The sequence below is a fragment of the Maylandia zebra genome, linkage group LG14 (genome assembly GCF_041146795.1).
Source record: "Maylandia zebra isolate NMK-2024a linkage group LG14, Mzebra_GT3a, whole genome shotgun sequence".
NCBI lineage: Eukaryota > Metazoa > Chordata > Actinopteri > Cichliformes > Cichlidae > Maylandia > Maylandia zebra.
In genome coordinates this window covers 17,129,540-17,201,628 of record NC_135180.1, presented here as the reverse complement: position 1 = coordinate 17,201,628, position 72,089 = coordinate 17,129,540, and the positions used below count along the sequence as shown (strand labels likewise).

General features: G+C 40.1%; 3 protein-coding genes across 9 annotated transcripts in view; 2 read left to right on the top strand and 1 right to left on the bottom strand.

Moving 5' to 3' along the window:
* srpra (SRP receptor subunit alpha) overlaps positions 1-5,398 on the bottom strand; it is a 6,601-nt gene extending 1,203 nt beyond the window's left edge. Inside the window, exons 1-15 of the mRNA XM_004543931.5 lie at positions 5,281-5,398; positions 5,025-5,162; positions 4,643-4,726; positions 4,360-4,523; positions 3,313-3,473; positions 3,061-3,223; positions 2,586-2,736; positions 2,352-2,470; positions 2,151-2,263; positions 1,985-2,071; positions 1,331-1,503; positions 1,026-1,239; positions 692-855; positions 247-345; positions 1-95 (exon numbers count right to left, since the gene is read on the bottom strand). The exon at positions 1-95 is cut by the window's left edge and continues 1,203 nt beyond it. Of these exons, the coding sequence (XP_004543988.1) occupies positions 1-95; positions 247-345; positions 692-855; positions 1,026-1,239; positions 1,331-1,503; positions 1,985-2,071; positions 2,151-2,263; positions 2,352-2,470; positions 2,586-2,736; positions 3,061-3,223; positions 3,313-3,473; positions 4,360-4,523; positions 4,643-4,726; positions 5,025-5,147 (1,910 nt within the window). The 5' untranslated portion in view covers positions 5,148-5,162; positions 5,281-5,398. The remainder of the gene's footprint in view (positions 96-246; positions 346-691; positions 856-1,025; positions 1,240-1,330; positions 1,504-1,984; positions 2,072-2,150; positions 2,264-2,351; positions 2,471-2,585; positions 2,737-3,060; positions 3,224-3,312; positions 3,474-4,359; positions 4,524-4,642; positions 4,727-5,024; positions 5,163-5,280) is intronic.
* A 6,665-nt stretch (positions 5,399-12,063) lies between these two features.
* tirap (toll-interleukin 1 receptor (TIR) domain containing adaptor protein) lies at positions 12,064-14,462 on the top strand. The gene is made up of 3 exons (XM_023153572.3): positions 12,064-12,233; positions 12,427-13,047; positions 13,612-14,462. Exons 1-3 carry the CDS (start codon positions 12,227-12,229, stop codon positions 13,857-13,859), a joined length of 876 nt encoding a protein of 291 aa, XP_023009340.1. The 5' UTR covers positions 12,064-12,226; the 3' UTR covers positions 13,860-14,462.
* An 8,269-nt stretch (positions 14,463-22,731) lies between these two features.
* On the top strand, positions 22,732-58,760 carry st3gal4 (ST3 beta-galactoside alpha-2,3-sialyltransferase 4). Of its 7 annotated transcripts, none has more exons than XM_004543935.4 (12): positions 22,732-23,014; positions 35,266-35,333; positions 40,883-40,952; positions 46,868-46,949; positions 47,316-47,405; positions 48,691-48,788; positions 49,004-49,067; positions 49,959-50,054; positions 52,274-52,472; positions 52,908-53,045; positions 57,682-57,837; positions 57,936-58,760. In XM_004543935.4, exons 3-12 carry the CDS (start codon positions 40,931-40,933, stop codon positions 58,023-58,025), a joined length of 1,035 nt encoding a protein of 344 aa, XP_004543992.1. In that variant the 5' UTR covers positions 22,732-23,014; positions 35,266-35,333; positions 40,883-40,930; the 3' UTR covers positions 58,026-58,760. The 7 variants fall into 7 exon arrangements, with proteins under 7 accessions (XP_004543992.1, XP_023009323.1, XP_023009322.1 ...); XM_023153555.3 differs by lacking the exon at positions 40,883-40,952 and adding an exon at positions 26,480-26,529; XM_024804841.2 differs by having other exon boundaries at positions 22,733-23,014; positions 52,274-52,463.
* The last annotated feature ends 13,329 nt before the right edge of the window (positions 58,761-72,089 follow it).

Genomic DNA, 72,089 nt, shown 5'->3' with positions numbered 1-72,089 from the left:
GCGTTGAGGCTGCGCAGGTCATTGTAGGTCTGCCCCGTGCCCACAAACACAATAGGCTGGCCTGTGATGTAAGTCATGGAGATGGCAGCACCAACCTGTATAGAAGGAAGGATGACGAATGAGAAATAATGCAAATTATTCACAAGGCAGAAAGCAGCTGCAAACTAATTACCAAACTGCATTCAAATATTCTCTAAATCACAGAAATGAGATGGCCCCAATGGTAAAGTGATCAGAATAAAATACCTTGTCATCAATAGTGTCAAACTTGGTGAGAACAATTCCATCAATGAGGCGAGGCTTGTCAGACATGGAGTGGTCTGCCAGAGCCTGATTAAACTTCACCTATGGACATGAAGCAAAAGCAGAGTTGTTCAGGTACAAACTGCTGAGGAAAGAGTTCACATGTAAATCTCCAACCTAATGCTGTCTAGAGGCAGGGGTGTAACAAAACAGCAGCTTAATGCAATAGCACTGCCCTCTGCTGGACAATTGAATACATAGAATTTTTTTTTTTAACCTAACCAAGTTCTTTTTTAGTAGCGTTAGACACTGACTGAAAGCTCTAGCAGCTGATCGCATGACTCATACAGATATGAACTAACTGTTGTATTACTTCAAATTGAAAATGAACTAATTATTACATCTTATATGTACAAAAAAAATATTTCAACTTTCTGAGTGATCTTACCAGCTGATCAACTGCCTCGTTGCCCACCAGAGCCTCCCCAACAAACAGCACTAGGTCAGGCATGTTGACTGCTATAAGCTTGGCCAGCGCTGTCATTAGGGGGGCGTTGTCCTGCATACGTCCAGCAGTGTCCACCAGCACCACATCAAACGCCTGGTTGCGGGCTACAGGGATCAAAAGTGGAAAGGTGAACAAGTGATACTGAAATGGGTGCAATGCTAATATTAAAAGTGCCACATCCCTTCTTTACAGCTAAGGTACAACACACTGTGCTGTGTGGCATCAACCAGCAACCCCTTACTAATGCCACAGTAGATTTTTGTTTTTTTTTTACCATAGGCAATGGCCTCCATAGCAATTCCAGCAGCATCCTTCCCGTAACCTTTCTCATAAAGCTGGACTACAGGTCGTCCACCGTGCTTCTCGGGGGGATGCAGAGAGTTCAGGCGGCGCTGGTGAGTGCGGAGTTGCTCCACGGCACCAGCACGAAATGTGTCACAGGCTGCGATCAGCACAGTGAAACCATTCTCTATCAGCCAGAAGGAGATCTAGACCAAGGGAAAGGAAAGTTTACCTTTACAAGGACACGGTAAATTACTCAAATTACCAACAAGCAGAAAAATTTCAATGTCAATTCACCTTTGCCAGGTTGGTGGACTTTCCCACTCCATTGACACCACAAAATGTGATGACAAAAGGTCTTCGCTGGCTCTGTGCTTCCATGACATCTCTCAGAATATCCACTCTTCGCTTGGGTTGCAGGATCTGCACCAGTGAGTCTTGCAGGGCCTGCTTTACTGTTGAGGCCACAGCTACACACACACACACACACACACACACACACACACACACACACACACACACACACACACACACAGTTACCCATATGTGCTAGTGCACAACATCATTTACAGATGTAGTGTATTTAATATAATTACACCATAAAGTAACATAGTACCACAATTCATAATTACAATGAATAAAAGAAATGAATAAGTTGGAATTGCCAGTTAAGGCCAAGTATGTGAATCAAGTCAAGGGGGTCATACTGTTACAGCATTCATATCATCAGAGTTATTTTTTTAACAACAAGAGTTGCAGTTAATTGACTTTACTTATCAGTATGAGAGGCTCTGACATACACTTCATGTTTAAAATGGATTACTGTAATTTTATTACTCTTCCCAGCATGCGGACTGGTGCACTCAGAGGAAGAAGGAATATAAACATGATCCTTAAACCATACTATAAATTACAAATCAACACTTTGCTATGTATATAATGTGTACTTACTGGTGAATGTGCCCATGACTTTGCCCTCCAGTTTTTTGGCTACAGAGTCACACAGCTGGGAGGCAATGTCGGCTGCTACATTCTTTGCTGTGTGATCAGAAAGGAGGACAATGAATACCAGACAACGAATACCAGGCTATCATGCCTTCTGCAGCTGACTTCATACCGATCAGGTGGTCCTTCATCTTCTCCAACACTGGTTCCATATCCTCCCGGGTTAAACTCTTGGAGCCCACCAGGCCCTTCAGCATCCCAAACAAACCTCCACCCTTTTTGGAACTGAAAACGAAAGAAAGAAATGCACAAATTATAGTTTAGACAACATTAAAAATGTTATTCCTGATACTCTAAAACTAATATTTCATACCTTGGCTTGCTTGTTTCTCTGATGACCACTTCCTCATCCTCTTCCTCCATCTCCTCTTCATCACTGGACTCGTATTCCACAGACAGCAAGTCTCCCTTCATGGAGGCTGGCTGCATTTCCTGAAAAACAAACGAGGAACTAAGTATGTGGCATCTCGTCACTTATTTTAATCACATTAATCTAACTGCAGATGTCTTAGGGATCTAGGTGGTTAGATTAAAGACCACTAAATACCGGATCAAATTGTGCTTCCAGGTTCTGTTCGGCACCATTTGGAGAACCATTTCCATTCTTGTCGCTGTAGTCCAGATCCCTGGTGCTGCTGCCTCCATTGTTCCAAACACGATTTTGTTTCCCCTTTGGCTTCTGAGGCTTTGGCGACTTACTGTGAGAACGAGATCAGAATAAAAAAATAAATAAAAAATGAGTGTCTCAACATGCTTTGCACACGAGGAGGAAAGAAAATAATCAATTATCATCATCAAACCATGGCTCTAACACAACACAGCAGACAGTCACACACACAAGTAACACTTAATATAAGTTTTGGGGAAAAGAAAAATGAATGAATTTTAAATAATAAGGAAACAATTAAAAATAATAAACTTGGGATTCAGGACAGATTGATAATGACATCAAGATGTGTCTTTAAAACACACATCGCTCTTGGCCTGCTCTCTCTTTTACATGGAAGTATCAGCTGCTTTACCTGGGTTTTTCAGAAGCTCCTGGCCTGTGCTTACGGAAGAATTCCTCTCTGTTCTTTTGCAAGATCTCCTCAGCAGTCAGGCTCTGGTTACCATTCTCCACCATCTTCTGGCCAGAGGCTGAGGCCTTGTCTTGATCCCCTTTGGCAGGCTGAGCTGCAGGAGCTGGAAAGGATTAGAGTGAACTGAGTTTGAAATCACGTTACCCTTACCCATTTAGAGTTTGCTTTTTATAACCGAAAGAGAGCACTTACCCTCCTTTTTGGCATTTTTATTCTTCTTGCCACCCTGTTCCTTGCCTTTGTCCCCACCCTTTGTCTCAATCATTGACTTCACAGTTTTTTGAGATTTCCCAGATTGCTCAAAGGTCCGCATCCCGGCAGGGCCTCGAGCTTTACTGCTCTCCTCCGCCACACTTTTGATAAACAATTAATATATGTCAACATAGGTAATAACAAAAAGAAACTGTCAGGGATGCATCTTTCACTTTTTCTAAGTTAATAAAACAAACATACAACAAAACTATTAAATCTCACAGCTTTTTGATCATATTTCTTATGTGGCATGTAAAACAAATATTTACAAACATATTTTGGCCATTATCAAGACAGACTTGAGTTTGATTGCTGCTAAAATAAAATTTGAATTGGCTTTATGTTCCCAAACATAAAGCAAAGGAGTTCAAGTATTTATGAGGGATGGAAAGATAGAGTGCAAGTTGGGCAGATAGTTTGATGCAGCCTCAGCAGTAACGCGGGCAAGTACGCAAACGTCCAAGTGGACCCTCATGTTAGCCATCTGATGACGAAAACTGTGTCAGTGGGACCCAAGCGAACTCTAGCAGACTTGTGGAAAGTATAATCCCTGCCTATAGGGTGAAAAAGAGTGACAAGCTGTGACATCTGCAGGGGTCTCAGAGTAGAGCTGCTGCTGCTCCTGCATGTTAAAAGCTGCTGAGATGATTCAGGCATCTGGTTAGGATCTCGCCTGGGCGCCTCCCTTTGGTGGTTTTCTGGGCATGGAAGGAGACTCTAAGGTAGACTCAGAACCCGCTGGAGAGATTTATATCTTGTGCAATCGCCCAAGAACTGAAAAGTGTGGCTGGGAAGAATCACATCTGGAATGCCCTGCTTACCCTGCTGCCACCACAATCTGAATTTGGATTACCGGAAGACAATGAATGAATTGGCTTTATATTACTAATAACATTATTTGCACATTTCCATGCCTACCTACAGACATTGGCCTGTGTGTTGTTTGGTACCTAAGTGTTTATTATGGAAATTATTTTGTTTCTTTACCTGAGAAGCACTTTGAAGTCATTCTCAAACTCAAAGCTGTTGTTGAGCAGCTTTAAAGCTCCCTTCTGCTCCAGCTCATTCTTATAGCGATCCCTAAAGCGAAGCTGGACGTCATTTATAAACTTGTCCACATATGTCAGCGTCAGGATCTTTTGAAAACCCACCTAGAGATGCACAGGTGAAACGAGAAAAAGGTAATGATCATAAACACATATAAAACACAAACACCTATCCCCACCTGATTTTTTTTTTAATTCATTCAATACTTATATGAACGACTTACCACAAAAATCAACTCAAACTCGTTGTCGAGCTTGTATTTAAGACTCAAGCCCCCATGACTAAACGAACTGTTCCCACTTCGCTCCTGAAAAAAAAAAGAACATCAACAGCATGTAAACGGGAGCTTTTGCTACTGCAGCTATCGCTGTGTGTGTTTTCAACCACCTAAATTACGTCACTATAGCACAGGAAATATTAAACTTATATATGAATGAGTGGTATGCGGGGGGGCACACAGCCCAGAAGAAGCTTATTTAGTTGATCGCTACGCCATAAGCTAGTGCTAGCATGAGCTACCCGCTAGTGCTAGCATTAGCTGGCCCCTTGTTACAGAGAGCTGGATAAAAAGACAACAGCCACAAGCAGCTAGCCGTGAGGCTCACCTGAAGGATCACCGAGCGGATCAAAGCGTTGACCGGCCCCGTGAAGGATTCAGTGACACCGGCTCCCTGAAAACACCACAACACTATCCCCCCTTTGCTGAAGATGGTGAAGAAGTCTAGCATCTTCTAAGCACGTACCTGGTTTAAATAAAAACACAGACAGATATGTGGATAAAAGCGAAAGAGAGCCCTGGGTTTATAAAATACAGTGTCGTTTTAACGGCTCCTGCCTGCCATTCAGAACACGAACTCTTACCGGATAATACTTAAACTGATAATAAATGCCCCAGGAGTGAAACCCACTACCAGTGAAAAAACTGTTTTAGACACGTCAGAGGCACGATCAGGAAGTGATGTTGACTTCCGGCATTTTTTTTTTTTTTGCTGAGGTTTGCGCTTGCGCAGTGTTCATTTCAATGAACCGGTAGTGTTTTCCTGTCTATTTTACCAGTACCAATGCCAATATTTTTACCAGTTACCTGTAAAAATAATTTGTATTGGGCCTGTCTCTTTAGGTCAACTTCTGTTGTTTAAATGTGTTATAGGCTATAAAAATAACTAAATAAATACATTAATAAATAAATTAATACATGATTTATTCATTAATGTGATTTTTATCATAATAATAATAATAATAATAAAAAGGACACGTTGAGATATATTTTTTCATTCCCAAAATATAATTTATCTAAAGCAATTAAGTGGGTTATATACTAAACTTAGAGGTTACAAACAACATAACACTAGCGTCAATCCCATACCAACGACAGCACTGGTATAATACCAGCGATCCACCCATCTCTTATGTATCTGGGGGGATGTTCTCTGGAGCAAAGTGGAATGAAAGCCAGTAGAAGCAAGACAGATTACATGTCCGAATGAGAATGAGGCGAGTGTAACTGTGAAGCTGTAGGAATAGAGGTACTGAAGGCAGATGAGTTCTAATTCCTGGGGTCAACCATCTAAAACAACAGACAGTGCATAAGAGAGGTCAAGAAAAGTACAGGAAATGTGGAATGGGTGGAGACAAGTGTCAGTGGAGATTTGTGGCAAGAGGATTTCAGCAAGCGAGGAAAGTAAAGGTTTGTAAATTGGAAGTGAGACCTGCTATGATGTATGGTTTGGAGATGGGGGTACTGACAAAAAGTTGATGTTAAGACTTTCATTGGGCGTGACCAGGGCGGACAGGATTAGAAATGAGTTCATCAGAGGAACAGCTCAGGCTGGAAGCTTTGGAGACAATGTGAAAAAAAGCTAGGCTGAGGTAGTTTGGACATATACAGAGATAGTGGAGGTAAGAGCTGAAATGGAGGCAGATGAACCAACCTGCCATTTATTAAAAATGTAATAAAAACAAGCATATACACCCAGCACGCCCCTGCGGGCGGTTTATCCTTCAAGCTCGGGTCCTCTACCAGAGGCCTGGGAGCTTGAGGGTCCTGCGCAGTATCTTAGCTGTTCCCAGGACTGCGCTCTTCTGGACAGAGATTTCCGATGTTGTTCCCGGGATCTGCTGGAGCCACTCGCCTAGCTTGGGAGTCACTGCACCTAGTGCTCCGATTACCACGGGGACCACCGTTACCTTCACCCTCCACATCCTCTCGAGCTCTTCTCTGAGCCCTTGGTATTTCTCCAGCTTCTCGTGTTCCTTCTTCCTGATATTGCTGTCATTCGGAACCGCTACATCGATCACTACGGCCGCCTTCTTCTGTTTGTCTACCACCACTATGTCCGGTTGGTTAGCCACCACCATTTTGTCCGTCTGTATCTGGAAGTCCCACAGGATCTTAGCTCGGTCATTCTCCACCACCCTTGGGGGCATCTCCCATTTTGACCTCGGGACTTCCAGGTTGTACTCAGCACAGATGTTCCTGTACACTATGCCGGCCACTTGGTTATGGCGTTCCATGTATGCCTTGCCTGCTAGCATCTTGCACCCTGCTGTTATGTGCTGGATTGTCTCTGGGGCATCTTTACACAGCCTGCACCTGGGGTCTTGCCTGGTGTGATAGACCCCAGCCTCTATGGATCTTGTGCTCAGAGCTTGTTCTTGTGCTGCCATGATTAGTGCCTCTGTGCTGTCTTTCAGTCCAGCTTTGTCCAGCCACTGGTAGGATTTCTGGATATCAGCCACCTCCTCTATCTGCCGGTGGTACATACCGTGCAGGGGCCTGTCCTTCCATGATGGTTCCTCGTCTCCCTCCTCTTTCTTGGGTTTCTGCTGCCTGAGGTATTCACTGAGCACTCGGTCAGTTGGGGCCATCTTCCCAATGTATTCTTGGATGTTCGTTGTCTCATCCTGGACTGTGGTGCTGACACTCACCAGTCCCCGGCCCCCTTCCTTCCGCTTATCGTACAGCCTCAGGGTGCTGGACTTGGGGTGAAACCCTCCATGCATGGTAAGGAGCTTTCTTGTCTTTATGTCAGTGGTTTCTATCTCCTCCTTTGGCCAGCTTATTACCCCAGCAGGGTATCTGATCACGGGCAGGGCGTACGTGTTGATGGCCCGGATCTTGTTCTTACCATTCAGCTGACTCCTCAGGACTTGCCTGACCCTCTGCAGGTACTTGGTGGTTGCAGCCTTTCTAGCGGCCTCTTCATGGTTCCCATTTGCCTGCGGGATCCCCAGGTACTTGTAAGCATATATATATATATATATATATATATACATATAAAAATTCCCTGCTCACCCCCTTCAAGCTCAGGTCCTCTATCAGAGGCCTGGGAGCTTGAGGGTCCTGCGCAGTATCTTAGCTGTTCCTAGGACTGCGCTCTTCTGGACAGAGATCCCCGTATAATTGGTCTAATCCCTGCCTATAGGGTGAAAAAGAGTGACAAGCTGTGACATCTGCATGTGTCTCTCTCTCTCTCTCTCTCTCTCTCTCTCTCTATATATATATATATATATATATATATATATATATTAGGGGTGCAACGATACACAAAATTCACGGTTCGGTTCGGTTCGATACTTTGGTGTCACGGTTCGATATTTTTTCGATACAAAAAAAATGTTCATGCCTTTTTAATTTGTCATTTATTAAAATTATAAATATATATTTTAACTCAAAAGTACAGTTTTTAAATTTAACCCTAACCCTTGTGCGTGTTTTTTATTTTGACAGCGAATGCGCACCTGCGGACCACTTATGTGCAGCCCTGGTTATTTAGCTCGTCATATTGCAGCCACAGAAATTCTTTTGTCCATGAAACCATAAAGCTGCACTTTCTTTTTGCCTTATAGTCTGATTTATCATAACTTCTCCGTTTTGTGGTAAGCTTTTCTTTGGCTGTCACTTCTTCACCCTGACCTGTCTTATTTGGCTCAGCAGAACTGAAATGCTTTTACACATGCACTCACATAAGCTCAGCGATTCTCTGCACGATCAACCTCTCACATGTTTAAGCTTGCTGCGGGAGATTTCACTTGTCATGTTTGCATAGTAAGCTAACGATTAATAAGACGATGTCAGAGGAATTGGTGCACAAATTATCATCACTCACAGATCAGTGCTGTCGCTCTCTATACACAGTTCACACGATTGCAAAGTGAAAGCAAAAAAACAAGCGCAAATTCAAACGCGACTTCAATATGTCACATATTGACAGTGGCTCACCGATGCCAATGACATAATTACCCAGCTACATTTCTGAAAGAATGCAAAAGCACTGACATGTATTTTTCCTTCCTACAATAGCCCAACGGGCAGGGCAGAGATAGATTTTGGTAGCCCGACTGAAAAAATCGCTAGCTCCGGGACGTCGGGCTAGCGATATTGCAAGCCCTGTATCTGATTGAGGAATCACTCATCTTTGGAAAAGAGAGTTTATTACAGAGAAATGTCTCTTTCCAAAATAAAAGCTATACTATCCGCTTCTTCTGGGCTATATTCTCAGCAGCATAAGGAGAATCATGTGCTAACAGCTGTCTAAATGACTCGGCTAAAGTTAGTAGCATGCTTGCTTTTTTTTTGTCGGCTTCCACTTGTCTTTGCACTACGATGATGTCGGCGTAAATGTGCAGTCATATTCGTTGTGTTCCCGCTAGTGCTTTCAGGTTAATCTCGTTGAAATGACCTTAACGCCACAACACGGCAAATCTCCGTTAAGGAGCTACCGCCGATCGCTCCGTGCATGGGGCTAGACGGCCAACACGTTAACGAGCTAACTGCACTAACACACTAGTTCACACCAATGTAATTGAGCATTGCATGGCACATCCAACATACTGTTTTACTTTAGTCCATGACTCGCTTACCTTCAGGGTCATACGTCACATGAAAACCAAAATAATTCCAAACGCCAGATCTGAATGAGGTTCAATTTGCCTGTTGCAAGTAGAGCTTAACTTCTGTCTCGCTAGCTTGCCCTGCGCTCTTCCTTCTGACTATGCTGTCTGTGTTGAGTGCTCAGTGGATCTGCGCTCGACAGTGCAGCCTAGGCGGAGTAGTCGAACACAGATTCACTGAGCGCTCAACACAGACAGCATCGTCAGAAGGAAAGTTGATAAAATAAATTACAAATGTTGTATTGTTCATACATATGCGTACCGAACCGAAAGCACTGTATCGAACGGTTCAATATCGATACGAATATCGTTGCACCCCTAATATATATATATATATATATATATATATATATATATATATATATATATATATATATATATATATATATATATATATATATATGAACAACTGATGGTACAGACAAGCAGACATACGACAAAAAGAGAAACAAAAAAAGTAAATATGAAACCACCAAGAGGAAACAGCTGGGTTAAGTTAACCAGCAAAAATTCCCCTACAGTTCCCTGAGTACTCAGTATAAGCTACTACCTAAAGAGAAATTTCAGGTAAATAATTGTGTTATTTGATAGTAATAATATAGGCCGAAGACAGGACAATTAAAATCTAAGCTAATCTAAGTCCAATTAAAGAAAAAGTCCTCAAATTAAGGTCCAGAAGTATTATTGTTTTATAATATTTTCGGTTATTACAAAGTAACACATAATTCAATATAATATATATTGAGGTAGCCTAATAGTTGTATCAGTGTCTGTATGTAGTCAAACAACAGGCTCTCAAATAAAAGAAAAAACATTCAGTTAAATAATACTTTGCACTATGCTTATTATTTCACCATGAACTCGAGAATTCTATAATAATAGAATAATAATAAAATTGAACAATGTTCTTTTACATTCAAAATTAAAATAAATGAGCTTTTGTCATAAAAAATGTTTCATTTAAAAAGGGAAAGAGAAGTTTCTTCATCTTCTTTATCCTCAGTCACATCAAGAATTATTAAGAACAGCTTTTACCGACCGCTTTTCTCTCTCTGTTGCTTTTACTTTTGTCTTTGGACTTCTGCGTTTCATCTCCTCTCAGACTTCTCTGTTTGCACACACACGTGTTCGCAGGGTTGCACTGAAGAAACTAAATGATTGGCTGAGTAGCTTCATGTGTGATGAATTACAATGCACGTGATTGGTCTGTATGTTTCCTATGTGCATACATGTAGTACTACAAACTGTACTGTAAATATACAAGAAAACTGTTTCTCTACAGGTTCTAGGGCCTAGGAAATTATATGCTGTTGATGGCGATAGAAATTAAACCTTCACCCATTTCCCAGTTTAACACAGTGTAGTAAAAATACTAAATAGACAAGATAGTGCTGGCTCATCCTTTTTATCTGTCTTTCTTCTCCTTATTCTTTATCTCTTCTATCTATCAGTGTGGGTGTTTGTGAGATACCAACACTTGTGATTCAGTCCATCACACTACTTTTTTTTTTTGGCCTTACCTGTTTTCGCTGTTTCCAGATTCCTGGATCTCCTGATGTGCATAACTAATAAAGAGAGTTTTATCTGTGGAGATAAATTTTCTGGATTTGGAAAAATTGTGAGTAATACAAAATTTTTGCTGATTTTCACATTAGGTGTGAACTTGACCAGATTTCAACAAAAATTAAATCAGGTGGAACTGTTATTGGTATCTACCATCAAAGAAAAAAAAATGAAAATAATGAAAATAATGGATGCTAGACTGCTAACAGACAGACAGAACTGATTACAAACTCCATTTCCAGGGGAGATTAACCAAACCAAAGCAACTATTTTACTGACTGAAACTCTGAAACATGTATAGATGTGTAATGATGAGTTACTTTGCTTTTTAAAATCTTTAAAATCTTTTTTCTTTTTAGTTTTTACTGGCTAGCTATTACCATATTTTTTCAGTTACTTTAAATGATTAGAGAATTCATGTTCTGGGACTTGAGACAACCCAAAAATGCCAATATCCTTAAAGTGTAACAAAAGGTGGCATAGCAGAAGGGAAAAAAGTGTGAAAGCTCATGCCTCTGAGGGGCAAAAAAGTACATGGTATCATTTTGCAGTGGTTGCTATGCGGGCAGATGCACGAAACCCGCCCACCTCTGGTGCACTCATATGGACCCTGCTACTCAAATTTTAATAGACCAATTATACTGAAATTTTCCCACACTTCAAAAATGCTGAAATGTGGGAAAAGCCCAAATGAGGGTTCCCCCCCACCACAATTAACATAGTACAGGACTTTTTTTCATAAATAACGTGTGTGTGTTGGGGGGGGCGGTTGAGGCTTACTGTCACCCCAAACTTCCTCTTGTTTAAATATATAACAGTGGTTTTATTAACTTCCTTCATGGTGAAGCTGGAAATGCAAACCATAGTAACACATGGATTACAGAAATAGATTTGTGGACATGGTTAGGCCTATTAACATTTCCCACCTTGTCTTCATGCTTCCCACTTCATTTTGTTCTTTATGAGATCAGTTTTTTCTATCATATTGTTTAAAAAAAAGCAAAATATTTTTTTTTGACAAATGTCAGTTTACAGCGATGAATAAGGTGATCAGTGAAGTCTGACAGTTTTTGCATTTGAAATTCGACTGCACATGCAGAGACATCCCTTCCAGCAGTCTCTAACTTCCTCATTTTATGGTGATATCAGTGACTTTCTCTTTGCTGCTATTGTGTGAGTTTGCTTTTCGGCTACAGCCTCGGGTTGCGATGTTTTTAAAGAGTGGAGAAATTGGATTTTTAGAAGCTCCCACCGATGGAATTCAACACTATCTATTTATCTATCACTATCTATATCTATTTGTCAGAAGTATTTTGGATACGATTTGAACAACCATGACGACCTCAGCAACATGCACGGTAAGTAAAAAGTTCTGGTCACTTCTTTCAGTGTAAATCTGATCAGAATCCTTTTGAGGATTTGTTTGTGCACGTGTGACAAAAATATCTACTGTTATTCACACGATTTTTCATAAGTTGTGTGGAATGTCAGGAAATCTTTATACTTAAAAAGAAAAACAAATCGACCTTAAAATCTTTTTGTTTCCTTTAGGTTGGTTCCAGAAACTCTTGAAATCGAGAGGATCTTTATCAAAGCAACACAATAAAGAAGCCACAAAAGGTTCAGTGTCTTCTGTTAGTGGTGCATTAACATCATCCTCATCTACATTACAATCGTGCTCTTCGTCGTCGCTGTCATCATCACCCGGGGGGACCCCCTCGAAACCACGGCAGCTGCCTACTGTTCTCAGTTGTGAGTTGAGATGGAAAAGAAAGTATGACCTATTTGTTTGTCACAGCAGCGCCCAAAGTGACATTGAAGAGGCCACACGCCTGGTCTCCTTCCTTGAGGATTCGCCCCGCAGCCTCAGATGCTTTCTGTGGCAGAGGGACGCCTGTCCAGGAGGTGCAGTTTGCACCGAGTTTTGTCAGGCAGTGGAGAACAGTCACTTACGAGCTCTGCTTATCACTCCTAATTTTGTTCAGGATGATTGGTGTAATTATATGATGCACCAGGTACTGACAGAGGGACCCATGTCCAATAGGATGATTCCTCTGCTTCACAGCCTGTCCCACTCTCAGTACCCTAAGGAGCTGAAGTTCTACTACTACATTGACCTGAGCAGGAACCCCATCCAAGCCTATACGCTTGTCAACAGGACGGTACTCCAGTGTAAGTAATGAGAAGAGAGTGATATGAACACGAGCTGAGATCAGTCATGCCATGTTTAAAATGATATTTGTTTAAATCAGCTGGGAATCACAGACTGATTTAACACATCACAAATCAAAGTGATGTGCTGTGATAAACTCCTCATCCTGATTCTCATACTTAAATGTTTCAGATCATCAAATATTAGATAAAGATAATCCAAATTAATAGAAAATACAATTCTTAAGTGATTCTGTCATTTATCAAAGGTACAGCGATGACCTTTTCTAGGTTATTATTTAGAAAAAATGTTCTCCTCATAAATATATATTGATTAGTGTTTGACTACAGCTTCTAAAAGATTGATGCGTTTTCATAAACTTCAAATGAATTTATTAAAAATGCACAGGAGCGTGCTCAAGTTTGTGGAAGCCTTCATGTTTGTTTTACCCAACACTTTACTTGTAAATCTTCTTTTATATCCAACTAGCAAAAAAAGAGAAAAGAAATAAAAGGGTCATCTGCATGAATCAGTTCTCTGGGTGAGATAATATCTTTAAAAACATTCCTTTGTTCTTTCTTCAGACCTGGAGGACCTGGTTAAAAAAGAGGTGACTCATAATTTCCAGATGAGTGGCTCTAGCAGTGGATTAGATGGAGCAGACAGCTCAAAAGAAGACAAGCTGATGTCCCAGCACAGCCCTGCTGGGACTGCTATTCCACTGGAAGTGATGCGAAAGAGCCATAAACACTTTAGTGGCATTTCCTGTGATCATCAGCAGCAGCAATTAAAGAATATGACGCAGGAAGGGAGAAACTTAGCTACTGACTGACCTCCGTTTTAGTGTTCCTTTTATCACAGCGTGCGGTTATTGCTTTTTTAACACTGGATATGTGGCAGAACAATAAAAATGATCAGCATGGGAATTCAATTTTCCTGTCACAGCTTGTGAACTATAGTGTGAGTGCGCAAGATATTTAAATGTAAACATTAAAGGCGTTTGTGTTTGTAGTCTCAGCTTTGTAATGAGAGGAGGTTGTCTTTTCCACTAGGTGGTGTATTCTACTGCAAATTCCAACAATAGAGAGTACCAGTGAGGAAACATGAATGGGTCATATCATGAGGTCTGTGTGTGGGTTGTGTATGAGAAAGGGAAATACCCACCCATTACAAACTGCTGACAGTGGTATGACATTTGAACTGGGCTTCGAGTGATAACACAGGGAATGTAATTCCTTTTTAGGAAAAAAAAAAACACACTTCTTTCTTCATTTTAAATTAAATATTTCTTTAGACTTATCATCTTTTGCTGTTAGTATTTCTGCCAACCTGCCAACCATTGTTTCTTGTTTGGAATTGCAGTGCATGGGTGTATTTGAACGTGTGTTGTCCAGACTGTATCTTCCTAACACTTGGACAGTGTCAGACAGCACCAGGTCCGGTCCAACTATAACTAATGAATAAATAGTTGAAACAAAGTCTGATCAAGTTGAAAATTTGTTGTGAACCCCTATCGTCCTTCCAAGGGAGCTTTCACTTCTCCTTGGCAGACTTCACTATTCATTAAGCATAGTAACAAACAACAGGTTTTAGATAGCTGACATTAAGTTTAGTCCACTCATCGTGGAATATGAAGTATTCACAGTATCAAGTGGAGAACAATGTGTGATGTTTTTTTTTTTTTTTTCCAAAAAGCAGACAGGGCTTATATTCCCTTTACAAGGAATCGTTTGCACTGAAGATGTACTACTGTGTTCTGTTCCTCACTCTTCCCCAACCTCCTAAACAACAGCAGACATTTAGCGCTGCAAACAGAGATCCCTTATAATCGGCTATTTCGTGCCAAGCCAACGTTGCAACATAAAAATTGAGACTAATCTCTAAAAGGAACAGATATTCTATGAAGCCTTTGTTGTTACCAAATCCTTGAGCATGCGCATGTGTACGCACACACACACACACACACACATTCAGATGTAGTTATGTGAATGGCTGTTAACGTCAGACAAAACACGTGTCACATTTCACATACGTAATGTAAAAAGCAAGCTAAACTAACGAACTGTGGTCCTATAAATGGTCTGATCACGATCGCTAATGAATGCCAGCAAATTGCAGAATGTAAGCTGAATTCTGTTTTCTCATGCTGTGCTCTGCTGTGCCGTGTTAGCTAACGTTAAGGCACAGCATTGTTGGACTTGGACATGAATTCTCAATTAATGTGAGAATTTAATCAAGCTGTTTATCAGAGAGGAAGCATATTTGAGCGCTAGCCTAACATTAGCTGCCATAATGTTAGCTTATAGCCACCTGTTGCTGTTTAGCTGCTTCATTGTCAGGATTCCAGATGTCTAATCTTCTGACACTAAGTAATTGTGACAATATTCTGAATACATAAGCATTTTAATGTATCCTTTTGTGTGTAAGAGCCCTGACTTCGGTTCAGGTAATGGCACTTGAAGCGAGTAGTATATTTATGAGTACAGTATTCTTTTTTTTTTTCAGCTCAGGAGGCAGAGCAGATCATCTACCAATCGGTTGGTGGTTTGATCCCTGCCTGCTCCTGTCTACATGCCAAATATCATTGGGCAAGATAATAAACCGAAGTAGCTCTGTGATGCATCCATCAGGGTATGAATGTGTGTGAATGTTAGATAGCAAGCAGTTCTGCATAGAAATAGTGCTTGTACAACTGGCTGTGAATAGGTGAATTAAGCATGTTGTTTATAAAGCACCTTGCTTCAGGACAGTATAAATGTTCCATATATCAATCAGTGTTAGACTAAAATCTGCCAAAATATAAAAGGTTTCCTTTGTTTATAAAGACAAAACATGATTTGATTAGATTGACATGTGACACTGCAAGGCAGTGGTTTATATTGTTGCCTCACAGATATGTGTACCCTGTGTTCTAATCCACTAGACCTATTTTAGGCTCACTAAAATTTGACAGCTTAAAATAGGATCATATTTGCCTGTGTGTTCTTACTGGGAGTGTGCATGGTTTCACTGTGCCTTTGTGAGTTTATAGGTGCGATTGTGAGTGGAAACAGTTATCTGTGTTAGCCCCACACAGGATGTACCCCACCTCTTTCATGATTAGAGCTGGGATAGATTCAACATGTCATATCCCTCACCTCGAACTGACCTTGAATTGGGTAAGTGGAAGGAAATGTTTTTGGTTTTTGATGAATAATACTGATAAATGACTAAAATGCTCATCCACTTGTCTAAAGACTAAAACTGAAAACAGTGACTGTGGTTTGGTGTGGAAAAGCCCCCGAACATGCAAGTTGAGTGTCATCATCCCACAAATTTCAACACCAAGAAAGATGTAAAGGAGAGCGCAGAGTTTAGGTCTCTTAATAGCAAGCAGTGTGTTTTAGATCACTATCGTTGGGAGAGCGTTGAGCTTTAAGTCCCCTTGGTGGTCTGTACAGTGTGCGGTGGCACTGACCTGGATCTTTCTGCCTGTGATGAGTGAGTTCAGCTGGCTGTGCTACAGCGATGAAGCAGCTGGGTTACAGATAAACATTTTCGTGGTTTCAGTGAGACTGGTGAGCATACTGAGCCATAAGAAATGAGAATCACTTACAGTACAGTAGCTTTATAGACAAAATAAAAGACGGAAGTCTTTCCTTCCTTACCATTGTTGCCAAGATGCCTGCTCAAAGGGGGAAGGGGGACGTATGATTTTTGGAGTTTACTGTGGAGTCTTTACCACCATGAGGCAACTGTTGTGATTTGATGCTACATAAAAAATGTTATTGAATTGAATTAAAGCCACATAATAAACACCGTTATTCATTAACTTATCTGCCACTGTGTTTTTTTAATTGTTTTACCAGCAGCATTAAGTTTATAACATGAACATCTAGTTTTATTGCACTTTGGCCTATTTCTGTGTTTATGATTTCACTATACCCTCTCCCCAGTGTGAAACAAGGAAGAAAGATAAAGCTTCTTTGCAGCTACTTCTTCTACATAACATTTAAAAGTCTAATTCAGGATCCCGTTTGCTATTGTATTCTTGGGCATTGTTGGGAAAATAATTCTGACATCCACTTAAGAAAGACTGCACACAATCTATCTTATACTGAGTCAGACATGATTAATGACGAGCTAAACTTGATGATGGAACTGGACAAATAAAGTCGTAAAGGAGCGACGCTTTCGTTTAAAGAACCCAATGAATGTTCGTTGCCAAGAGATATAGAAGATGTTCAGACTGTGGTTTCTCAAATCTACATAATTAAACATCTATGTTCTAAAATCAAACAAAGAATTATGAGTTTTCTAAGGAAAAACTAGTATAAACCAACCAGTAACCGTCGTGGGGCGACCGTGGTTTGTGGGGCGACCGTGGTTCAGGGGGTTGGGAAGCTCATCTTGTAACTGGAAGGTTACTGGTTTGATCCTCTGCTCTGTCTGTCTTGGTCTTTGTGTCCTTGGGCAAAACACTTCACCTACCGATGGCGTGATATGGCAGCCTCGCTTCTGTCAGTTTGCCCCAGGGCAGCTGTGGCTACGACTATAGCTTGCCTCCACCAGTGTGTGAATGCAAGAGTGAATGAATAGCGGAATTGTAAAGCGCTTTGAGTGTTTCGAAAAGCGCTATATAAATGCAATCCATTATTATTAACCCAACAGAAGCGCTGATCTTTTCTTTTTTATGTTTTAGTCTGTTACTTATGGCAGACTACACCATGCTGTTACTTACAGATAAAAAATATGTCTCTCTAAATGTTGGTACCTGTACAAAAAATGTAAAGACGAGTTCATCAGGTACCCTTCAACAGTAACTCCATCTAATTCACCCCACAGGCGGGATCAACCTGTATAGAATATATGAGGCTATTTCAGCTTCTTTTGGTGAGAGTGAGAATCAAATGTCCTACTGCTTGAACAAAACAATTTCAAAAGATAGTGGCTGTCATTGTATTATGTAATATTTCCCCAGTATTTGCTTGGTATCTCTTTCAAGGAAACAACAAATATCTGGCATCAGATCTTTGACTCATCTGAGTTATGTCTAGCTGATATAAGATTATTTGTGTTACTAATTAACTTATTTCCAGATGTTGTTGTGAGAACAAGAAGCGCAGAGGAAGGGACATTGCAACATAAGAAACATTATTTGTCTTGCCACAGAGTAACCTCCCTTGGAGACTCTGTATCTGGGTGTGTCTTTTGTCGCTACTAAACAACTTCCTAGGAATACATGGTACAAGGGATAGGTTATTTCAAATCCATGATCACATCATAAATGACTGGAAAATCATTCTCCATGAATGATTACCATTACGAACTCTAGCTTCTGCCAGTACAGTTTCACGTGAAATTGTATTTCATATCACAAAGTAGTTAACAATGTCTCATAAAAAGTGTGTTTATAACTGTGTGCAGTGTGCGTCAGCATAGAGGGTTGGAAATATTGAATTGAATCATTGGGCATTCATGAATCCGTGGTATTTGGATGTGTCTGAAACTGCCTGGATTAATGCTCATTATTAATGAACTGCAAAGGCAGCCAAGACTCAAAACTTTCCACTGACACGCTCCTGATTGTGTTAAAAAAAGAAACAAGACGATGCTCACTGAAAGCAGAAATGTAGGCTTAAGGACAAAGCTTGACACAAACTGGTGTTTCTTGCTCTGATAGTAAAGATGGGAAAAGTGAACTGAAATTTAAGTTTGGTCAGAATACACTATTATGTAGTGTGACTGAGAGCAACATGCTAATTATCCAAAACCAAGAGTTAATGTTTGACAGATCAAAGTAAAACTCATTATTAAGCTAAGCTAAGATAAGATAAGACTATTGATCCCACGACGGGGAAATTTTTTGCGTTACAGATATCAGAAGGAAATACAAAAATACAAAAAAGTACAATCAATGAAAAAAAAAGTAAGATAATACACTGTATACAATGGTAGCATACACAGTATGTGATGATGGATATGGTTGGAAATATGCAAGACATAAACTATATAGCTTGACATAGAATAGAATAGCCTTTATTGTCATTGTACAGAGTACAACGAAATTGGAGTGCCACTCCCTTGGTGCAAGTTTCAATAATAAATATAAATGTTTTTGTTTGTTTTTTTTTGTTTTTTTTGCCTGTCCCGTTTGGCTCTTTTGCCATCAGAATTGTTGTCTAAAGGCAAAGAAAGATGCCCAACGGATTTACTTTACCAAATTGACCATCCCAGCCTTGCCATAATGGTCCATTTGATTCACCTTTTATTGTTTATTTTATTTTCACTTACTGAATATAGGACAGACTTGACTGGGGGAAAGAAGGGGAGAAAGAAAGAGGGAAAGAGAAACAGCTGAGAAGAGGGACGGGGGAGAAGGGCAAAAACCAAAAACCAACAGAACGGGCAGAAAAAGAAAAAAAGAAGAAAAAAAGAAAAAAAATGCATATATCAATCACCTGGGTCACCTGCTGAGAAAGAAAAAAGAAAACAAGCAGAAGAGAACAAGAGTAATAGAATAAACAACATCACAATGATATATGGGAATATGACAGTAAATACTAAATATTAAACATTATTGTGCAGCACATAAGATCAACAGAATAAATATAAATGTAAAATATAAAAAGTACAAAAAAAAACAATCGTAAGTACTCAAACAATAGTACAATATATACAGGATAGCAGCATTAATATAATGACAGTATGAATAGCAGCATAATATAATGACAGTGACGGTATGGAATAGGTTCAATTGTTTTTGTGCTTATTTACTATGTTGGTAGCTCTGGGAAAGAAGCTATCCCTGAATCTGTTTGTCTTGGTTTTATGTGATCTGTACCGTCGGCCTGACGGTAATAGTTCAAACAGTTGGTTGCTGGGGTGAGAGTGGTCCTTGATGATATTGCCAGCTCTGCTGAGGTACCGAGAGTTTGCAGTGACCCCCAGGCTGGGCAGAGAACAGCCAGTGATCTTCTGGGCTGTGTTGATGACCCTCTGCAGTACTTTCCTGTCCGCAGCTGAGCACCCTGCATACCATGTTGTTATGCCGTACGTTAGGATGCTCTCTATGGTGGCTCTGTAAAATGTCACCAGCAGCCTCTCCTCCAGGTTGTTCTTCCTGAGCACTCTCAGAAAGTGGAGACGCTGCTGGGCCTTTTTAACCACCACCGTGGTATTTGCAGTCCAGGAGAGGTCATCAGAGATCTGCACGCCCAGAAACCTCATGGAGTGTACCCTCTCCACACAGCTCCCGTGAATGTAAAGTGGGGCCGGGTCTGCTCTGCCCTTCCTGAAGTCCAAGATAAGTTCTTTAGCTTTCGTGGTGTTCAGTTGGAGGTTGTTAACTGAACACCACTCAGTCAGTCTGTTGACCTCATCTCTGTAGTCCGACTCATCCCCCCCTTGAGATGAGTCCAACCACTGTGGTGTCATCCGCGAACTTTATGATGGTGTTTGAGAGATGGGTAGGGGAGCAGTCGGATGTGTAGAGCGTAAACAGGAGGGGACTCAAAACACATCCTTGTGGAGACTCGGTGCTGAGTGTGATGGTGCTGGACAGGTGGGGGCCGAGTCTGACAGACTGTGGTCTATTTGTCAGGAAGTCCTTGATCCAGAGGCAGATGGGGGTGGAGAGTCCCAGGTGAGACAGTTTCTGGACCAGGATCTCCAGGATGATATGATTGAATGCTGAGCTGTGAAGTCCAGAAAGAGCATTCTCACATAGCTTCCTCGGTGCTCCAGGTGACTCAGCGCAGTGTGGAGCGCTATGGTGATAGCGTCCTCGGTGGATCGATTTGTCCTGTAGGCAAACTGGTGGGGGTCCAGAGTGGGAGGCAGACCGGCCCTGATGTGCTGACAGACCAGTCTCTCAAAACACTTCATCACTACAGGCGTAAGTGCAACAGGCCTGTAGTCATTTGGGCTGGCCACAGCTGTCTTCTTGGCGATGGGGATGATGGTGGAGGTTTTGAGGCAGGGCGGGACGGTGTTTGATGACAAGGAAAGGTTGAAGATTTTAGTGAAGACTCCGGTCAGTTTGTCAGCACATGCTCTGAGAACCTAGCTATTGTACCACTACTATTCCTATGTATAGACATGTACACACTAAATATACATATGTATACATATACATACATATATACCTTCACATGTCCATACACATGGAAGGTCCATTATGCATGAAGTGGTGACCGTGGATGTTCACACAGTGTCCAGTGACTTATGACATCGTGAATGAGGAGTTATAGAGTCTAACTGCTGTTAGGATGAATGATCTGCGAAAGCGCTCCTTCCTGCAGCGAAGGTGTTTCAGTCTCTGACTAAAGGAGCTGCTCAGCCCACTCACATACTCATGCAGTGGGTGATGTGGGTTGATCATGATGGATGTCAGCTTTACTAACATCCTCCTCTCGCCAACCACCTCCACAGACTCCAGGGGACATCCCAGCACGGAGCTAGACCTCGGCACCAGTTTGTCAATCCTGCTCCTGTCCCTGTCCGTGCATCCACTCCCCCAGCAGGCCACTGCATAGAAAAGGGCAGATGCTACCACAGTGTCATAGAATGTCCTTAACAGAGTCCTGCAGACTCCGAAGGACCTCAGTCTCCTCAGCAGGTGGAGTCGACTCTGGCCCTTCTTATACAGGACGTCTGCATTTGTAGTCCAGTCCAGTTTATTGTTGAGGTGAACACCCAGGTACTTATAAGAGTCCACTATCTCAATGTGGACTCTTATGTGCACATGAGCAAAGTTTTGATGTTGGAGCCTACTTTTACCTCGGTAATTCAATTTTTTGTAAACTACCTGATAGTCTATCTAGTGCATTTATAGCACCTATTTTCTTTTAAAATTCGTTCCTAAAAGACTGCGCAAAGAATCAGTGCCATTAATTAATTATTGAGAGACTCTCTCTACTTGTAAGGTTAGGCTTTCATAGGCTTCATCATTAGAGCTGGATTAGGTGACCCTGAACCATCCCTTAGTTACACTGTAATAAGTTTCAGCCGGTGGGAAATTCCCATGATGCACTGAGCACCTTTTTCAGCCATTTCCTTAAACCTTCTGTGTGCGTATACATCAATAATGCAATTAATCATTATACATAATTAAATATTGATCCTCCCTGAGCCTGCTGTGGGAGGTTTGTCCTAAGAGGGAGCTCTTCTTCCCCACTGTCGCCAAACGCTTGCTTATTGTAGGGTCTTGACAGCATAAAGTGCCTTGTGGCAGCTGTTGTTGTGAATTAGCCCTATCAATAAAAGTGAAATATCTCCGAAGACAAATGAGTTGAATATTTGTGAAGAATTTAACTCTACCGAAAGCAGCTATCCTTTGTAATTTACGTTTTTTTACATTTTCAATATTTCAAGAAAAGAAAAAAAAAACAGCTCAGAATTCACTTCATGTGTCAGCTGCATTTAGAGTTTTCTTTTTGTTTTTTTTAATCTCAGCCAGCTGCAAAGCCTTTCCAGATGTTGCTCCGTCTGCAATATAGTCCAGTTTGAGCCGGATTTATGAGGCATAGGTCAAATGATCGTGATGAGCTGTAGATTTTGAACGGGGCACTTTGAGAAGTCCTGCTTGCTGCTACGCCCGTACACAAGTTTTAACTTGCCCGGTTTTCGCAGTCAGTGAAACCTCTCTAGCGGCCAGTGCGCATACCCCACATTGCGCATGCGTTGCTGCACAGTGTGTGTGTGGGGGGGAGGGGGGGAAGAAGGGGTGTCCGCTGTTAAAAGCGCTATGTTAACCGCTATGTCAGAGCGACTTCATAGCAGGCAGAAGAGATAAACTCTGTGGTATTGCGCGTCCGGTGGAGCGTTACATCGTCACATGAGCGTTAACGCCCTCATTGCTTCTGTCGGCGTGCCTTAGCGGTGGGCTGACAGGGTTTGTTGGTTTCAAATGCACGGAATGGCACCAAAAGCAACGTGAACTTGGTTGCAGTTCTGAACAGAGTCGCTCCCCGCCGATTTAACGTCATCTGTCCGACAGCGCTGCTGGTAAGTGAGGCCGTTTAGGCCCCCCTTTTGGGCAAGCGAGCTATGTGTGTGTATTTGTGTGAATTTTGTTAGTCTTAAAAATACCCCAGACCTATTGGAGCCGAGTTATTATGGATCACAAGATTTAATTTGGCTGGCACAAGTCATCTCTGTGTGATGCTGTCCTTTTAGTGCTGGCAGCACGCTAGATGTAGACAGGAAACCCTTGAGTGCACGAGAATGACATGTCTCACATATATTCCCTGCAATCAGTGACATTGAATCTAACTTGAAATGGAATTTAAGTTTGGCAAGTATATCAAGAGCCCGGATTCTTGGTGGAAAAAACAAAAGCAGGCAGCGACAGATATACTTTTGGTCGGAGCTGATAAATTCAGATCGTGGAGATCGACGTCTCCTGATTATCTGCCTCCCTGTTTGAGCTTGTTTTAGACGTGTAGCTCCACAGTAATATTACAGCCATGCAAACTTTCAAAGCAAAGTCGTAGTGTGTGTTTTTTTGTTCTTGTCTGTTTCACTCATTGATGACACGTAATCTTTTTTTTAGATGCGAATGCCTGTTTTGTCCTTTGTGGTGATCACTCTGGTCACTTAGTCATTGACTGGGACAACAAACAGACTTTTGTGATGATCAGCGTGATCAAAGTCCTATTGACCTATTTTTTGGGTTGCTGATGTGAAGAGGCCGCTTGTGGATTTTGGATCAGTAGCAAAAAAGAAGAACACACTGGAAAATATTGCGACCTATTGCATTAACTTTTTACTATTCCTTTATTCTTGGTGTTCTCTATCATGCGGCACTGGGTCTGCTATAATCTATGTGCTGCAGTCCATTTTATTAGTGGCTTTCTACTGTGAACATTGTCTGCTGTTCTTATTATATTTGATATTAATGCTCTTAACTGTATTATTTTATTGTTTTTTTGTAAAGCACTTTGGTATGCCTAGGCTTTTAATGTGCTCTATAAATAAAGGTTGTTGTTGTTGTTTGTTAAGAATCGGCATTAATATAAGAGCAATTAGCACGACTGTGTTGAACTGGAAGATGTAAGTAAGTAAGAACGTAAAATAGATTCTTATAACACTTTTCAAACAGCATGCAACAAATAAATATACAAATACAAAAAGACAACGGTAATATCCGCTGGTTGAGAGCAGGCCTAAACAAATACAGTGGGGCAAAAAAGTATTTAGTCAGCCACCGATTGTGCAAGTTCCCCCACTTAAAATGATGACAGAGGTCAGTAATTTGCACCAGAGGTACACTTCAACTGTGAGAGACAGAATGTGAAAAAAAAATCCATGAATTCACATGGTAGGATTTGTAAAGAATTTATTCGTAAATCAGGGTGGAAAATAAGTATTTGGTCACCTCAAACAAGGAAAATCTCTGGCTCTCACAGACCTGTAACGTCTTCTGTAAGAAGCTTTTCTGTCCCCCACTCGTTACCTGTATGAATGGCACCTGTTTGAACTCATCATCTGTATAAAAGACACCTGTCCACAGCCTCAAACAGTCAGACTCCAAACTCTGCCATGGCCAAGACCAAAGAGCTTTCGAAGGACACCAGGAAAAGTATTGTAGACCTGCACCAGACTGGGAAGAGTGAATCTACAATAGGCAAGCAGCTTGGTGTGAAAAAATCAACTGTGGGAGCAATCATCAGAAAATGGAAGACATACAAGACCACTGATAATCTCCCTCGATCTGGGGCTCCACGCAAGATCTCATCCCGTGGGGTCAAAATGATCATGAGAACGGTGAGCAAAGATCCCAGAACCACACGGGGGGACCTGGTGAATGACCTGCAGAGAGCTGGGACCAAAGTAACAAAGGTCACCATCAGTAACACACTACAACGGCAGGGAATCAAATCCCGCAGTGCCAGACGTGTTCCGCTGCTGAAGCCAGTGCATGTCCAGGCCCGTCTGAAGTTTGCCAGAGAGCACATGGATGATACAGCAGAGGATTGGGAGAATGTCATGTGGTCAGATGAAACCAAAGTAGAACTTTTTGGTATAAACTCAACTCGTCGTGTTTGGAGGAAGAAGAATACTGAGTTGCATCCCAAGAACACCATACCTACTGTGAAGCATGGGGGTGGAAACATCATGCTATGGGGCTGTTTTTCTGCCAAGGGGACAGGACGACTGATCCGTGTTAAGGACAGAATGAATGGGGCCATGTATCGTGAGATTTTGAGCCAAAACCTCCTTCCATCAGTGAGAACTTTGAAGATGAAACGAGGCTGGGTCTTCCAACATGACAATGATCCAAAACACACCGCCCGGGCAACAAAGGAGTGGCTCCGTAAGAAGCATTTGAAAGTCCTGGAGTGGCCTAGCCAGTCTCCAGACCTCAACCCCATAGAAAATCTGTGGCGGGAGTTGAAAGTCCGTGTTACTCGGCGACAGCCCCAAAACATCACTGCTCTCGAGAAGATCTGCATGGAGGAATGGGCCAAAATACCAGCTACTGTGTGTGCAAACCTGGTAAAGACCTATAGTAAACGTTTGACCTCTGTTATTGCCAACAAAGGTTATGTTACAAAGTATTGAGTTGTATTTTTGTTATTGACCAAATACTTATTTTCCACCCTGATTTACGAATAAATTCTTTACAAATCCTACCATGTGAATTCATGGATTTTTTTTTCACATTCTGTCTCTCACAGTTGAAGTGTACCTCTGGTGCAAATTACTGACCTCTGTCATCATTTTAGGTGGGGGAACTTGCACAATCGGTGGCTGACTAAATACTTTTTTGCCCCACTGTAAGTCTTGAGCTTCCCCGTTTAAAAGAGCCGCTCATGATGACTCAAGTAGAGTACAAATTCTCCTGAAATCTTAACATCAGAATATCAGTCTGCATTAGAGTTGCACACCTCTCTTTTGACGACATCCTTGTTCCCACTTGCTGTTGTCCAGGGCAGTAAATGTCATGCTGTAAAAGTTGCAATGATGAATGAATGAATGATTGAAAGACGCTTTTGAAGATGTACCTGCATTCATACTCCTTAATATTTGCCATAATAACCTTGGACTCTAATATTTGACTGCATTCAAAGGTCATTGATAAGGTTTATTATACACTTATATGGGATTTTACGAACTAAATTCCCTTGGAGCTTGCGTCATGTTGAGCTACACACCTTTGCAACTTCTGTGACTAAGAGAACAGGCGAGAGTAGCTTTAAATGGATTACTAATCCATTCCTGTTACACTTCCCTTTTTCATTTTTTCCCTGTTCTGTTTCCTTGGTAGTTTAGGCATGGCTGAATTTTAGATCAGGATGGCTGTGGAGTCTCCAATGTCAACCATCTGAAAGAGTATGTAGGATTAGATGGGAATGGAAAATGTATTTACAAAGCATATTTTATTATATGCAAACTCAAAGTGCAGTGTCCTTTTTCTGTGTTTAGTCTCCTTCATGGCAGTGACTTTAGTTTTTTCTTCTTCTACAGATATCATATATAATCGAGATTAATGATATGAAGTGTGTGGCAACTTGAAGGTAATCATTAAATATGGTCTCTGCAGTACTGACTCATTTCTGCTTGAATCAATTAGCTGGGCTCAAAGCTGGGCTCAAAAAATATTATAAACACACATCTGTCCCCAAAACATTGATGTCAGGCAAACCTAATCATTCCCTGACCCTGCAAGCACACTGGAAAGCTTGAGGAGCTTTTCACAGATTTTATTTTATTTTTTATTCACAACGGAACAAAATGAAGCTGGGATGGAACTGGGAAAAGCCTGTGTAAGCAGTGCCCACAGGACTCTTGTGTACTTTGGTCAATTGCGCGTTAGATATGTCTCTGTTAAAAAAGCCGTACCAGAGACGATAGAGAAGGACGTTCGCAGAACACTTGTTTTACTTTGGGGTTTTTTTTTTAATGTTGCTTCTTTATTCCAGTGGTTGTAGGAGAAACATCAGATTAAATACCTCATTAATTACAGCATATCTTGGTTCGCTTTCAGATCGAATATTTTCCATTTACTCCTCAACACTCAGATTAAGTCTCCCACGTTGCCCTTCCAAACACTGTACACTATCCCAGGGTCAACACACGAAAAACGTAAACAAATCAGACATGAATTTAGAGCTCCGAGCTTATGAAATTTTGTAAGTCATTCTTATGCAAGTCTAAATGAAGGCCTACTTTTACGCAGCTGCTTCCTTTTGTCTGATCTGGTATCTCTTTACCTTCTTGATGGAATTAATTTTGTTGTTTGTGTACGACACTTAGTAGCCATGTCACCATGGAAATCCTTTTTTTTTTTGTATACGTGCAGAAGGGTGCAGCGTGCAGATGCCTTCATGTCTGTTCTTCACACGGTGGAGATAATATGTGTAGATAATTGCCTGCAGATGTCAAACTGTGTAGTGAATGAGAGATTGGATGGTCAATGAGGCTGGAAATGGACAGCTGCTGCCAGAAATAAAACTTAAACAAATTGGATCTTTTAATAAAACAATAAAAACCTAATTCATTTCCAAAAGTACACACACAAACACACGCACACACATACATGGTGTTTACAGCATATCGATTACTCTAATTTTGAGCAATGTGTCAGTTTTTTCGTGTCATAACCCATAATTGTTTTTTTTTTCTGTGTGAGGAAGTTAAGAAGACTGTCTTGTGGCATCGTTAAGTACTGCAAATTTGTATTTTGTATAATTAAGATTTGATTTCCTCGATGTGAGCCATCATGCAGCCTTGAAGAAGTTCCTGTTATGGAGGTACTTCCTCATGTTCCAAGAGTACAACACACTGACAAACATGGGAAAACACCCAAGTATTTACTTCCAATATTCCTTTATGCCATTGCTGTTATAGCAACAGATTGAAACTGAATACTTTAGGTCTTTTGAAACATGTTGCCACTTGAAACAACTAGAAAAAAAGATGTACACAGCAAAATCTCCAGTGTTAAATTAACACTGGAGAGTAGGGCTGGGCGATATGACCCAAAATTCATATCTCGATATTTTTTAGCTGGATGGCGATATAAGATATATATCTCGATTTTTTTTTTAAGCCATAAAGTAAGAACAAAAAGAGAGTTCTTAGTCAAAGCTGTGTCCCAGATGTCACACAGGCACTTTTATTAACATACAGCACAGATGTACATGAAAAATTACTCAAAATTAAATTATGAGCATTCATTAAATAATAATGCTCCATAAATAAAAGAAAACAAGGTTGTTTTGTGCTAAACAAAGAGCTCACAATTGTGCAGTCAAAATGTAAACTAAAAGACGCTGAGCGTAATAACAAAGACAGACAGATTTCACAGCTGCTCTGTTCCCAAGTTTTACTGTGTGACTGATAGCCTGGAGTTTGAAATCCGCTTCATAACCACGTCTCTTACAGGTGCCATTTATGGTCCTTATACACACACAATACGGTAATATTACGTTGATGCACAGTACATATCACTCCGCGAAGCTCCTCGGTAGCCGTAATGCGCCGACAATCTATCAAGCGGTGCAGCTCCGTAGCTTACCAAAGTCGTACTCAAACATTTTTGACAGATTGCTGAGCGCCGTGTACCACATAAAATCAGTTCGCGGCCATCAAGCACAACCAGAATTCATACATAAGGCGCGCTATCAACTTTTGAGAGAATGAAAGGATTTTAGGGTTAGCGCTGTTAGCTCGTTAGCATGTTTAGCTCGTTAGCACGTTGACGCCGTCCAGCCCCACGCATGGGGCGATGCGCAGTAACTCGTTAACGGAGATTTGCCGTGTCCGTCTTGTCGCTGCCTGCATGTGAAGCGATGGGGGAGGAGGGGGAGTTGTCTTCAGTGAAGGCGAGGCGGAGTAACGTTGCGTAGAGACAAAAGTGGACGAAAGAGAGGCAAACTTGCGGCTCCACAACTATAATTATAACGTAACATAGACTATATCGATATAAAGGATATTGTCACATCTTATATCTCGTATAAAAATATATCGATATGTTTTAAAAACTCGATATATCGCCCAGCTCTACTGGAGAGTGTCTATATGGGTCCACACCTCTGAGTGTTAAATACAACACTGTTGAGTGTTAAATTAACACTTTTGACAGTGTTATATGTTTAAAAGTAACCTAGTCAGTTTTGAAGATTAACAATGGCTAACACTGAGCAGTGCTGATTTTCTAACGCTGGAAAATAACTCAAAATGTTAGAAATATTCCAGTGTTAGAAAATCAGCACTGTTCCTTGGGTGTTCGTCTTGTAATCGGAAGGTTGCCGGTTCGAGCCCTGGCTCGGACAGTCTCGGTCGTTGTGTCCTTGGGCAAGACACTCCATCTACCGCCTACTGGTGATGGCCAGAGGGGCCGATGGCGCGATATGGCAGCCTCGCCTCTGTCAGTCTGCCTCAGGGCAGCTGTGGCTACAACTGTAGCTTGCCTTCACCAGTGTATGAATGTGAGAGTGAATGAATAGTGGTATTATAAAGCACTTTGAGGGGTCCTGAAAAGCGCTATATAAATGCAATCCATTACGGTATTATTAGAGGTTGAGGGAAACAACCTGTTATTTGAAAAGGATTTTAGAGGAAAAAGGCCATTTTGGACAATTTTTTATCTTCCCGCTGACCGTGTTGGTCCCATAATTACCATAAATATTGCGTCAGGGAGGCCTGGTATTCAAGAATTACTGTTAAATTGTCCATTTCGCATAATATATAGTTACAATTTACTGTCTTGTAATTTATGCATATGATTAGGTCTAGCAGCCAAGCTACTGAAATTGAAACTTTAAAATGGAAGCTTGCAACTCTTTAATTTTGGGTTTGCCTAACAATGTGCCAACCTAGGGCGTCACCAGCTGGAGGGGTGGCAAAGAGGAGGAAGATGAAGAAATGTTTTATTTTCTTTCCTGCATATATTCTCTAGTCTGTTACTAATATTCACTGAATCTCATATATTTTTTAAAGACTTTGCTCAAGCTGCTGTAAACATAAAATCAAGGGAGTGTATGGAGAGGCTAGAGAGGCTATGTTTACAAGGCTATAAGAGCTGACTCTCACATAATAATTTTTACAAGCACAGGGGAGATGATAAAAATTTGAGGCAACAATGGTAACCATGAAAACAGAGCCACCACAGGAAAGGGCAACAAAGATCTCAGTGATTCTTGAGGGACAAAACATGTCCGCCAGATAAAACCCAATTTTGGGGTAAAAAATATGCATATAAGTGTTAACTCAACTGACTAAAAGACAAACCAAGGCAATGAGTATAAAACAAAAGTATGATTTTGCATTTTATCATACATATATATTTATTTTTAATGGTACAATACATTACCAGTACCTTAAAAATCCATTGTCCAGAAGCAGGTGTGATAATATTAAAATACAGAAAAAAAACTAAAAGTTATGTAAAATTAAACATCATGGCTCTCGTCACGAAGTATTTAAGTCAATAACTTATATAATATCAAAATATGCAATTGAAAATTTGTTTTTACATATTTTTTAAGTGATTAAAATTGTGTCCAGAGTTTTTGTCAACACCATCAGATTTTTTTAAAAGTACAAAAAAATCAGGAATTATTGTGGGTAGCTTACACTCTGAGGACCCCTTTACCACTTCCTGTTTGATACACATGCCATGAGGTCACTGCTGTGATAAGTTTTTTAAATTTTTATTTCATTTATGGCATACCTTTCTGTAACAACAATGCGTCAACACCAAAGTCGATGAAATGCAAGATTTTATTTTATTTTTTTGTAAAAAAAGCTTCATTTAGGTGGATTGTAGAGGTCATAAGCAACTGATGAAAAACAAGATGGCTTCTGTCAGAAAAAGATGTGTTATGAGAGAAAGTAGGGTATTTTGTCAGCACCATCGGACGTCAACACCATCAGGATTTTTGTCTGACTGTGTTGACCCTTTTTCTAATGGTGTTGACAAATGCCACAAAAGTGTGCTATTCATCAATTAAATTAAGTTATTTTTATTAATATTTCAGTCATATTACTTCCTGTGTATTTTACTGATATTTCTGCTTTACAGGTGTGTCGAATATTATCGAATTTGCCTTATCTTGAATCTCATTGTTTATGTATACATTATTAATCCTGTAGGAAAATGCTTAGTCCTCTGCATTTAACCCACTCACTCAGTGATGCAGTAGGCAGCTACAAATCCAGGATAACCGCTGTTCTTTGGATTTGAACGCCCAACCTTCCGATTATGTGGCGTCTACTGAGCTATCTCTGCCCCGAGAGCTGGTCTTTAAGTGATGATGTCGACTTTTGTTTTTCTCCCTCCCTCACGCTCACACACACACAGCGGGAGGGGCGGTCCCACACGTTTTCCCTGCAGCAAGGACTACACCGCCCATGAGGCTACAGTCTTAAAGGGCCATGCCTGTAACACTATGCTGTCGTTTAAATCATTTTTCGTATAACAATTTAAAAAAAATATTTCTTCACATCAATATGCGGCCGCAAATAGAGGTGATGTGGGCCACAAATGGTCTGCGGGCCGCGAGTTTGAGGCCCCTGGTTTAGAGCAGGGCGATATGGCCAAAAATATTTATCACGATATATATTTGAAAATTTGCGATAACGATATAACTGACGATATAATTGATGCGAGACAAAATACAACTCCACAACATTACTAGCGCAAAAAGACAACCTTCCATTTATTTTCACTTAAACAAGAAGCTGGTTTTTATGTACATTAAAGCTTTATAAAAATGTAACAATGCAAATGCAAATTCCTTGCTGAAAGTTTAACCAAAAGGCATTTCCAGTAGAAATGGGCTGACATATCCTGAGCATAACTATGTATAATATCCACTGAAGTTAAAAAGAGGTGCTTTGCAACATTAAACTGCAGTGTGCAGTACGTATTTTTTGGTGCACGGGATTATAACGCACATTAAGCGAAACAAAGCAGTCAGATAAATCAAACTTTATTAAACTCATTCTTCTTGCTTCCTCCACTTCTGTACCATTGATTCATTAATGTTGAATTCTCTGGCAGCTGCTCTATTCCCATGTTGTTGCAGTATATTAATGACTAACCTTGTATTGTGGATGGATTATCTTAGTTGTTCTCCTGACTGAAGTTTGGTCCGTTTACAGCATCCTGCCATGCGATTGCATTTGTCTCTAACCATGAGGAACCTTCGCGTTAACTTTTATAAGTGGAAAAGTGTTAGTGTTCGTCCTCCAGCTTCACTGTTTATGTTATGCTAACATAGCTGTGTCGCCAGCGATCACGTAGCACATCATTATATACCAGCTAGCCCAACTTCAGTAACCCTACAAACGTCACTGCTGTTTAGTTTCCTGTCTTCATTTATGTTGGAAGTGATAGCAGAGCTGTACGTTTGAATTTTTTCAGAAATCTCTGTCAGAACATGCTATATCATGCTTAGGTAACTAGCGAAACTAGCGAGCTAACTTCCGCTAGCTTCCTGCTAACTTCTAACTTCGTTAAATGTAATAAATTTTGTTTTCATGGATGCCTGGAAGTTAAACTTCATAGTTACACCTGGTAAAGCAGCAATGCTGATCGTTTTATTAAAGATGAAAGAATTTAGACAGTTTTGAACACTCAGTGATGCTGCAGTGTTCGTTTGACCTGAAGTATACGGAGTTTAGGACCCAGATTACTCCAAGACTTAAGAGCATCTTAGTCCGACAAATACGACAATAACGATAGCCGCTTGCATGTTCTGCAAAAACATGTGCTTTGTCGTGTATCTGACGGACAAACACCAAACCAGTTCCACATCACTGAAGTTGCACCATTTTTACAAACCAATTCTGGTTCATCTGTTTCACTCAACAATCGGCCATGTGCGTATGAAAACAAAGGCACTGCGCATGCGCGTTTTACTCATATTCTATCGCGATATTTCATTTTCCTATCGTTGCCTAACATTATACCGGTATTACCGTGAACGGTATAATATGGCCCAGCCCTACCCTGGTTTATGTTACGCTAACATAGCTGTGTCGCTAGCGATCAACTAGCACATCATTATATACCAGCTAGTCCAACTTCAGTAACCTGACAAAAGTCACTGCTGTTTAGTTTTCTGTCTTCATTTATGTTGGAATGTAGGTGGAAACCAGCTAGCTAACTTCTAACTCAGCCACACTGATCGTTTTATTAAAGATGAAAGAATTTAGATAGTTTGTAACTCGCAGTGATGCTGCTGAGTTCCTTTGACGTTGGGATATGCAGCGGAGTTTGGACCTGGAAACGGCTAATGACATCAGACTTAAAGACCGGATAGCATTTCTATTGCTTAATACATAATTGTGTTGTGAATATTGATCCTTAATCTGTATAAATGCATATGGTTCAGAAAAATTATAGTAATTACAAAATGGTACATTTCAGGCTAGAATGGCTAAGGGGAACCTGTCAGTAATGGAATGAAAGAGGAGGAGCAGGGAGTATCAAAAAAGGAGAAAAAAAATTAACAGCCACCCTGAGTTGAAGGAAGAGTTTTTCATAAAGGAAAGGCACAAAAGCCCTGTACTTCTCCAGCAAAAACCATAAATTATTAAAAAATGTTACACCTGGGAGATTGGACCAAAACTTGGTGAGACAGCCAAACTTTGTACAACAATTATATTTAAATATATTTTTGAAAAATCAAAAAATATATTTTAGAAAATTAAAGCCTGTTTTGTCCCTAATCTCAGGAATCACTGATCTACTGTACATTCTGAAATTATGATAATGTCACTGATGTGGCAACTTAGCCAATCCAGACAATTTGATATTTTATCATCTATCACTCAAAATGCTTACTCTACAGTGAGCATAAAAGACCCTTAAGTATGCTTATTGCTGCCAGAGGTATACAGATAGCGTGCTTCTAGCTGTTTGTAGGAGTCTTTCCTCAGGGTGTTTTAAAATACTTGTTGACTTTTGTGGATTCCAACTATTGCATTAAAAACTGTTGCTCTCTGTTTTTTGCCTAACAGTTTGACACGACATGATGGTAAAATTACAATATTTATTTTAATTGTCAGATCCAGTTACATTATGTAAGTTTACTGTAGTTATTGTGATCTGTTTGCTAAAGTATGAAAATGACAAACCCAATTGAATCTGCCCGGGGTACAAGGATATCATGGTGATGTCTGTACGAAGACATGTTCTCACACTGGTTCAAAATGAATGAACAGGGCAAACACGAGTGAGTGAAATTACCATTGATCATATTCTTACTCACGAGGCCTGTAACACAGTAATATAAAAATAATAATGGATTGCATTTATATAGCGCTTTTCTAGACACTCAAAGCGCTTTACAGTTCCACTATTCATTCACTCTCACATTCACACACTGGTGGAGGCAAACCACAGCTGTAGCCACAGCTGCCCTGGGGCAGACTGACAGAAGCAAGGCTGCCATATCGCACCATCGGCCCCTCAGGCCAACACCAGTAGGCGGTAGGGTGAAGTGTCTTGCCCAAGGACACAACGACCAGGACAGACAGACCCGGGGATCAAACCGGCAACCTTCTGGTTACAAGATGAGCTTCCCAACCCCTTGAATACCTTAACTAACCTTAAATACAGAGCACATATGTTGCAGTTATCTTAACCAGTGATCACATTAGCTTGAGTATTAATGATAAGTATTGCTTTGCCAGCCCTGACTTTCCTTGAGAATTTTGGTGGAAACAGTTTAAACCAACACATCACTGACAACAAATTTCCCATGGAGTACTGTTGCTGGAATTACTTCCCCTGTGCTTTTCCGTGGTAGCTGCCTGACTCATCTATAATCACTGCAGTCTGTGACTGGCCTCTTAAGTGGTCTGTCTGGATTTCTTTCCTGATCCATGATTAGACTTACAGTGATACTTTAAGGAGCATCTGTGGTGAAGGGCATTTCTGATAGGACTAAACCTTCATCTGGCTCTGCTCTGTTTGCCCTTAACATCCTGTGGAAGTTTTATTTCAGTACCAGTCAGCCTATTTCTCCACTCTGCCATCGCTCCACCCTTCCTCTAGACTGTATCTCACGCAGACAGCTATTGTGCATCTATAGTTCATTCATCCCACAGCAATACAGTAATTTGCTATCCATGTTTCTTATTTAGTTTGCTTACTTTCTCTTCATAGCTGGAATTTTGACATGGTTCTTTAGTTAGTTTGGAGACGAGGAGAAAAGGATATCAAAGTTAATATGTTTACTGTGCAGGCTTTCTCTGTTTGCCTTTATATGACTGATCGCAGTTTCATTTTACTGCAGGGAAAATCCCAGACTGATTACATAGGAACAACTGAGGACCCAGCCTTTTGAAATGAAAGAAGAAAAAGGTAAGATGTCCTGTTTGTTTGTTTTAAACCACTGGTTGGTTCCTGAGGAGCTTTGTTTCATTTAGTGATCAGTGTGCAAGTGTTAATAAAGACGTTTGTTAGGAGAATGTGTAATTATGGTGCATTAAAAAGTCTTAAAACGGTCTTGCATACCCAACCAAATTTCTGTTAATGTTCCGTACAGCAGTATTTCCATTTTTGAATGTAGAAGTGTGAAAAATGTCACTGTATCACTGAAAATGTCACTTAAGTGGCAATTTAGCTGATCTGGACAATTTGATCTCAAGAAATTATCAATAAAAATGTTTCATTTGCGGTGAGCACAAAAGTAGCATGATTCTAGCTGTTTGTAGGAGTTTTTAAGAGAGTTTTGTGGATTTTTTAAGATTGCACAAAAGCTGTACGTCTCTGTTTTGAGCACCAGAACATACCATTAGCCAGAACATAACAGTAAATCACAATATGTATTCCATCCTCTTGTAGTGGCGGGTGAGGCTCCAGTAATGCTCACTACCCACAGCAGTTGCTTGCGGCAAGATACGTTGCAGTTGCCGTGTCAGATAGTGATGTAGCTGGCCTGAATGCTCTTGATGGTGCTTGTGTAGGATGTGGTGAGGTTGGGAGAAGGGAAGCTTCCTTCCTTCAGCTGTATCACAAAGTTCACTCTCTGCTGAGATATCTTTGATAAGGAGTTCTTCAGTTATGTGCAAGGAAGTTGGTGGTCCAAACCATCTCCACAGCAGAGCCGTTGATGATGAGCGAGGGTGGGATGTATGCTGACTCATCATTGCTGCTTATCATGTCCTGCACAGTTGTGTCATCAGCGTACTTCATGATGTGGTTGAGGTTGTGTGACTTAGCACAGTCATGAGTCAGCAGAGTGAAAAGCAGAGGTGTTAACACACGGCCCTGTGGAGCGCTCTGTCAGAAAGTCCACAGTGAACGTAACACATAGGGCTCTTACAGTTACAGTTATCTCCTCTCTGTCTGCGATGTCAACAGCAAAAACTCAGGAATGGCATCACATAAACATCAGGTTAATCAGCTTAGTAGGATAGTGCAGAGCCCAAAAGTGTGAGGTTGTGAGTTGAAAGCTTTAGTTTGTCTCCTTTTATGCTAAAACAATTCTTGAACTTTGTATTGCTAGAAAGTCTAACAGTGACATCCGGGCAGTGTTTAGGAAGTACTTCGATCTGACATCATTGTAATGTCTGCAAGATCTGTTCAATTTTAACTCTAAGTCTTTTAACTATGGCTCGACTGCCAAACAAACTGTTGAAATAGTTGCAGGGTTAGCAAAGGAAACGGGGAAGCAGCTTTTAGTTCATGTCTGAACTAACAAATCAATTTGTTCAGAGAGTAACTGAGTTTATTTAAGTGAAACATCTGAAGCAAACAAATGGCTCCACAACAGTCCAGCACAACAATGAGTACAAGCGTAGAACATGTTCATCCTGTAATTCTGTGGACAGCAGGAGACCACAGTGAGGTGGAGAGGAAAAAACAAAATAACTGTGTTTTATCAAAGAAAATACAGTTGCGTTACAAGCGTGCGCCTGTCCACATTCTTCAGTTCTTTTGTGTTTTCCTGAACAATAACACAGGATCTGGAGCTGGATAGGAAGCTGGCTTCATATCCACACACACACACACACACACACACACACACACACACACACACACACACACACACACACACACACACACACGGCGTTACCCATATATAACTCGTCCCTGATTCAGTTGGCAGCAGCATTATATTAAATTTCATGTTGGGAGATAACCATTTTTTTTACTGTAGGTGCCCTGACTGGCCTACAGTCTATTCCAGAAGTACAATCTGCAGAGCAACCCTGTGGTAGTGTTAAGAAATTTGTACCAGTATTATATTACTGTTAATGTAGCAAATGCATGTGCACTCATGTGTATCCTAAAATAGACGTTCTGCTTTGCACTCCTTCCGCTGATTCTGAAGCATGGGCAGGCATGCTAAACTGTTTCTGAAGGACTCTGGCTTCTGTCACAAATCAGATAATAGATAAGATGTGCATTACTGAACCAAGCACAAAGTGCTAAAAATGACACTATATCCTTTCGTTCAGTGACCAGTTTATTATGAATCCGACATGGTCCAATTATAGTTTTTACTAGTTTTGTATACTTTCTTATCTTGGTTGTGTGCTTCAAGTCATTGTCCTATTGCAAAATGAACCTTTATCACACTCTGAGATCCAGAGCACTGTAGAGCAGGTTATCATCAAGGATGTCTCTGTACATTGTTGCATTCATTTTTCCATTTACCCCCACTATTGTCCTAGTTCCTGGTGCTGCAAAACATCCCCAGAGCATGATGCTATGCTTTACTGTAGGGATGGCATTTCCGCAGTGATGAACGGTGCCTGGTTTTCCCCAGACCCGAGCATTCTCTTTCCTAGCGTGTGACATACCGGCAATTTGTCATGTCCCGAGGCATCTCATAGCAATGCGAAAGGTACCCTTTGGCGTCCTTATGATACGCTCCAGATTCTCAGTTGAATCCAATAGAATGCTGCTAGTGATGAAGTGCTTTGAACGCCTGGTCAGAGACTTCATCATTTCTTCACTACCAGACACACTGGACCCACTACAGTTCGCTTACCGTCCAAATCGTTCCACAGACGATGCCATCTCTCATCTCCTCCACACATCACTCACTCACTTGGACACTAGAAGGGGGAATTATGTTAAAATGCTCTTCATAGACTACAGCTCTGCATTTAACACCATAATTCCCTCCACACTCACCACCAAGCTGGAGCATCTGGGACTCAGCTCATCTATGTGTCAGTGGATCTCCAACTTCCTAACTGGCAGACCACAGGCAGTAAGGATGGGCGGACACGTCTCAGCCTCCACCACTCTCAGCACTGGAGCCCCCCAGGGGTGTGTTCTGAGCCCCCTGCTGTACTCTTTGTACACATATGACTGTGTGGCCACTACCAGCTCCACCACCATCATCAAGTTTGCTGACGACACCGTCGTGGTGGGCCTGATCTCTGATAACAACGAGACGGCCTACCTGAAGGAGATTAGGAATCTGGAGAACTGGTGCCAGAGGAACAACCTCCTTCTAAACGTCAGTAAGACAAAGGAGCTGATAGTGGACTTCAGCACTAAGCAGGAGAGGAACTACCAGACCCCCGTCATCAACGAGTGCCCAGTGGAGAGAGTGGACAGCTTCAAATACCTCGGAGTTCACATCACGCAGGACCTGTCATGGTCCTGTCACATCAACACCGTGGTGAAAAAGGCCCGACAGCGTCTCTACCACCTCAGACGCTTGAGAGACTTCCAACTGCCCTCCAAGGTGCTCAGGAACTTTTACTCGTGCACCATAGAGAGCATCCTGGCGGGAAACATCTTAACCTGGTTCGGGAACAGCACCATGCAGGACAGACGAGCTCTACAGAGGGTTGTGCGGTCAGCTGAGCGCACCATCCGCTCCGAGCTCCCTGACCTGCACTCAATCTACAGCAGGCGGTGCTGGACCAAGGCCAGGAAGATCGTGAAGGACCTCAGCCATCCCAACAACAGACTGTTCTCTCTGTTGAGGTCAGGAAAGCGATTCCGCTCCCTGAAGACCAACACAGAGAGACTGAGGAGGAGCTTCTTCCCGCAGGCGATACGGTCTCTCAATCACACCACCACACAGTACTGACCCACACATATGGTTCTTACACACACACTGGACTTTCTGGACTTTGTTTTTGCACAACACTGGTCACTATATTCTTCATTTCCGGTTAATACTTGTACAGCTGCTGTTATTGTGTATATATTTATTTATATTTAGATTTCTTCATACATTCTTATATAGTTCTATATTGTGTATTGTGTATTTTGTTGTACAGCTATTTTATTTTCAACTTTAATTTATATATTTATCTTTATCTTATTCTCCCAGTTAAATTTACCCTTCATTCTAATTTGTGTTGTACAGTTATTTCATTTTTAACCTTAATTTATATTTTATTCCTTCCTAGTTAAATTTACCCTTTTTAATTTTTCATATTTATTTCCTATCTTATTCATAGCCTTTTCCTTTTTTGTTCTCTTTAGGTCACGAGCAGTTGTCCAAGCATTTCACTACATATCGTACTGTGTATGACTGTGTACGTGACAAATAAAATTTGAATTTGAATTTGAATTTGCTCGCAGCGGTAACACACGCTCCAGCCCTTACCCTAACCTTAACCCTAACCATAACCTTAACCCAGTCAGATAGTGTTTTCCAAAGCAATTCATGATCAGAGAGTAAAACACATTTGCATGTATAGATTCATTCCAAACGGCTCTCATGCCTCTGAATGCGTAACATCCTGACGATTTATCTTATCGCATGGGTATGTGACGAGTTGGGATGAGAACATGTTGTCTAGACATGATGCTTGGCATCCAGACCAAAGACTTTAATCTTTGTTTCATCAAACCAAAGAATTTTGTTTCTCGTGGTCTGAAAGTCCTTCAGATGCCTTTTAATAAAAGTATAAAAAAAATTGTAAAAATGCTTAACTGTGTAACTTTCAGAACTGCTTGGAGAGTGGTGAGAATGATGTTTCTGATGTAAGAAATTACATCTAAACATTACTAAAGCAACTGAGAAAAAATGCAAGGAAATAAAGTATCTACAGTTCTGACTGACAAAAGTACAAGCTGTTTTGATGAGTTGTGAGATTCAAGTAAGAAGTGCATCAGCATAATTACAAATATATTTAGTTGTGAAGTATATGTAGATAAAAATAATGAGAAATGCAATTGAGTGGGGAGAAAAGTGTTTCTGATTTGAGAACTGCATTAAGAGTAGTGAGACAACTTCTGGATGTGAGAACTGCATCAAAGTGATTGACGTTATGTAATTTTTCACAGCCTCTTCTTTGGTTTTATCAAAACCTTTGTAACTCCTACATCCATACAGTACATACAGGTCATTTTGGTCTTTCACCCTAAACCTCTTGGTGGTTCACTTTGTTCTAGACTGAAAACTAAAACAGATTATGAGCTTTGAGCTTGTGAACTACAGAATGCACTATTAGAGTTATTAAAGTTTTATATTTTCTAACGAGTCTTTCAAAGGTCTAATTTTATACTTATTTTAGTGAATTAAAATGGTTTTTTTGTGATTAGTTTTTAGTTTAGTTTCAGCTAATTACAATAACCTTGTGCACTACTAATACATTTGAAATCTCTGGACTTTATTGAAAGTTTTAAAGAGCGCTTCAAGGCTTATTTGTATAGGTTTGCTTTTAGCTAGTGCACACTGTTGTGTGTTTTAATTTTAACTTAGAGTATTTTTAGCTGTTGCTTGTAGTTGTGAAACGCGTTGTGATCCTTCTTTTTTTAAATGCTTTGAACACATTTACATATGTGTGCAAAATGCTCTACATCTTAGTTTTCATGTCATTTGACTTTCAGATCACATTTTCAGTTGTTTTTTGTTTTGTTTTTTTACAGTAAAGGCAGTGTCATATGTGCAAATATTTGAGCTTTCTTATTCCTGTACCTACTATCAGGGTGACCACATATTGTGAAGTCATGAGAGGCTCAGCGAGCATGTGAAGATGTCCCAGAAGGCAACTAAAAGTAAGCCTTTTTGCTCTCTGTGATTGTTATTTTTTTTTTTTTGATGCTGTTGTTGTATTTTCATTGCATTTTTTTAACTTATTGTCTTAAGATCTTTTTTATGATTTTCTCTGTGTGAACAGCAAATTTGAGGATTGGGATTTTTAACATGCCCTAAATTCACTGTTGTTTAATGTGAGATACTGAGAGGTCAAACTGGACTTCTTGAATATTGTAGAACTTATCAGTACTATCACTTATCATCAGAACAATTTGGTTACCAGTGAGTCTTTGTCAAACAGTAACCATAATTCTGTTTAAGCCAGCATACAGATCGTGTTAGTTAAAGCAGTCCAGGCCTTGTTATTTGAATGATTCAACAGGTCTGCCAGTAATCAGGCCTGAGTGTGTTTAGTGAAACTGAACTCAGCTTTACAAAAAACCTGTTTAATCACAGTTAATTCATGATTTAACAAGGGGGCAGGGTTAATTACTTTTTCACACAAGACCAGATAGGTTTTGATAACTTTTTCCACTTAAAAACTACATTTTGTTTTGACTCAGCTTATCTTATATTATCTAATATTACCGTTTGTTTAATTATCTGAAACATATAAGTGTGTGACAAATATGCAAAAAAATAGGGAATTTAAGACGGGGGGAAACACGTTTTCGAACCACTGTAAAATGTTACCAAAGGCTGTTGCTGGCTTTTCTCTTTACACTTTAAAAACGTTAGCGTTAAATGAATTTTGTAGCAATTTCCATGTATTCCGTGTATAATTTATTGCATGTATTTTTGCACATAAACCACTCATAACACTACAACGTATTCTTTTAAACTTGCATCAGGCTAAGTCAGGCTAAGTATATTTATCTGTTTTCAAACACCGTGCAGCACTTACTGGCTGTAATTTATTATTGAATGGAGTCCTTATCTAACTGTCAGAAAGACAGTGGTTAAAATTACCTTCCAAACTCTCTTTTTAATGGTCCTTGGGTTTATTGTTCAATGCCTTGTTATAGATGAAGCTTAAAATATTTAATCACACCTTAAATTGCCCCAAACTTCCCGCTATTAGTCCAGTTAGCAGTTATTTACTGTACAGTGTAGCTTTACCACTGAACCTGATGAGAAGAAAGTCCAAGCACAGCAATCTTTGGAGCAGGGGTAGGCAACCTTTTTGATGGCGAGTGCCATTTAAAATTTCCTCAGAAGTCAGTGTACCATATGATTGTATTAGCAATAAATTTAATAATGCTCTATATTAACAGTTACACACTATATAGAACCACTTTATAGAATTATATTTGTTTGCAGATGTTGGCAGCTATCAGCGAATAGTTATCAGCTATTTTGAAACAAAAAAAGACACTTTTTATCCATAACAAGAACTCTATAACAGCAAATTAACTGTACAACAAAAAATACAAATGCTATTTATGGTCTCCTCACAACAATGATAAGAAAAATAAACTGGGCCAATATGGCATGTTTGTTAATACACATATTAATCTGATCTCTGGTCTCCCACTCAGAGACACAGGTCTCCGAGTGTCCAGCATTCAGACAGCTACCCGAGGACACTCATTAGAGATGGACCGATCCAATATTACGTATCGGTATCGGTCCGATACTGATGTAAATTACTGGATCGGATATCGGAGAGAAATAAAAAATGTAATCCGATCCATTAAATATCAAAAAAGCACCTCACAAAACTTGCGACACGGCGTAACTCGGCCCATAACCGTTGCACTTCGGAGCAGTGTGCTCACATGATAGAGCGGCTGTGTGTATTTGGAGCCTCACTACCAAACTCAGAGGAAGTTATCCAAGAGAGAAGTTAAGCAAGTGTGTAAGTTCATCTCTGAATGTTTGTAAAGCATTCCTGCGTTAAGCTTAACAACCAATATATGGAGCGACTGCCTCTCTCTCCTTCTCTCTCCTGCTGCTACTTCAAACGTGAAACTGATTAATGATCAGCTGATCGGCTTTCCTGTAGCGACTCCGTCTCTCTTGTTTGTTTTTGGCACACATTCGCGCCAGAAAGAGGAAACCAGCAGCTGAACAACAGCAGCACGTTTAAGCTTGATAAGCTGTTGTTAGAATTTATTTAATATTACTTTCTACACCAGGATCTTTTTCTACGTAGCTGACGGCTGGTAACTGTGCAGGGGCGGATCTAGCAAAGTTTAGCCAGGGGGGCCGATAGGGCATTAACAGGGAAAATGGGGCACAAAGACATACTTTTCTTTCTTATTCTCATTTAAAATGTGTAGCTTTTAATAAATAATTATCTGAATCTTACACCCAAAGTTTTAATCTGATGTAAAATGTATAGAAGTCCATTACTGTATATAGTAACTGTTAAGTCTAATATACCCTAGTAAGCTATAGTACTTTTTCCTTTGGGAAGATACCATCTGTGCAGTCTGCAGTTCTGTTGAAGAAAGATGTTGAATCTATTTAATTATTCTTGAAAAATAATTTAATTCTGTGCATTTTTGTTTTCACACTGCATCAAATTAAAGTTGATTACGTTGATTAAGCATCATGAGGTGGAGGGTGGGGGGTGGTTTCCTTTTTTTTTTGCTGGGAGTTTGCAACCCTATTAGTTAGGTTGCTTAATATTTCTGCTAAGTGCTCTTTAAAATACCAGAATAGGAAGGATTGTGTAGGTTTAAGTTTATTAGATTTATCAGTATTGCTGAACTATGAAATATTTTGGATGCAGTGTATTTTTTACATACAGGTATAACGGAATAGCTTTAGTGTTGTTGTTTATTTAAACTTGAGTATGAACTTATAAAAAATGCAGCAAGATATTAAAAAACAGTTTTATTGATTAAAAAATACACTATATCGGATTCATATCGGTATTGGCAGATATACAAATTTATGATATCGGTAGCGGACATAAAAAAGTGGTATCGTGCCATCTCTAACACTCATGTGAGAGAAAATCTGCTCACACAGATATGTGGAGCCAAATACTGTCAATAAGGCCTCTGCAATGTTGTGAAGACAGTTAAACTTGTCAGGTAGTGATGTCCAGCTGGTGAAAATGCAAGCTCCATGAACACGCACAGCTGTGGATTCCAGCTGCTTCGATGTTGCATTAACTGGTATTAACTCAGCCAGTTAATGCGAGACAAATCCAGCTGCTCATTAAAGATTTCTGGTTTGATCAGAAAAGAAAACATTGGTCCATACACCTGAAAGTCCCAAAAACGCATTGTGTCTCGAGTCTACGGATGTATCCGTGTATTTCCATGGTGCTGACGCTGCGCTGAGCGGACAGCTCCTCAGTTTCCTCTTTCTGGCGCAAAGTGGGCGATAAACAAACAAGAGAGAAAAGCCAATCAGCTGATCATTGATCAGTTTCATGATTAAAGTAGCAACAGGAGAGAGAGAATGAGAGAAGAGGCAGCTGTGCAGCGTAAAGACAGAATAACTCCACCTTTGTGTCTTTTTCCATTCTAGCTGAAGTCCGGGACAAACTGCGTCCCTTCTCAGCTCAACACGAAATGCGTAATAATTTCTCTGAATGCGGGACAGTTGGCAACTCTACTAACTAACCTTATAAATAAAATAAAGTTCACTATCAGTAACATCATAGCACCCACCCAGCTGTATAGAAACTCCGTCATGCTAGCTAGCACGCAGTACGAGTTATTGTAACTGACTGTAAAAAGTCAGCACAATGAAAATAAACTCCACCTAAACTTGGTTTATATCTGACCCAGATGGACTGTAGTCATAACTTCTTACCTGAAGTTCAGTTCACACTCAGACCAGTGGCCGCCTCGGGTTTCTCCTCCTCCTGCCTCCCCTCTCCCTCGTCCACCTGCCAGCCTCCACCACTTGTTAATTTTACTGAATCTGTGGAAGCTACGCCATAGCCACCACCAAACAACTGAGTTATTTTTACACACCGGCCAGCAACTGGCCAATCCACCACCTTTCATTTATACCGTTACAAAAAAAAAATCATCGGCCCACCGAGCAAATGCCTGGTATGCCTGATGGCCAGTCCAGCTATGGTCGTGCCATCAGTTAACCCTTCACGTGACACAGTTGGCACGCGTGCCTAGGGTTGCCGACCCCTGCTTTAGAGTAATTTCATGGAGATGTTGTTAAAAAAAAAAGAAAAAGAAAACTTTTGATGCTCCCAAATGCACATTAACATAAGTCCAGTATATCAAATGATACTCATATACAACCCTCATTCCATACATGTGCTATGTAAAATTTAAATAAAAAGAGAATGCAATGAACCCATATTTCATTCACAATAGAACATAGAAAACATATTGAATGTTGAAACTTAGAAATTTGCCATTTTATGAACAAAATAAGTCATTTTGAATTTGGTGGCAGCAGCACGTTCAAAAAAGTTGGGTAACAGCTGTGTTTACCACTGTGTAGTATCCTTGTTTCTCTTCTTCTTTGACTTCGTTGTATTTTTGGTTTCATGATGTATCAACTGTTTTCAGTTGATGAAAGGTTTGGAGTGCTGTTCAGCACATGGTCAAAGGAGCTTGCAAAGAAAAGCGTCTGGACTTCTTTAAGTTACTTGAAGACGTTTCACCTCTCATCCGAGAAGCTTCTTCAGTTCTAAGGTCAAATGGTGGGGAGTCCCTGATTTAAACCTAGTGGGAGTGTCCCCCCGCAGAGGGACAAAAGGACCCCCTGATGATCCTCTAATCGCCTGAGCCAAGGTGTGAAACTGGGTGTGGGTCCCAATCAGCCAGGGTTTCGGGTGAGCTCATTGTGAAACCTGGCCCCACCTTATCATGCGAATTCCTGAGGTCAGATGGCCCAGGGTGTGAGTGGGCGTTAAGGCGTCTGGGGAGGTAACTCAAAACTGGATTATAGATGGCAGACACCGCCTCTGTTCAAAGATGGTCGCTCACAGTGGACATAGATGGCTTCTTTCACTCCTCTTTCAAACCATCTGTCCTCTCTGTCCAAAATTTGAACATTGACATCCTCAAAAGGGGATGCCAATGTTCACATGTTTGACCTTAGAACTGAAGAAGCTTCTCGGATGAGAGGTGAAATGTCTTCAAGCAACTTAAAGAAGTCCAGACTCTTTTCTTTGCAAGCTCCTTTGACTACAATGACCTGGATGACTGAGAACCTTCACAGACATACTGTTCAGCACATGTACTTTTCTGCTATGAAACTGTTGTAACAGAGGTGGTATGTGGTTTAGCATCGTCTAAAATATGTGCAACCTTTCCTGAAAGACACATTTTCTGGATTGGAGCATATGTTGATCTTAAACCTGTATTTACACTTTCAAATTTCAGAAATGGTTTGTAGACAGATTTGTTTGCAGATTGATGAACCTCTGCCCAGCTTTACTTCTGTCAAACTGCCTCTCTAAGGTGCTCTTGTTATTCCCAATCATGTAACTAACATGTAGTCAACTAACCAAATTAGTTGCAAAATGTTCCCCTAGCTGTTTCTTTTTAGCACCACTGACTTTTTGAGCCCTTTGTTGCCATCGTTTTCTAATATTTTTCATGAAAAAGTAGAATATCTCAGTTTAAACATTTGTTATGTGTTCTGTTGTGAATAAAATATGTGTTTATGAGATTTGCAAGTTTTTTCAGTGTATTTAAAGAATTCAAACCATTTTTGAGAACATCGTATCGTAATTTGTGATCTTCACTCTTTGCTGTTAAAAATAAATCCTAGCAGATGGACAGTTTCCTATAAGCCTTTGCATTTGTCTTAATTTGGAAAGTGATATTTGAATGAAAATCAGTTTCATTGGCATTGCCCGTACACCTGTTTCAAAATGGCACGTCAGAAAAAGCAAACATCATAATTTGCATAGAAGAAGACTGAGCATTGTCTCTCAGGTGACTCTACTTTTATACCCTGATATGTTTGCTTCTGTTTTTGTCTTTGTCTGCTCCAGTATGGTGGCCTAGGCTTCTCCCAGTTCTCCTGTTCTTCGTCACCTTTGTCATGTTCTACTGTTCGTATGCCTTGATTCAGAGGTAATCTCACACAAAGACACACTCTAACACAAACATGTCTGTCTTTCTTTCTTTCTTTCTTTCTTTCTTTCTTTCTTTCTTTCTTTCTTTCTTTCTTTCTTTCTTTCTTTCTTTCTTTCTTAATTTCTCTGGTATTGAGTCACAGAATCACAGTAATACCCATTTCGCAGGATTTCTGGCCAGCGCTGAGTCACTAAAATCTGAGAAGACAGCCTATTCACAAAGTGGTCTGAGCTGCTAGTCAACCAAAGCCTCAAACATAGCAATTTTTGCACTTTTTGAGCATTTTGGACTAAATTACTGGCACTTTCCATTTTCACTGATTCAGCAGTAGTTTTCATGCCATCTGTGGCAACTGTCTTTCAGCTATGGAGGCACCAGCAAGTCTCCCAGCAGTAGCAAGTCGCTGTGTGGTGGCTGGCTAACCCAGAAGAAATGGGAGAGCCTTAACTTTAAGTGAGTAATGGCATGTCTGTGTGTTCTTTTTTCTTTTTTTCTTTTTTTTGGGGAAACTGACTTATTAAAGGAGTGGTGTATAGCAGTGTTTTTATTTGAACATAAAGTGCCGAGTTCCTTGAAACTGGACTGCTCTGTACCAGTCATGACAGAAAAGCATATTTTACAGAGAAGAAGAGTTATGTTTAAAAGAAGAGTTTCCATCTAAATAATGGTTACAGTAAGTTTCAGTCATTCCAGTGGAATGTCTTGATAAAAAGCCAGAGAGAGGGAGTTAATGTGAAAAACTAATTTTGGCTAACAATGTCTTCATGACATATACATATTTTTTTTATAACTTGATAATGTCTAGCCCGTTTTGTTAACTAATCCCTGTTTCACATTCTCTAACATGCTCACAGTTATCTATCTTTTAGTCTCTTTATCAGTTTATCGACCTGTATATTTACTCACCTTTATTCTTGGCTCTGCTCTATTAGTAAAAGGGAATGTGTGGTTTGGCCAAACCTCATCCAAGGTCACTGTTTATTTATTTAGCCCAGTCGACCTTCCACCGCCTGCCCTTTAACATTTGCAACAGTTAAGATGTGTAGCTGAAAAAGAGTTCAGTTCAGAGTTACCAGTCCGTTGTTCTTGGATTTTTAACATGAGTCAGTCACAGGGAAGCCTGCGAGGCAGTTACAATGACATTTCTCTAATTAGACTCCCTGCCCGGAGATTTATCCTGATCTCCTACAGAGGGCTAGCTGGCACACAAGAGTAATAAATGCCTGAGAGACTTACTGTCAAAGACAGTAGGTTATAAACAGCTGGAGTGAGTGAGCACAGAAGAGCAACTGTTTCACATATTACAACCTGCCACATTTGTCTCACTCCACAGGCTCTGTGAGCATTATTGTTTTCTTTCCCCTCTCCATGGCGAGGGAATGTCAGCGGAGAATTTTAATGAAGGAAATTGCTATTGAATGGCATCATATAAATAGGTAATTTTCTTATAACGAGGTTGGCTTACCTGCTTAATGGGTACCAGAACATTTGGTAACGCTAGTGCATCAGTTAAGATTACAAAGCAGTTTTTTTTCTTTTTTATGTGCTAGCTTGAACACTGTACTGCTTGGCAGAACAGATGGTATTGTCTATTGTGTGGGTTGATTATTTTAGACAAAAAACTTGAAGCAGTTTTCTTTGCTCTCCCGGCCACAAAGCCTCTGGCAGCATAACTCATCTGTACACTGAAACTGTGTGGTATCATCTTATAAACCCTGCTTTGACATTTCTCATGCAGCATTAGCAGACGGACGCAGCTCTTTATGAAAATGGAGGATTTCTTTTGGCGGCAGCATCTGTCAGATCTGGCATTACCTTATGGCATTAAGGGCAGTGGTATGTTGACCTTGCATTTTAAATTAATCCCCACTCTTCCCACTCACTTTTAGCAAATTTGTCTCATTTTGACTGGGACCAGGACTGGGGATTAAATAGATGACATCTTAAACTGTTAATACAGCTGAAACCCAGGACTGTAGCTTTTTCACCAATTCAAGCTCTGTGTTCGGCGTGAACTTTTGAACTTCTCCATTTCTCACTTTTCATCCCAGAGCTGCTGCTACTGAAAGTGCTTGCTGTAACTACAAATTATCACGTGCCAGCCAACATTGAAAAGTAAGTTTGAGCACACTTTAGCAAACTTGGCCAACAGTAGTAAAGCGAATTAGTTTAATATTGCAATCATGGATAACGATTTGCTTTTTTAGACCATCTTACAATTTATTTATTTACAAGAATATTAATCTGCACTTTTCTAATTATTCTAAATATTCTTAACTATTTAAAAATTTTTCAGTATCCTGCTCTGTTTACCAATTCAAGCCATCATGCTCAAAATAGAGTAGGCCAAGATCGGTGCCAACAAATACACACTATGCAGTCCTGTGAAAAACACCCTATGATTCAACAGCTTGTGGCGCCGCCTTTAGCAGCAATAACTTGAAATCTGTCACATCGTTGTGGAGGAATTTTGGTCCATTTTTCTTTACAACATGGAGGTTTGCAGGCACTGGTTTTTGCCAAATGTAGCACTCTGCATTATGGCCAAACATCTCCACGTTGTTCTCGTCTGCCCATAGGATTGTTCCAGAGCTCCTGTGGTTGTTTAAATGCAGCTTTGCAAACCTAAGCTGTGCTGCCACGTTCTTTTTAGAAAGACGAGGCCTTCTCTTGGCAAACGTTCCAAACAAGCCACACTTGTTCCATCTTTTTTTAATTGTGCTGTCACGAACTTTAACGTTTAACATGCTAACTGTGGCCTTGTACTTGATTTTTAACATGGTTGCAAAGAGTTCTGTGAAAACGCTCTCTGTAACTGTTCCCTATAACTGTTCCCTATGTCCTCGCGTGCTGTTCCAGTAGTGATGATAGGTTTTTGCCTCCAGAGAGCCATTTTGTTTGTAACTGAACAAAACATGTTCATTTTAAGACTGATGAGAAACCTTGATAAAGACAAATTTGCCACATTTAATTCATAATGTGAACCTGTGTTGTTTTTCTCCACAGCCTTGAGTGCAGAACTTGTGTAGTCATAGGTAATGGCTTTGCCATTAAAAACAGCTCCCTGGGAAGCATCATCAATAAATACGATGTGGTCATTCGGTAAGCAATAATCATACTCCACACAACAGTGAAATCATTTTTCCTGATTATGGTATTAAAATGAAATGATATGCTCTACTGTGCAATAATAGTGGGGTTAAAGTGTGTTTGAAAGTGTCTGCCATATATTTAAATCCAATTATTTAGATGGATGCTTGGATTTAAAATGTTCAAAGTTGCAAACAATGAAGTCAGTATATGGCTTAAATGTCTTTAAGCCAGAAGCTCAGACTTCAGACTGCTCTAAATAGTTGATTGCTGACAGTCTTCAGCCCCTCAGCCTGAAAGGCTTGGGGTAATGTCATCACCTCGCCTGGTGGACAGCCAGGTTGGGTGGATACCCAAGTTTGCAAGCGCAATAACTCGTGAATTAAGGGATGTAGGACTTTCAAATATGGGTGCATGTACAAGCAGGTTGAGGGATAGAGCTGTTGGCGATATCATTAGTGAGGTCATCTACACTTTTTGTTGTAGGGATTGAAACCCAACCAACCTGCTGTTCTGCCCTTCTGTTTATCAAGCACAGCCAATCAGAAAAAATCATGTCCAAGGTTGATTTAAAAGGAGAGCAGTTAAACTTCCATGTTTCAAGGCAGTTAGGACTCATTGCTATTGCATTTTAAAAAAGAGAATGTGTTGATTTCTTTTACCCTCAGCCTCTCTAAATAGGGTTTAATTCACTTAGCTGTAGACTGTATAAGCATGTGACTCTGACACAGAGCCGTCCTCTCAGGCTAAGTTTGGGTCAAATCAGGTTCTTTAAAAGCAGAAAAGAAAGCATTGAGTTTACTCAGGGACAAAGGCATCTAGCAGATCTGACTCTACAGCCTTGGAATGAGCGACCGCATTCTGAGTTTTTTTTAAGCCTCTTTCAAACAGCCAGAATTAGGCCTGGCAGCAATGCACCCCCCCCCCCCCCCCCCGAACCCCCCTCTTTCCCTCCCCTCACGTCTCTCGCTCTCTTCTAATTATTTTCCAGCCAAGTCAGGTTATTGACACTCAGAATTCAATGCATGCCTGAGATTTTGACGTCATCTGGCTTTTTTCCTGCCATGGAAACACTGCTTGACTTCTTAAAAGCCTGTTGAGAATTAAGTTCTCAAAGTGCTTGCTAATAATTTAATGTTCTCAGTCTGTGCTATTGAATTTGTCAACTATAGAGTTATATTGTATTTTTTTGTTAAGTGATGAAACACAGATGTTTTTTTATTTCACAGAGTGAACAAGGTTTCGAATTTCAGGCTGTGTACAGCGTAGAGTGAGTTAGTCATCCTGTTCTGAGGCAACTTTTTAACTTTTATTAATTTTTCCCCCCCAGCTCTTAATCGTGTGATAGATAATATCTGTCAGTAGACGACATATCTGGGTGCAACTTTACACATACACCAAAATTAATGCTGCTGCAACTTCTTAGTATTCATAAGACTGATTGCGGTGTGACATGTTGGTAAATCGTGTTTTATTTGCCATCACAGAAGTGCGTTTTCTCCAGTTTTATTTTTACAGTGATTGCATCTCTGCTGAGTAAACCTTGACCAGAAAAAGAGTGTTGCAAGTTGTCCTTGTTGCACATTAATGTGTCAGAAACTAAAGAGATGGTCATGGACTATCTGTGCAATAAAGGATGTCGCTGTTGAGTTTGTGCATCAGCATAAAGTTCTGTAAAAAAAAACATATGCATACTTGAGTTCATTGCACCACCCCTCCCCTGCAGCTCAGCCAGGGACCACAACTCTGCCACATGTACTTATTCAGGTTGTCCGTGTATAGTTTATTGATCTGCAACATGTAAGTGTGAAAAATCTGCAAAAACACAAGAAATCAAGAATTGTCAACTTCGGGCTGAAGGACCCATGAGCTTATGTGATTTACAAGAATTGTTACTCCTCCTAGAGTATTATCAGATTTCAGTGAACATTGCATGCAAAGATCACCTAATGGATCTTTACCTAAACTATGCTCAAGGCCGAGGTCATGTTACCTCCAGTGTCTTTAAGCATGCGATCAGACCTTAAATCATTTATGTAAAAACTGAATCGGTTGAAGCTCTGAGAGGCTAGCTGCAGGTGGGGAGTGCAGTATTTCACGATCCACTGAATAATGGTTATTCAATGCTCATTTACATCAACTTTTTTCTAATTGCAAAAATTGAAATCCTGACTAAAACAGCTCTGAAAATCCTTTTTTAAATTTCTTTACATATTTTATTCCTGCCTCAGGTTGAATGATGCCCCGGTAAGAGGCTATGAGGAAGACGTGGGGAACAAGACCACCATGAGGTTCTTCTACCCTGAGTCAGCCTTCTACAACCCTGGACTGGACAATGAGCCTGACACCCTTATGGTCCTGGTGCCTTTCAAACAGCAAGATCTACGGTGGCTCAAAGAGATCCTCTACAATGAGAAGAGGGTACTGGATGTGTGTGAGAATGCACTCTCCCACATGCAAACACAGACTCTCTTACGCACACACAGTCATCTCCCTTTCTTTCGTTCTTTCCTCTGTCTGCCTCAACTGAACACATTCTGTTTACTTTTCAAGCTTGTCTGTCTTGCATATCAGGAACAACTACTTAAGAGGTTCCACTTGAGCAGTGCCAGCACTCTCCAGAGTTAAATGTTGTTTCCATTGCAGGCATCGTTCACTCCGTATCCCACGGCACCTCCGGCCTCCTGCTGCTAATAGTTGCAGGGTCATTACCCGCTAATTTGCACATCGATTTAGTGTCCTCCAAACATGGAGATTTACATGCGTCTCTCCTTGCATGCATCCATTCTGCCAAATAAAGGGCAATTCGTGGCCGTTTTCACTCTCAGTCTGTAAACACCCTGTCTGTTTTTTTGTCTTTGCCAGGTCAGGAAAGGCTTTTGGAAGCCCCCTCCTCAAATTTGGTTGGGTGATGCCAGTAAAGTTAGAGTGCTGGACCCACACTTCTTGCATCAGACTGCAGTCAAGCTGCTAAAGATCAATTTTCACCCCAAGAGCAAACAGGTGAGTGATCACTTTCACTTAAGTGTTTTTTGTTTGGGTTTTTTGCAGTCGTGACTATGCGTGATCTCAATTTGTGGTAGTAGAAGTTTCAGTGCAGATTGAAACCAAACTGTCTTTATTCCTTATTCAAATCAGTCCCATTTCTTACTTAATCATAAGTTTTTGCTCTGTAATTGTGGTGGGGATGTTGCAATACCAAGAATTTCTGGCATCCTCTGCAGCAGACTTTTCTTCCTCTTCTGTGCTCTTTTTCCTATGTTTCTGTTCTTCTTTTCTGGCCTTTCACTGCTTCCCACATGAATGTTAACAAGGGTGGACGGAGCCTCTGCTGATTAGGCACTGCTCCTCAGAATGATCCGTCATGACCTTTGTGGTAAACAGTTTATTGTAAGAGGCGTTTCTGCTGAAATCTAGTTGGTGATTACTGTGAATTTGGTGACAATTAGCTTCTGCTTGGCGTCCTGGTATCTCACTGTAAGATAACTGTCTCATGTCTTTAACGATAAATCGGTGGTTCCCTGGGAAATAATTGGCTTATTTCATTTTTTTGGGGGTAAGAAAAGCCAAAATATTGTTTTCTTATTGTATGTCTTCAAAGGTAAAAGGCAGTTCCCAGTGTGCTTATCTGTGATGCGGAGTATTGCTTTTGTACTGTGGCCTTCACTAACTTTTAACTCGATTTTAATGTTTAGTTGGTTTTCACTGAGCATATCCTTTGACATTTTAAAGTAGAAGGCAAATGAAACGCAAGATGGCTGAATCAAAACACGAAAAGTAAGAGTGAAAGCATTGCTCTAAACCCATAAACTCGAGGAAAAACAGCAGTTGCGCAATGAAGATCCAGAGTGCATGACATTTCTTTTTTTTCCCTGCTGATCAGATTTTGAAACACCACGAGATCCCTCTTGGACTGAAACTGGTGTATTACAGCATTTTTTATTGGCCCATAGCATCTCATCTTCCAAGTGTGGCTTTCTGTGTGTTTGGTGGGGATCGTCGTCGATGTGGATCTTCAGCCAAGTTTTGTTTTGGTTCTGCTTGTTCCCACTGAGACCTTTTTGTCAAAGACTTGACAATGGGTGTAACCATTTCAGATTGCGGTATAAACACAGTTGGTTCACTGCAAGACGAGAGTGAGGAGCGGGAAGGCAGAGATCCTGCAGGCAATCAGCGGGCTCACTCGACAGGAGCTCTGTACCATCTGTGCAGCTTGTACGGGAATGGCTGGGGGGCAGCAGTAGGAGAGATGGGATGAAGTGGTGGGAGAACTGGGGCCTGCAGGCAGTAAAGTTTTCAAGTAACACCTGAATTATGTTTATTCGGGGCTGTAAGCATGACATTTTTTACACATTACTGAACACGATGGAAATGTGCATCTGGCACGCCCTCACTCTGTGTTGTTGTTGGATACATTTTGTCTCATTTTGGAACCCCTGTGCTTTGGCATCATCAGTTTCCCTCAGGTTACCGATTATGCTCTGTGCAGCGGCAAAAACTCTGTTTCAGATTCTTGACAAGGCTACTCAAACAAATTGTTATCTCTGTTGCTATAACCAACTGCACATTTGTTTAGACACACATTTTGCAAAAAATTAACCCTGAGGGTACACAAAGCTCACCGACTCACGCAAATGAACACTTACTGTCACCTACATGCCGGTGTGTTGTGTGTAGGCTTTCTTTTAAACATCTCCTGAAAAAGGCAGAAGTAGAGTTATCAGCACACATTGAGGAGCTGTGCTGATCATTCACTGAGTACCGGATGCCAGCCTGACCTGTTGCTAAACTATAAAAAAAAAACACACTTGAGCCCTACTGTACCTCTGAATAAACTTTTAAAATAGCACTTCCCCTGAGGTTTCACACTTCAACGTGGGTTTCAAAAACCTCCACTGAGACAACGTCCACACCAGCCCAGATAAATTTGAAAACGGCGTTTTCATCTGAAACTGAAAGCAACAGCTAGTTTCACAGGCTGTGCTGCCAGATCTGTTATTCAAATATAGATGTGTGGCATCACTGAAATATCAGAATCTTAGCTAAAGCTCACAAAACCATTTCCATGACCACCAAACACAGCTAAAACAACAAATCTGACAGCATGTACACGGACAATGTCTCTGTTGAAAGCACAGATCTCACCGAGTCCAAAAGTGCAAGTTTCATCACGACCCAACCAAAAATTCACTAAGCCAGCAGCAAAAGGAGACCAAAATTTCGCTTCAAGTGTGACAAACATTAGCATCAGTTCTGTCTTACCTGTGCTGTATTGTTACCAAAAAAATCCACTTTGATGCAATCACATTTCCTGCACAGCTCCATTTCGCAGTGTGTTTCAACAGCAGTTTCCTGTCATAAATTCCTACTTTCTGCCTTATTTGATTCTTTACGCGCGGACGCATTACGCACCAGTCCATAATTTTTTAGAGTATGTTTATTGATTTGTTTTGCGAAATTGACCTCCAGCAAGAAAGCCAAATTTCTGCTTTTCAATGCTGAAGAAATATCAGCTCTCACAGATGGTGCCAAATTTTTTTAATTTGCAAAATCAAACCTCTGTAACTTTGCTCTGTTTCACTTCAGCAGCATTGATCTTTCCACGGGTAATGTCCATCTGTTGACTCATGGTTTTCTTCAGTTTTTGATCTACTGCAGCACAGGTTCATGCTGTAAAAGACACACAAAAAATTAGGCCAAGAAAAAAAATCTGTGTTCCATCCTCAGTTACTTTGACACAATGACGTCTGTTGTGATACTTACACCTGTGATGTGATTAAGGCTCACTTATATGTTAACTTTATTTTGATATCAGGATGGTTTACACAGAGTTTTTTCCAAAACAAGAGGTTGCAGATGCTGTGCTGACATTTCACTAAATAAGTTTAAATACTTTTTCATTGTTAACATTTGATGAGGAACAGTGGGGTGTTAACTTTTTCTGACTCCTGAAGGGAGGCACGCCAGAAAAAAAGTTTGAGATCTATTGGTTTTGACATTCAGTAAGCCCCGTAACTAGAAAAGAACATACTGGAAGTCGGCTAATATAAACACCGGTGCATTTACCGATGGAGCATTGCACAGGAAAAAAACACAAAACACAGATGATGATTTGGAAAGAGAAGAATAAAAGGTTTTTGTTAAAGTGGGTTTTAATTTGAAAAGTGAATGAGAGTTTCTTTTGTCTTCAGGTCATATGGAAATAATTCTTCTTCTTGCCTATGTGAGCACGCGTAATCATAATCAGTCATATAGGGAGTGGCAAACAGCACAGGGGAATTTCTGTGGACAGAAAGAGCCAGCCAGGAATAACACAACAAACATGTCTCCTCTCATTAAATCTCACATTACCTTGAGTTCTAGTTTTTCCTTAAAGAAGCAAAAATAAAATATCAGCCGGAAGGTTTTGCTTCCTGCATGTTCTTTTGTCATTGTTTTTAAGCAGAAGCCAATTAAGGAATGTGACATGCACAAAATGTGAAGGGAAATGTATATCACCGCTGTTTGTGGGCTGTTTTTCCCTCGGGATATACAGGAAAAATTGTAGTGTGGAATCGAATTGTAGGAATTAGTCTGTGTCCTCTTTACAGACGTAGTCCACCTGGATTTCATCACACCAGACCAGCTTTCAGCCAAATCTTGAGTTTTTTATGTCTCTGTAACTAACTTGCAGCCACACTAAAACCTTTGCAGGTTAGTGTGTGTGCACCTGTACATTAGTGATAAGGCCAGCATTTTCACTTGCAGGACTACGTATGTATCTGTCACAATGACTTTAGACAATAAACTCATCCTTTACCATGGCACACCCATTTTTACTCTGCTTACATGGTGCACCCATGCTTACTCTGCATATGTCCACTTTTTTTTAACAACATAATTGCTAACCATACCATTAAGTCATGGCAGAGGCTTTATATGTGTAGTAACCATCAATTTTTCACACACCTTTCCTTTCCTTCCTCTCGATTACTGTGAAAAAGACTAATTTACTGTAATCGAGGGGAAGGAAAGGAAAGGCAGAGGGCTTAAATGCTTTGAATCACTGTGTTTGAAAAACTCAGAGCTGCAAATGAATTTCAAAATAAAATGTCAAAATACTCAAGTTTTTCTGTTTTTAAGAGTTTAAGTTAATTGTTGTGCACAACGTTTAAATTCTGTTGGAACAGTAGGTGGTTGAAATAAAAAGCATAGAAACAAAACTGTGTTTGCATAAGCCATGTGGGTGAGGTTATGAGAGCAAATACTGCAGATAGAAATGCTTGTGCAAATGAACCGCATATAAAGCTGCAGTTTTCCTCTATCGCCATCTAGTGGTGAAATGAGGGGCTTCTTTTAGGGTTTCAGTTCCAAAGCCATCTGGAGATTGTTTTTACATCATAAGCTCTTTTGCACAACCAGCAAAGCTCAGCATGTACATTTTTAAGTAACTCTCCTTCTATAAAGTTAATTTGATTTATACAAACCTTTTTTTGTTTATTGTTTTTTTTTTTTATCTGTTTTTACTCAGGTGTGCAAGGTAAAAATCTTTCAGTTCTTTATTTGGGGGTATCTACTAATATTTGCTAATTTTAGAAATAATAAATCATGAAAACAAGAAGAAGTGCAGTGGGCTGTCATGATCTCTTGCTTGTTGCAGATCCCAGTGCATCCCACCACGGGTATACTTGCCATTTTTGTTGCTCTCAACTACTGTGACGTGGTCCACGTTGCTGGATTCGGATACCCTCGCTCAAAGAGCCAACAGCAGCAGCCGATCCATTACTATGGATATGCCACCATGAAGTCTATGAAGGTGCGCGGCCACCTGTAGTGATGTACTTTTTGTTTTAACACGCTCACTGGCAAAGCTTCATATTCCTTGAATACTAATGCTCCTCCACTCTGTTACAGAATTCTTACCACGACCTTAATCATGAAGCTGAAGCCTTAAAAAGACTGGAGGATTCGGGAGCCATTCTCTACCTGCATCCACATTTATGATACAGATCCATCTCCATTTTTTGTGGGGTCATCTGTCTCAGCTCTTAATGTGCCTTCTGTGGTTGGATATTTGATTTTTTCTGAACGTGACAATCCTGGCACCTTATGTGTGTTTTTTTCCTAAAGTGAAATAATAGAGCGATTTAACCGCTTTTCAAATGTTTTTCTTTGGCGATGTGGTTCAGCATTTTTTTCTAAAGAATCTTCAACTCTGTAGATAAAGAAATTAATTAATAAAATTCTGAAATAGAAAAAATGTTGGGCATCAATGCTAAGTGTAGCGACCCAGCTGTTTGTGACAAGATAGCTGCAGTAAACTGGTTTCATCAGTAGATGTCCAGTCTTGGTGCTTGTTGTTTTTCGGTTCTTGTGATGAACTGAGTTGATGGAATGAAAACATCTGACATGCGCAGTTTTCACTTGTCTGGACTTTTCACGTATATCGTTAAGATGTAAGCCTGATGCGAGTGGTTTATCGAGTTTAGAATGAAATTTGTTAATTCTTTTGAACTCTGATTCTTTATCTTTAAAGTATGGAACTGTGTTCAAGTTAATGTTTTTTTTAAAAAAATCTAATGACAATTTTGCTCATTTGTTATACTTTGACTACGGTGATTGTTTCATTATTTATTTCATGGTTTTTTTTCAGATACAAATGGTACCACTGGATATTTTGTAATGTACAGAATAAAATACATTCGTAAATTAAAGGTAATCAAAACTGATCATAATTGATTTTACAGTTGCTTTGCCCTTTCTTAATGTTTTATTTTATTAGAATATTGCTGTTGTTACCACTAGATGGCAGTATGTCTCCATTGCATGCATAATATACAGTATATCCAGTCTACTGCACTGCACATGGTGCAATCATGCAGCAGCCCCCCCACCCCACGTGCCCCAAAGTGCCTGGAGTAATGGAAACACTAAACCTAGCATTAGTGCATGTGCTAGTGAACGTGTGCGGTATGAACGTCTGGGAAACCAAAAACCTAAAAACTTGGAAGGACTAAGATACAATTGCTGCAGGTGACATGCCAGCGATGATGGTCTGCTCTCTGTAGACACCAAACCTTCTATTAATGTTAACGTGAATGGAGCCTGGCCCTTGGCGCTTGAGCTGTGCTCATTCACAGAGTGGTACATCCTCAGCAGTGACAGTGACTGCCTCATCTGCTTATGTCAGTTTAATGGCAGACATATGCTGCGTTTTCAATTACCCCAGCAAATGCTGTGATACAGCCACTGCTACAACTTTGACTAATAGTAAAAGCACACTCACACTGTAGTTTCTCCAGATGTGAATGTGGTCTGTGGAGCTAGAGCGATATCACACCTGAGTGTAGTGTTGTGCCTTCTGAGCAGCAATGCAGACATTCTCCTGAAGGTCACACTGGAAGCGGGATACCTTTAAGCTGCAAATATGATTTACTGCGCCTGCATAATAGCAGAACCCACCACATGACCATGAATGGATACTACAAACTCGGTATATTTGCTGTGTGGCTCACGTCCACATGTTTTGCCTGCATATCACCCGTAAGGAGGACAGTCCTTTTTTTCAATAGAGTAGAAACAAACGTCATACACCCCTTACACTCAAATTGACAGTTGCTAACTGACACATTTGCAAATGAATCTAAAAGCAAAAACACATTTACAGTATAATCAGATTTGACTCATCCATTGTTTTGTGGATGGCTTTAACTTGCAAGGTAAACAAACATCTACCACCGGCTCATTTCATATGTGCACTGTTGCCATAATTAAGAACATCCTGTCTCAGGATGATGCAGAAAAACTAGTCTGTGCATTTATGTATTTTATGCTAGACTGCTCTCATTCCTTACAATTGGGTTTTCCTAAAAGCTCACTGAAAAGCTTGATCCAAAATGCTAATGCATGAGTACAAACAGGAACAAGAAAGGGAGGTTATATTTGTCTAACATTAGCTTCTCTTCGACTTCAGTAAATTTAGAATTCAGTTTAAAATTCTCTATTCTCACATATAAAACCTTGAATGATCAGGCCCCATTATATCTTAAAAAAACTCATAGTGCACTTCTCTGTCAGACAGCGTGCTTGCGGTTCTTAGTTACCAAAAGAAGAATGGGAGACAGACTCCTGTCCTGTGGAGCATGCTCACAGTTTGGGTTTTGGAGACAGACATCTTCTTTACTTTCAAAATTAAAGTTAAAACTTTCCTCTTCTTATAAAACTTTTATCAGCAATTTATCAGCTGACCCTGAATCATCCCTTAGCTTCCATGGTTCCATGATCACGATGCTTTTACATTCCAGTATGTCAACAACCATTCTCCTCTCTCTTCTGTAGTTTTCCTTGTGAATGGTGCTACTTGCTGTTTGTTATCTCCCTTTGCTCCACTTTTTTTTTTTTAAATCTCCTCTTTCCTCCCTCTGTCCAACTACTTGTGACAGATGGCTACCCTTTCCTGAGCTCAGGACTTTGAGTGTTTAAAGGAAGCCCTTCTTTCCCATCACTGACAAGTGTTTTTCCTCATAGGTTATCATCAGAAGTTACAGAGTGAATAGAGCACATCATCCTTCATCCTTCACCCTTAGATTTGCTCAAACCAACTCACATTCATGATTGTTTACATAATTACACACCATATGTTTAATCTCAAATGCAGAAGAACTTTTTCACATGTAACTGCTTCACATGGATCTGTTTATTTTGAGAATAAACAGATATCTGTTTGAATTAATGCTTTTCACAGAATTTCAGAGTTCATTAAAGAATGAGCCCCATCACACTCGATGGGGTATGCATGCTTACACAACAGGGGGTTACATAACTGAACAAGGTTTGTGTGACTCCTTGTGTGCGGGCTGTTTATATGACAGCTGCAAATCAGGTCAGACTTTTCATGAGACTGTATACGATGAACACTTTTAAACATCCGGTGCCACAGTGTATTACACATACAGTGAGTTAGTAAACTTTTTTGCATGACGTAAACTCCTAACCCTGTTACTAATGACACTGCGCCGCACCAACTGAGCCCTGCAAGCTCACCTGTGCATGTAATGTTGACCTAATGAACCCAAAAGTTGTACTAAACTAACAAAATGCATGTACAATGCACAGCTTTGAACTTTCATGCAGACTCCCAGGACATCTTGATCACAAATGCATTAACTTGTAGTTCACAATGCATCTGTTTCGGAATAAAGACGCGGTGGGGGATGATTGCTATGCCACTGTCTAAGCACGGTCTCATACAGGCCAACGCGCTGACAGTGTGGTTATTACCATATATCTCATTACACCATCTGCTCAAGTCACTGTGCTTTCAGCCTGCACAAGCAACATCTTACTTTAGCGCAGTTGTTTTCTAATTAGATGTCCTTAAACAAAAAATTTTGCACATGCTGCACACTAGCAGTATAACACAAATTGTTTTTTGTTTTTTTTACATTTTAGAAGTAAGCAATGTGATTTAAAAAAAAAAACAAGAGAGAGAGAAAAGCAGATTTTAATGTTTTATGCTTGTGAGTTTTAAGGGTTGGAAATTTGTACCAAACTATAAAAAACACACTAGACTTAATGTGAGGTACATAGTAGCCTACTGAAGACTCCTATGGCCTACATTTTTCTCAGCATTGTTGCAAAATGAACGCACACACAAAAAAGAAGAAAAAAAAACACTGCAGAACTCTAATTCTTACTTGTGTATTGCATATTTAGTGTGGGATGGTATAACCTGCGATATGTCGTCTATATTCTATTTATTATATGGACTGTTAAGGGGAAAGGAAAATGAAGTATTTGTCAAAAAGTCACTTGAAAATGACGTTAACCATTTAAAGCTCTCTGCACAGCTGACCATGAAAAAAGATGAAATGAAGCTTGTGTGTAATTTCAGTAAGGAAGATTTACCATCGCTCATCTGCATCCTGGGTATTTGGCTGCTTTTCTGTTCTTTACATGACTTTACATGACTACTGCTTTTCCACTCTGTCAATACTGACACCAGTGTTTTACTGTCTGTTGAACAGCAGGTATCACTACCAAGAAAAAAAATGGAGTTCAGCAGTATGTGATATTTTCCTTTTTTTCCTATTTCACAAACAGTAAGGCACAGCATCGATGCACAATGTGTCTGTGTGAGGAGGCCAGTGGACCGCTAAAGTGGGAAGAGGTGGAAGATGTACAGTATGTAGCTGGCTACCTAGTGAGAGGGCATCTGGCTTGGCTTGGTGATCCTGTAACACCCCCACAGCCCGGAGAGCTGCCGTGAGTCAGGTGCTCAAACATTACACTACCATGGGAACTGCGAGAATGAGCAGGAAATAAGACGAGTGAGGTAGAAAAAAAAAAAGATAAGCAGCTTTTCTACAGCGTCAGTTTTGCTATTTGTTCATCTTTTTTCAAAAAGCTCCATTTCCTGTTTTCAAATGACCCCAAACCAACTGATTTCCCTTCCTACAGAAAGGCAATGCACAGTTTTCTTAGGTAACTGACAACAACAGATCTCAAAAATTGCAAACAGACTGAGAAAGCGATAAAAAAAAATAGAAATAGACTCATTCACAACACTTTATGCTAAGTGTTTCCTTGTATCTGCTGCACAGCCCGAAAGGTCAGCCAGCTCAGCTGATTTAAAGGCTAACACGGTGTCATTGTTTCCTAACAGGCAGCCAGAAAGAGCATTTTATGTTCGTGCCTCTTTTGTTTTTATCTCATTATAAATTATGCAATATTATGAGTTCAGTGCAAAAGCTCTGCAGATAAGCAAGTTTGAAAGAAAATAAATTCATGGATGGTAAAATATCTGTGAAGGTCATCTTGTACTCCAAAGAGCTGATCATGCACTGATCAGCTGCGGGATATTAGGATTTTTTTTGTTGTTGCACAAAACACATTTAGGTCTTTTTTTTTAAAAACTATTTTAATACTTTGTATATTCAATGTGTATTACATATAAACATAACTGAGGAGGTTTCATGATAATATCCTGTTGTGAAATGTTTTCACTATAAAATTGGGTGACCATATTTTGATTTCCAAAAAGGAGGACACTTTGCCCAGTCATGAAGAACTTTAATAATACTGTTTGCTTAAAGAAAATCTTAACATATTTAAACGATGCCTCTCTGTGCGGTTAATGAAAAAAATGTGATATAGGCTTTTACAAGTCAACAAGGGGAAAAAAAATAACTTCAAAACCTCTGGAATTAAATAATGGTACAGAAATAAGGCCTCAACTGTATAAGAAAAATTACCAGTACCGGTATGGTACGGGGGAATTTTTTTTTCGCAGTTTGTCTGAAAAGCTGCAGTTGTGCTTTGGCATCTTTTAAACATCACTAGGCGCTGCTGCACGCTATCTGTCCCATCTGTGAGCGCAGAACAACCACTCACAAAGCAGCTGCTCGGGGATGAAGTCACACATATGGGTCCACTGTACGAAAATCCAGACATTTTCATTAATCTCGAAAATCCCCCCGGACGCCCCGGACAGAACGTGAAAAGTGGACATGTCCGGGGAAAAGAGGATGGTTGGTCACCCTACTATAAAAGGTCATTGGGGCAACGCTAATAGAATTTTTCATCGATTTAAAAAAGAAAAATGTTGTTCTTCAATGTGACATCTCTAATGGAAGGATGTCAAGCTCATATACAACCCACTTTGATTTTAAGGGGGGTGAGCTATTGCTATTAAAAAAAGCTGTTAAACATATAAAAATAAAGTTAAAAGTCCAGTTTATGCCCCCTTTACCATTTTTCTAAAGCAATCCAGTGAGCCAGATCACAGTCTTTGCCCCCCCCCCCCCCCCCCCCCCCCCTCCATAAGGGGGTCGTATGTTTGACACCCCCTTAATGTATATTAATGGACTTTTACTTTTTAAATTTGCACCTGAGATACAAATAATAATCACGTATCTACAGCTTTTCCTAGGAAAATGAATCAGCTCCAGTACCTTCTTCTAAAAAGGCCAACAGCTGAAAGCTGGAAGATATTACATGTGCACTGCTTAAGAACACACAATGGTTTATATAATATATCTAGAAAAAATACACAGTGTTTGTTCTTTTCACAAGATCTTGCTTCTCAGATTTGTGTATTGGCGTGACGAGGCAAAATAAACCCGTAGGCTCAGCCATCTCTGCTTCAGCAGGGAAATAGTCGGAATGTGGCTCGGATATACACAGTTGTAAGATGGTTATCTTATATGATGGCTTTGTCTTAGATCATTTTACAAGTAATGGAACATTAACCATAAATAACAAGAAACTATTTAGGCAACAGATAAAATAAATAAACATCGCCTGTCTCGTTCTAAAACTTGGCTGAATAGGCAGAATAGGGCAAGTAAGGCAGCCCCTATGTGTCTTTAAACAACTGCCAGAATAGGCTTTTTTCTGAATGACCTTCACATCCAAACTGTGTGTTTGGATGCACCAGTGTGCTCTGGCTCCATTTCCATGTTTTCTATGTTATCCCAATCTGCACATTGAGTGTGGCTTCAGCAATCCTGTTCTCCTGTTATTGTGCCAAAGAAGGTGGAGTTTTTATCCTGGCACCACTCTGTCTGACAGTCTGCTGGTACATCTGTCTGCTGGTCCCGGAGCACTGAAGGCATCAGGGTGTGCTTCTCGTCCATAACGTAGGACCTATTTTGTTTCATCAGACAGAGCCTCACATGTGCTGCATGACCTGAAAGCTGCAGCGGGCAACCTTGCACTGCAGTGGCAGAGTAGAGTGGGAATATTTTTGAGGTGAGTGCTCTGAGTACTCACCCCCTCCAATACTGAAAATCTAAAAAGTGCATGAACAGAATGCGAAACAGAATGCAGCCTGTACTGTTAATCTATCCTTTAACTCTATTTCAAATCTTTTGCATATTTCAATGATGGTTAGTATTCAGCTATTCCTGTGGCTATTTATGGCATGCCCCACATTTGCTGAGCAAATATTAGCAGTTCAGAGTTTAAAATATGCACCAACGACAAAAGCGAAGGCAGATGGAAGCTCTGCTCTCCTAAGGCAGCTGAAGAACTTGGGTAATGCTATCAGTTACAGTAACAACCAAACTTGCAGCAAACATCAGAGAAATGAGAAAAAAGAAGAGTCCAGAGCTAACCCGTGGAGAGTAAAAACAACAGACGCTCTTGTGATGGTACAGGATTTTTCTCACCACTTCACAGAAGCTGATTCAGTGCAGGGTGAGGCCTGTGGAGATCAGTGAGCTTACTGTTCACCACCTCTGGGCTTGAGTCTACTGAAACCCTCAAAGACCACCTAACCATTTGGTGATAGTGTTCCAGTGCACTGTGATCTTATCCAGAAGATGGTGTAAGAAACTGTGCATGTAAAATTCTTAATGCCAAGAAATATCACTCAAAAGACCTTTGAACAAGTTGTTTCATAATATCCATCCATCCATCCATCCATCCAGCTTCCGTCTCTTCCAGGATTCACACTTATGCATCTATAGTTTCTATAGTTCACTAAAGAGTTTACGTTTTTGGTTTTGTTTGTGTGCATCTGTGCGTGCCTTTCTGTCTGTAAATCTGCTAAGTCTTAATGTAGTGAATAAATTTCTTGTAAAACTTTATTGGTCAAAAATGGACAAAAAGCCAAATAACTCTGGCTTTTTTTTTCAATTGGTGTTTAAAAAGTGCCATATAAAGATTTAAAACATCAAGTCACATTTGACCTCCGACCTCTCCTTCATGGTCAATAGAATGATCTGAAGGTCCAAGTGATAATAATGCTATATAGAGCTATTAAAAATGATAGTTCTTACTGGTTCTCACCACCACCCAGTGGTGGCAGAAGGCTGCCCTTACCTGAGCCTAGTTCTGGTGGAGGTTTTCCAGTTAAAGGGGAGTTTTTCTTCCTATTGTTGCCAAGTATTGGCTCATATAGGGTTCATCTGAATGTTGTAGGTTTCTCTGTATTATTGTTTTTATTTGGCGCAATATAAATAAAACTAAATTGAACTGAATTCTTACTCCCATTGTTTGTATTGGCAACATACAGGTATACAGGGTTTCATATATGGGGATTCACATTACTTTGGACCTTTGACCTTGAAAGCCCTTTAAATACATACACATTTATATACATATATAATGTTGATGAAGTATAATTTTTGTTTGGAAAGCAAATAAACTTTTTTCACTTGATACTTATTACTAAACAGTTAAACAGATATTAATAAACAGTGAAATGCATGTTTAACATGTACTATATGAACATAAATAAAAATAATAAAAACAATAATACTCCAAAGTATGTCAAATATAAAATAAGTTTCAAATAGCAAAAGTCTGAACTTGTTTTTACTGCACTACAAACTTCCTAAAGTAATTTGAAAAAAACAAAGAAAACAAAGTGTATATGCTAAAACAAACTTAATACAAAGAGTGAACTGCTTTGGTGGAGGTTTACACTCTCGGAGTGTTTCATGATTATAGTGAAAGATTCCTCCTGCATTAGTAAAAACTATGGCTTTTATGGATGACTTGCTACATCTCATATTATTACTTGTTGGCAAATTTCTAATGCAAAAGCCTCACAGACAGAGCCTCACATGTGCTGCACGGCCATATTTAATCTTAAGAAAAGTGGTTCTGGTGAATCTCTAATTTGTACCAGCTATTAATCATCAAGTGCCATGTGCCCACACCGTGTAGTATTAGCATTCTTTCATGAACCCCAGTCAACTGTTGAGTCAAAAGAAATGGGTGACCTTTTCTTCTGGAACTAGCCTCTTCAAATGAGTGAGATAAGCACAGAGAAAATAGAAACACAAAAATCTCTCACATGAAGCAACCAAACAAAGGATGAGTGTGTCTGAATGGGTTACACTGTTGTCCATTCAGATGAAAAAAACTAAAGAGGATCAATGAATGAAAAAATGAATGGCTGTTCAGAAGTGCAGAAAACTTTTAAACTTTCGTCTGCAGCGATAAACTGGCAATAAAACCAGACATTTAAAGATCTAAGACATACCCAGATAATTCAGAGCTTTCAGCGTATAGACCCGACACCTCCATGGTAAAAAAAATTCCCATTAGATCTGCTGCAGAACACCTGGCACGTTGTGGGACAGATGTTACCTCACTTGGTAAAAAAGAAAAATGGAGAAAGACAGTGATGGGAACACACGGTTTGATTTGCACTCGTAATTTATCATATCTAGTTTAATACAGGACCTCATTATAGCTCATCAGATTTGACAGCAGAGTAGCTATTTTAAAAGATCAGACATTTTTAGGGATTATCCACCTTTCTTCCCTCCCCACTCCCTAATATATATATATGCATATATATATATATATTTTGTTTTACCACTGAATACTTCTGCAATATAACTGTACACATAATGACTATGTTTTGGATGTGACATTACCAGCACTACATGGCAGAGATAGTTATTTATGTTTCTTGTTCTTTTATGGCACACTAAGAGTATATGTTATTGAATAAAAATATTTGCAGACACATGGGAGCATTTCAGTCATCAGTCCTTGTTGACTGTAAATCAAGACGAATGGTTTGAGGATACTGCTCATGGGATGTGTCACGTGGTGCCTGATCTTACTGTTATTATAATATACAGATAAATAAAAGTCTGCATCTGTGCAAATGTTGTTAGCTTTTCAGTTTTTTTTCCAACTTTTCTCTCTCTGTGTTTCTCTCTAAACCACTCTCAGACTTGCTATCTATAATTGCACTGCCCGTTATGCTTATGGGGATTTGTCTCGTAATATGCACTTACATAAGAATGTGATGTCTCTTTTTCGACATTCAATAGACTTTTTTGGAGTGAACTGAAGCCTTTGTTACCTGTCAACCACCTCTCAACGTGGTAATGCCCTCCCACGATATCAAGAGGTCAATTCTCTCTTTCTCCTCTCCCTGTCTGTTTGACTAATGACCGTACGAAACAATGTAAAAATACAACCAGAAGTGGAGTGTTTCATAATGCCTTAAATCCGCCCTCCTGTCTAAATGATATTCACAAGCCAATCTGCTGACTTCTGTAAAAGAGGTACTTTGGAGAAGCCACTCTGTTACGTTAAAGGGTGTGTGTCTATTTTGCAAACGGGTTTTTCAGCTGTTTTAAAGTGTGAAAGTGAAAAAGTCAAATGTCACAACACTTTTTTGTTCCAGTTTTAACTGATGCCACGTTAAAAAAGCGAGTATTCGCAAGACTGCTCAAAAAGCACATAATGAAAATTTAGTAATGCTGAAATGTGGTAAGCTTTCCACTTTTGAGCAACTGAGATTTCAGCAGACTATTTTCCATATTCCTGTATTTTTTTTGCCCTATATGCACACGAGAGCAAAACTCTGTCAGAGCTGTAAGCCCAGCTTCTGCCATCTGGGGCTAACTTGAGAAGGGTTCAAGCTTTTTTCCTCCCCGAGCTTTCGAATGACAGTGATGGATGATTCTGTCATTAGAAGCTGTGGAGCTCATCTACTGACCCTATTTGCTGACTTCTGTTAACCGCTTGTTTTCAGCCTACCCACAAAAGGTGCTATCATTTGTGAAGAAGAGGTCAAGGTCAATCTATCTTTTGTTTTATTCCAGTGCTGCGTCACAATTGGAATACATATTTTTTGTTGAACGTCTTAGCCAGACCATAAAATAAAACCAAGGGTGCAGCGGGTGAAATTCAAGCTGGAAACCACTGCAATGAAATAATGAAGCCCATGTTAAAATGTCTGACTTTCCAGCATGGTATGAGTGATGGTGGATAAACATAATTCCTCTTGCAATGCATCACATTTTAGTTGCTCCTTTGACTTAAAAAAAAAAATACAAACGAACAAAAGATGTTTGTTTAAAATGCAAATCCAGAGAATGGTAATGCCATGATGACCATGCCCATCCTTTATTTACACTACAGTGTCTGGTTGGCCTAAACATATGCGAAAGAGCGATGGCCACGTATGTTAAGCTTGGACAAGCAGTTCTTTGTCTTTTCAGTAGCTCATTCTACCATTGCACATGGTATTCAGAGAGAGAGATCATATCTGACACACCTTATTTTATTTAGTCCTGATCACTGCAGAGAGGAAGTGCTGTACTAAGCAGAGGAGATGACCTTGATTAGCTGGCCCTATGCCAAAACCTGCTTGCCCTTTTGAAAAGGACCTCTGTGAGTGATCACCCCTCCCCTTTTTATAAAGGGAAACTACCTGTAGATGAGAGAGAGTTGGGGCGGGGGTTGCGGTGGTGGTGGTGGTGGTACTGGGGGTTCCTAAAAGAAACTTTGCGAACCCTCAGTATGTTAATACAATCTGAAAGCTCTCTAATGCTATGTACAGGAAACAACAATAATGCATGCCATGTTTATCGACAAAATAGCTTTTGCTTACAGTGTGATTCTGGGTCATGTCATGATGCACATGAAGGATAACTTTCTCTTGTCAGTGCACATGTATTTTGACCTAACACTACACTGTATTGTCCTCCATAAATACATATTTTACATTTGACAAATGTCTGTTTGATAAAAGCCTGTCTCCAAAACATACTTTTCTCTGTAATATTTTCTCTCACTGTTTTGTATAATATGTATGCCATGTATCAGAGAGTATAAAAACAGTGGGTATCCTGCTCTTGCCATGTATTTCCTTCCCTGAATGAAAAAGAAAATGAGCAACTGAGATTGTGCAGACTAGCATGTTTAACCACTCTAAAGGCAGAAACAAACTCGCCTGGACTCAATTTCTTCCATATCCAGTTGTCAAAAAATGCCTTCAGGTGTCATCTGTTAGTCCCGCCATTATCACAGTAATATCAGTTTCAAAAGACATTTTTAAAGTCACTAGAACAGTGGGGCTGAATTACAACCTCCAAAGAGGCTCCATGCAGGAAGCAGGCTTATGCAAATTACAGTGTGTGGCAGCTGTAGGTATTTTATCTATTTTATAACGAAGACTTCAATATATAAATATATACAAATATAAGAAAAACTTTCTGATGAGCACCTTGCAACAGGAGATGAGGAACTGGGGGGATTTAGGGTAGAGAAAAAGAAATGCTTAGAGTCTTGTGGAAAAGAAAGTACACAATTTTTAAATTGTATGACTTTACCAGGTCATAATAACAAGTCATCTGGTCCCTACCAGGTCTTAAAATTAGGTAAGTGCCTGAGTTGGACATTACACCATTTCATTATTTATGTAACAAATATCAAGCCAAAATGCTGAAACAGTGTAGGGAGCACAACGGAAACTCTAGCTTACACAGGATTTTGGAAGGATAAGTAATAAGGATTGACGTGGCTAATTACATCCATTTGAGTAACTGATCATCATTAAGGGTGAGCACATGTATAAAAGGATAAGTTTTGACTATTTACTGGTCCAAAGCATTCAGGAGTTAGAACAATTCTGTTGTGGTAAAGTTGTGCTAAAATGATGTTATGCTAACACTTAATATGCTAACAAAGGTACAAATGGAAAAAGAATAAAGAGTTATGCATTGTTTGGAAGGATTGCCAAGAGAACCACAAGACATCTGGAACATGTCCTTTGGACCGAGTTGACCTGTTTGGCCATAAAACAAAGCATATGAGCACAGACGCCTCATACCAACTGTTAAGCACGGTGGTGGAAGGGTGATGAGCTTTCCACCCACAGGTCCTGGAAACCTTGCAGTGATTGAGTTGACCATGAACTCTGTATGCCAGAGTTTCCAGAGTCAGTGTGAGATCATCAGTCCGATGATGTGAAGTTTCACCGAAACTGGGTCACGCAACATGACAAGAAGGTTTGCTAATAAAACCACACAAGATCAGAAACTATTTAATAATCAGTCTGGCAGAATATCTCTAATTCTGATCTCTTTTACTAATAGAAAATTACAGTTTCACAAAACGATCAGCAACATAAACAAGAAAGAACAACTTTTTTTTATTAAATAAAAACAAATAAACAAAAAACAAACAAATAACTGTAACCCTCAATGATTTAACAAGAGTGAAAACATGTCTAGTGTGATGCTATGTCTTATGTTACCATGACTGGGTGCAAGGAAACGATAAATCATGCCGTGTTTGTCGACAAAATAGCTTTTGCTTACAGTGCGATTCTGTGTTACGTCCTGATGGACATGAAGGGTGACTTTCTCTTGTCAGTGGACATGTCTTTGCGTTTTGACCTGCCACTAGAATAACAACATTGTCCTACAGGGGTCTAAATACATATTTTACAGTTCGGGAAATGAGTAAAACATCAAAAGCCCATCTCTGCGAAAAATCTTTGTGCTTAATTTGTGTTACTGTTAAATGTACAACGTTATACATTAAAAATATGAAATGCAAATCCAGAACACCTCATGTCAGATATCTGCTGGAGGAGGTTTCTGGGTGAGAATTGTGAGTTTTACAGTTCAGCTGTCAGTAAAAGAAAAACCCCAAAAACATTCTTACCAAAGTGTCAGGCCTGTCGCTGTTAACGTCAGTCGTAACGTTATCATCAGTGTCAGCGCTGACAGTATTACAATTCTTTTACAACAAGGACCTGTGTCCTGTCTGTGTTTTCTAAATCAGAGGAGAAGAAGCTCAGATTGAACATGTTCTGCACTTACACTTGTATCACTCAGGTTGCTGTCACTTGGGTTTGGTTTTTTCATTAAAAGATCAATAATTCACATCACAAAAACAAATAAATATGTCTCAGTATACATGAATGTCTCAGTATACAAATGTATTTTCATGGTCCTTGTAGTTAATGGTATTGAAAAGTATCTCACTTCAGTTTAATGGGTTGCAGCTTTGCTGCTGATTAGACAGTAGCCCTGGGAGCTCAGTTGCCTTCCAATGAATCAAATGCAAAACAAAAAAGAAGCTTATTAAGAAGCCAAAATCCTTAGCAAACATAATATAGCACAAGCAGCATGTTTAGAAAAGTATGCTTTAGCTTGTTCACCTTCATTGAAGGTGTAAGACAACATGTGTATTCACAGCTGGCAGTGTGTTGTTGTCTGTGCTGACAATATTAAAGCAGTGATGTCACTGCATTAAAAAAGATTATGAATATCAATGTATTTTTTTTCTGTTGCCTACGAA

What these genes read in the sequence shown, in the direction of transcription:
- tirap (XM_023153572.3), top strand. An exon ending in CAACAGGACGGTACTCCAGT is followed by an intron (nt 13,048 to 13,611) that starts GTAAGTAATGAG and finishes TTCTTTCTTCAG; the next exon opens with ACCTGGAGGACCTGGTTAAA.
- st3gal4 (XM_004543935.4), top strand. Translation starts at nt 40,931, where the DNA reads ATGTCCCAGAAGGCAACTAAAA. An exon ending in GTGCCAGCCAACATTGAAAA is followed by an intron (nt 49,068 to 49,958) that starts GTAAGTTTGAGC and finishes TTTTCTCCACAG; the next exon opens with CCTTGAGTGCAGAACTTGTG. An exon ending in AAATACGATGTGGTCATTCG is followed by an intron (nt 50,055 to 52,273) that starts GTAAGCAATAAT and finishes TTCCTGCCTCAG; the next exon opens with GTTGAATGATGCCCCGGTAA.